The 71,652-nt window shown below is 41.4% G+C and overlaps 2 protein-coding genes and 1 pseudogene across 3 annotated transcripts in view; 1 reads left to right on the top strand and 2 right to left on the bottom strand.

Moving 5' to 3' along the window:
* Positions 1-12,476: 12,476 nt before the first annotated feature.
* LOC105542685 lies at positions 12,477-12,932 on the bottom strand (annotated as a pseudogene).
* Positions 12,933-16,551: 3,619 nt separating this feature from the next.
* On the top strand, positions 16,552-57,308 carry GALNT11 (polypeptide N-acetylgalactosaminyltransferase 11). Of its 2 annotated transcripts, XM_011984321.1 has the most exons (12): positions 16,552-16,605; positions 28,441-28,773; positions 35,664-35,787; positions 37,983-38,149; positions 40,120-40,245; positions 43,071-43,320; positions 46,161-46,278; positions 48,858-49,010; positions 52,380-52,598; positions 53,906-54,010; positions 55,794-55,931; positions 56,537-57,308. In XM_011984321.1, the coding sequence occupies exons 2-12, from the start codon at positions 28,479-28,481 to the stop codon at positions 56,666-56,668; spliced, it is 1,827 nt and encodes a 608-aa protein (XP_011839711.1). In that variant the 5' UTR covers positions 16,552-16,605; positions 28,441-28,478; the 3' UTR covers positions 56,669-57,308. The 2 variants fall into 2 exon arrangements, with proteins under 2 accessions (XP_011839711.1, XP_011839710.1); XM_011984320.1 differs by lacking the exon at positions 16,552-16,605 and having other exon boundaries at positions 28,247-28,773.
* Positions 57,309-69,470: 12,162 nt separating this feature from the next.
* KMT2C (lysine (K)-specific methyltransferase 2C) overlaps positions 69,471-71,652 on the bottom strand; it is a 241,372-nt gene continuing 239,190 nt past the window's right edge. Inside the window, exon 59 of the mRNA XM_011984319.1 lies at positions 69,471-71,459. Within this exon, the coding sequence (XP_011839709.1) occupies positions 71,367-71,459 (93 nt within the window). The 3' untranslated portion in view covers positions 69,471-71,366. The remainder of the gene's footprint in view (positions 71,460-71,652) is intronic.

Raw genomic sequence — 71,652 nt, 5'->3', positions numbered from 1 at the left:
TTTTTCTGTAACTGTTTGATAGCAATTTACCCACAGTAGAACTTCTTTCAAAATTAGAGTCAATCCTCTAAAACCCTGCTGCTGCTTTATCAACTAAGTTTAGTAATATGCTTTTTGTTATTTGAACAATGTTCACAGCATCATCACCAGGAGTGATTCCATTTCAAGAAACTATTTCTTTGCACATCCATATCTTCTGTCTCTACTTCTAATTTTGGTTCTCTTGCTATTTCACCCTATCTGCAGTGACTTACTCCACTGAAGTCTTGAAGCTATCGGTCATCCATGAAGGTTGGAACCAACTTCTAAACCCCTGTTAATATTGATATTTTGTTGTTCTGGCAAATGTGGACTAAAAAAAAAAAATGGTATTTTGACCTCCTCTAATGAGTGGGGTTTTTTTGTTGTTGTTTTGTGAGATACAGTTTTGCTTTGTCACCCAGGCTGGAGTGCAGTGCTGCAGTCATAGCTCACTGCAGCTTCAAACTTCTGGGTTCAAGCAGTCCTCCCGCCTCGGCTTCCCGAGTTGTTGGGACTACAGGCATATGCTACCATGCCCAACTTTTTTTTTGGTATTTTTTTGTAGCGATTGGGTCTGTTGTCCAGGCTGGGCTTGAACTCCAGGCCTCGAGTAACCCTCTGTTGTCCAGGCTGGTCTTAAACTCCAGGCCTCAAGTAGCCCTCCCACCTCCACCTCCAAAAGTATTGGGACTACAGGCATGAGACACCATGCCTGGCTATGAATGTGCTTAATGGCATCTAGAATGATAAAGCTTTTCCAGAAAGTTTTCAGTTTATTTTGCACAGATCCACCAGAGGAATCACTATCCGTGGCAGCTGTCGTCTTATGCAATTTACTTCTTAAATAATTAGACTTGAAAGTAGAAATTATTCCTTGATCCATGGGCTGCAGAATGTACGGTGTGTTAGCAGGCATGAAAACAACATTTATCTCCTTATATATCTCCATCACAGTTTGGGGTATATTGTCAGTGAGGTATATTGTCAGTGAGCAGTGATATTTTGAAAGCAATCTTTCTGATTAGTAGGTCTCAACAGTGGGCTTAATATATTCAGTAAACCATGCTGTAAAACAGATGTGTTGTCATCCAGGTTTTGTTGTTCCATTTCTAGAGCACAGGCAGAGTAGATCTTGCGATCTTGCATAATTCTTAAAGGCCCTAAGATTTTCAGAATGGTAAGTGAGCACTGGCTTCAACTTAAAGTCACCAGCTGCATCAGCCCCTAACAAGAGAGTCACCCTATCCTTTGAAGCCAGACATTGATATCTCTAGCCATGAAAGGTTCTAAATGCCATCTTTTTCCAATAGATGGCTGTTTAGTCTACATTGAAAATATATTGTTTACTGTAGCCAACTTCATCAGTGATCTTAGCTAGATCTTTTGGATAACTTGCTGCAGCTTCTCCGTCAGCACTTGCTGCCTCACCTTATATTTTATGTTGTGGAGACGATACCTTTCCTTAAACCTCATGAGCAATTCTTTGCTCGTTTCAAACATTTCTTTTGCAGCTTTCTTACTTTTCTCAGTCTGCATAGAATTGAAGAGAGTTAGGGCCTAGCCCTAAGACTGGTTTAAAGGAATGTTTTGGCTGGATTGATCTTCTATCTGGAGGACTAATGCTTTCTTCATATCCACATTAAGGCTGTGTCATTTCTTATTCCTGTGTTCACTGGCATAGCACTTTTAATTCCCTTCAAGAACTTTTCCTTTGCATGCAAGAGGCCTAGCTTTCAGCCTGTCTTGGCTTTCCACAAGCCTAAGCTAAATCACTTGTAGTTTTTTATTTAAAGTGAGAGATGTGTGACTCTCCTTTCCCTTGAACACTTACAGGCCATTGTAGAGTTATCAATTGTCTGGATTTCAATACAGTTGTGTCTTAGGGAACAGGGAGGCCCAAGGAGATGGGGAGAGACAAAGAAATGGCTGGTTTGGTCAAGCAGTGAGAACACACACATTTATCAAGTAAGTTCCCTGTCTCACATCTGCATGTGGTTCCTTATGTCCCAAAACAATTACAGTAGTAACATCAAAGATCATTGACACAGATCACCATAACAAATATCATAGTAATAAAAAAGTTGAAATATCGTGAGTATTACCAAAATGTAACACAGCAACATAAAGTAAACAAATACTAATGGGAAAATGGTGCTCATACACTTTGTCAATACAGGGTTGCCACAACCCTTCAATTTGTGGAAAAAAAAAAAAAAGACAAAACAAACCCCAATATCAACGAAGCACAATAAAGCGAAATGTTTAAATGAGGTATACGTCTACTAGTTAGGTATTTTGTAGATGTCCCTCAGTTGGGATTTGTTTCATGTTTTGGGGAGGAAGACTACAGAGGTCAAATGCCGTTGTCATCATACCCTATTAAGGATACATAGTATCTGTGTTTATCATTATTGAGGGTAATCTCAATTACCGCTGAGGTGGTGGTTGTCAGGTTTCTCCACTGTAAAGTTTCTCCCCACCTTCCCTTCTTGTACTGTCGTCCTTTGGGAGGAAGTCCACGTGCACAGCCCACCCCTGAGGGTGAAGTGTCTAAATTATTTGGAATTCTGCCTGGAGATCTGTTATATTCTGTCCTGTTTATTATTTAGTCATTTATTTCTCTCAGTTTGGACTTAGGAACATTTATTTTATACTTTGGGTTATAATGCAATACAACTTTTTTTTCAGATGATTGTCACAGCTATGGCTATTATGAGCTCTTCAGTTGGCTCCATCTGTCCCTTTGATGTGCCCCCGACATTGTGGTTTTGGTTTGTTTTATTGAGCACTTCCTTATTTTCTGGCACTGCAAGAGCCATCTTGCGTATTTCCTGTCCCAGTCTTAGAATCAGCCATTTTCCTAAGGACTCCTGGTCCTTTTTTATTGGAGAATGATACTAAAAACCAAGATCTGGGTGTGTGTTAGGCCATTCTTGCATTACTGTAAAGAAATACCAGAGACTGGGTAATTCATAAAGAAAAGAGGTTACATTGACTCAGAGTTCTGCAGGCTTTATAGGAAGCATGGTGCTGGCATCTGCTTGGCTTCTAGGAAGGCCTCGGGAAGCATCCAGTCATGGCAGAAGGCGAACGGGGAGCAGGTGTGTCACATAGTGAAAGCAGGAGCAAGCAAGAGAGAGTGGTAAGGGAGGTGCCACATACTTTTAAATGACCAGATCTTGTAAGAAATCCCTGTCAGGAAGTCAGTACCAAGTCATGAGGGATGGATTCACCCCCATGATCCAAGCATCTCCCAGCATGCTACATGATACAGAGGATCATGTATCTGCCTCTGTCATATTACACAGAAGTTGTCCTGCCCTAAAAATTCCCCTGTGCTTCATACTGAACCCTCTGCCTCCCCACCCTATGAGCCCCTGACTACTACTGGTCTGTTTGTCATCTCTATAGTTTTACCTTTTCCAGAATGTCATATAATGGCAAGCATACAATATGTAGCCTTTTCAAGCTGGCTTCTTTCATTTAGCAGTATGCATTTCAGTTTCTTTCACATCTTTGTGTAGTTTGATTGTTCTTTTTGCTGAATAAAACCCCATTGTATGGATGTACCACTGTTCATTCATCTTTTGAGGGACCTCTTAGTTGTTTGCTTCCAAGTTTTGGTGGTTATGAATAAAGCTGCTGTAAGGTTTAATGTGCAGGTTTTTGTGTTGGTGAGTTTTGATAGTTTAAAGAAATTGATACATTTCATCTTGTATTTGTGGGTATAGAGTTGTTTGTAATAGTTCTTTATTATCCTTTCACTGTTCATGGGAGCAGTGTGATGACTCATTCTTCATTGCTGATACTGGTAATTTGTCTTTTCTCTTTTCTCTCAGGGAAGAGAGGGTACAGTCTAATCCGTTTACCTGGCTAGAGGTTTATTACTTTTTTTGATCTTTTTAAAGAACCAGCTTTTGGTTTTGTTGATTTTTCTCTTACTGTTTTTCTTTTTCCAATTTCATTGATTTCTACTTTAATTTTTATTGTATTTTTTCTTCTGATTGCCTTAGGCTTAAATTGTTTTCTTTTTTCTTTTTAATTTTTAAATTTTTAATTTTCTACTAAGTTCATGTCAGACAAGTAAAATGGGCTGACTTCGTAATAAGATTTGAGAGAGGCATATTTCCCACAAGCACATGAAAACCCAATCACCACACTTATGAACTACAAAAGAATCAAATTGTTCTTCTTTCTCTGATTTTCAGAAGTGAAAGCTTAGGTTATTGACTTCAAACCTTTCTTCCTTTCTAATATTTTCATTTAATGCTGCATGTTTTTCTCTAAACACTGCGTGCTTTGTATCCCACAAATGTTAAGTTATATTTTCATTTTTACTTTAGTTCAATATATTATTTAATTTTTGAGACTTCTTGGACCCATGGGTTATTTAGAAATATATTAATTTCTAGATATTTGGAGATTTTCCAGATATCTCTGTTACTGATTTCTAGTTTAATTCATGTTATTTGAGACCATGCTTTGTATGCTTTCTAGTCTTGATTCTAGTCTTGAATCTGTTAAGATGTGTTTCATGGTCCAGAATGTGGTCTATATTGGTGAATGTGAGCTAGAGAAGAATGTATATCTACTATTGTTGAATGGAATTTCCTATAAATGTCATTTAGATCAGGTTGATTGATAGTGCTGTGCTGTTGAAGTTACCAGTTTCTTCACTGATACTCTGTCTGCTTGATCTATCAATAACTGACAGTGTTGAAGTCTCCACCTGTAGTAGTGGATTTGTCTCTATATTTTTCTTAGTTTTTGCCTCATGTATTTTGATGCCTTCTTATTTGAAACATACACATTCAAGATTGTTAATGTCTTCTTGGAGAACCGACCTCTTTATTATTATGTAAGACCCTTTTTATCCCTGATTATCAGACAAAATCTGTTTTGTCTGCAGTTAAAATTACTCCAGCTTTCTTTTGAGTAACATCAGCATGATACATCTTTCTCCATCCCTTTACTGTTAGCATATCTAAATCTTTATAGTTCAAGTTGGTTTCTTACAGACATGATATGGTTAGGTCTTTTTAAAAAATTTTGTCCACTGTGGCACTCTCTTTTGATTGGTATATTTAGACAATTCACATTAGAAGTGATTATTAATATCGTTGGATTAGCATCTTCCATCTTTGTTTTGCATTCATTGCTTTTTAATTTTTTTTTAATTGGGCATTTTATGTGATTCAACTTTATCTCATCTCTTGTATGAGCTTCCTATTCCTAACAGCACAACTTACAGTTCTAGAAGTCAGAAGTCTGAAATGCGTCTCAGGGGACTAAACTCAAGGTGTTGGCAGGGCTATTTCACTTTTTTGAGGTTCTGGGAGAGAATCTGTTTCCTTGCGCTATTGAGAAGCCACCTGCAGTCCTTGGCTTGTGGCCCTTTTCTTCCATCTTCAAAGCTAGCAGCAGGTCGAGTTCTTCTCACATTGCATCACTCTGATCTCCTCTTTTGCCTCCCTCTTTCACATTTAAGGACCCTTGTAATTATATTGGGTCTACTCACATAATCCAGAATAATCTCTGTATCTTAACGTCATCTGAGTAGCACCTTTAATCCCATCTGCTACCTTAATTCTGGGGATTAGGATGTGTACATTTCTGAGGGGATCATTATTCTGTCAGTTACCATGTAGCGTATCAATTATACTTTAAAAAAGTTTTTAGGAGGCTGAGGCAGGAGAATCGCTTAAACTTGGGAGGCAGAGGTTGCGGTGAGCCAAGATCATGCCACTGCACTCCAGACTGGGCAACGAGAGCAAAACTCTGTCTCAAAAAAACCAAATTTTTTTTTTAAAGCTGTGTGCTGTGGTTCACCCCTGTAATCCCAGGACTTTGGGAGTCCGAGGCAGGTGGATCACTTGAGGTCAGGAGTTTGAGATCAGCCTGGCCAACATGATGAAACCCCATCTCTACTAAAAACACAAAATTAACTGGGCATGCCTGTTGTCCCAGCTACTCAGGAGGCTGAGGCAGAAGAATTGCTTGAACCTGGGAGGCGGAGGTTGCAGTGAGCCAAGATCGTGCCACTTCCAGCCTCGGTGACAGAGTGAGACTCCGTCTCAAAAAAAAAAAAAAAAAAATTCTAATGTGTAGAAAGCAAAAGTTCCTCTTCAAAGCTTCCCCTTTAAGTCATAAATGTTATTGATATCTTTTCTCAGAACTAACTTTCTTCAAGTTTCTTATTTTATAATAATGACTCTCTGTTAAGCCTTATGTAGCAAATGTGACAGAATAAGTATACTCTGACTTCAGTATCTGTGTTAAACATGCTCACAGGCACGTAATACATTCTGTGTCCTTGTACCTTAGTCAAATTATTCGTGCTGAACGTGCCCAGGCATATCCCAGCTTGCAGCCTCCTCCCTTATTTGGGAATATTACTACTTTTCTAAATCCTTTCATAAGCAACTTCCTTTTTTCTTTTGTTCCTCACTGCCTTTACCTATTTAGAAAAGTTTTGAACTGTTAGCCAATTGGGTTTTAGTTTAGGTTGTGAGGTCTGGCTCCAGCCAATGGAGTCAGGACACAGCAATAGGGACCTCATGCGTAAAGGATAAATATTCTAGTGTCTTTTTTACTTTGTGTGTACTCGTGGCAGGATTGCTGATGGGCACCTCCCTTTCTGCAGAGTAAACGTCGCCTTGCTGAGGAGACTTTTTGTCTGATTGCTGATTCTTCTCTGTGACATTGGGGAATAAGCATTTGTTTCCATCATAGTGTTTACTCTTGAGTTTACAGTATACATTTTATTTTATTTTTCAATTGGCATATAATTGTGTATATGGGATACATAGTGATGTTTCTATACGTATAATGTAGCAGTGATCAGATCAGAGTCATTAGCATATCCATCAACTCATACATTTATCATTTCTTTGTGTTGGGAACATTCAATATTCTCCTTATAGGTATTTGAAACTGTTCAATATGTTATTGTTAACTGTAGTCATCCTACAGTGCTATAGAACACTAGAACTTATTCCACCTATTTAGCTGTAGTTTTGTATCCTTTAACAAATCTCTTCCTATCTCCTCCCTTCCCCCTACCCTTCCCAGCCTCTAGTACCCTCTGTTCTAATTTTTCTATGAGATAACTTTTTTTTCAGCTTCCACATATAAATGAGAACATGTGGTGTTTAACTTTCTGTTCCTGGCTTATTTCACTTAATATCCTCCAGTTCCATCCATGTTGCTGTGAATGACAGGATTCCACTCATTTTATGGCTGAATAGTATTTCATTGTGTTTATATTCCACATTTTCTTTATCTGTTCATCTGTTGGACACCCAGATTCATTCTGTATCTTGGCTGTTGTGAATAATGCTGCAGTTAACACGGGGATGTAGATGTCTCTTCGATATACCAATTTCCTTTCCTTTGGATAAATGCCCAGTAGTGGGATTGCTGGATCATATGGTATGCTATTTGCAGATTTTGAGGAACCTCTATACTGTTTTCCATAGTGGCTATACTAGTTGATATTTTCACCCACAGAGTATGAGAGTTCCTTTTTCTCTGCATCCTTCCCAGCATTTGTTGGTTTTGTTTTATTTGTCTTTTTGGTAATAGCCACTCTAACTGGGATGAGATGATACCTCATTGTGCTTTTGATTTGCCGTTCCTTGATGATTTGTGATAATTGAACATTTTGTCATATATTTTTTGGCCGTTTGTTTGTCTTCTTTTGAGAGATGGCTGTTCAGATCATTTGCCCATTTTTAAATCTGATTTTTTTTTTCCTGCTGAGATGTTTTAGTTCCTGGTTTATTCTGGATATTAATCCCCTTTTGGATGAATAGTTTGCTTATATTTTCTCCCATTCCGTAGGTTGTCTTTTCACTCTGTTGATTGTTTCCTTTGCTGTGTAGAAGTTTTTTAATGTGACATAATCCCATGTGTTTGTTTTTGCTTTTGTTGCCTGGGGTTTTGAAGTTGTATTCATAAAATATTTTCCCAGATTAATGCCCTGAAGCATTTCCCCTGTTTTCTCTCAGTAGTTTTATAGTTTCAGGTCTTACATTTAGGTCTTTGATCTATTTTCAGTTGATTTTCGTACAGAGGTGGGAGGCTAGTTTCATTCGTCTGCATATGAATATCCAGTTTTCCCAGTACCATCTATTGAAGATACTGTCCTTTCCCCAGTGAGTATTCTTGGCATCTTTGTCAATAATCAGTTGGCTGTAGTTACTGTGGATTAATTTCTGGGTTCTCTGTTCTGTTCCATTGCTCTGTGTCTGTTTTTATGCCCGTACCATGTTGTTTCCATCACTACAGCTTTGTAGTATATTTTGAAGTCTGGGAGCATGATGCTTCCAGCTTTATTCCTTTTTTTTCCTCTTTGAGTTGTAAGCCACTTTTAGTATATTTGGAACTCTGTGGGTGTGGTGGTAAAGTGTGAGGGAGGGTGGGAGTTCTGGAATCTGGTTAAATCTCAGTCTGACAGTGGGTCTGGGTCTCATATAGGTTCACTCTTACAGTGGGTGGTGATCTTCACAAGTATTTCTCTAGTGTTAGAGTTCTTCTCCCCTGTCCCCTATTCCAGCCCTGTTTCCTTGAGGCCCTGACCTTTGCAAATTTTTTTGCCCTGTAGCTATGACAGGAAGGCTGGAGGGAACTGGAGTGGGAGGAATGCCCTTTGCATTCACCTAGTTAGGAGAAGGATCTGGCAAAGCTTTTTTCCCCTGGAGCAAATGACTTTGTGGCAGAGAAAACTCTGGGCTTATTACTCTTCCCCTCCCCTGCCAGAAGGGATCTTTCTGGGATCTTCCACCTTAGTGCCTGGTGGAGTTTCTGGAGGTAAAGCCCACAGAAGTGTGGGTCCCGCACCTCCTGAGACTGCTTCCCCGAGCTTCTCACTGTCTCACTAGTCCACATCCAGCCTCCAGCACCAGCTTATGGCTCCGGCAGTTTCTGCTCCAAGTAAGTGGATCGTCTGTGTCTTTCCAGATTTCCAGCACAGTTTGCCCTGTTAGCTCCGTTTTCTGATGGTCCCAGAAGAGTCATTGATTTTGAGTTTTCCCAGCTTTTTGTCATCATCAGGAGTGAAGGCTTCTATACTCATTACATGTTGCAGCTGAAAGCGAAGTCACCACCTTCTTTTTAACTTGTATTTTGTGACTTGTTACCACTTCAGTGCTTTAGACACATAGGTTCAGTGCTGCAGTATTGTGTCTAGGTTTGATTATGCTAAATTTAATCTTTCTTATATATCACCTGATTAATAAGGATTTCAAACTATACTGCCTGGTAGCTTTTGCTTTCCTTAGAAAAGCTTATCACTTTTTGACTGGGTGCGGTGGCTCCCGCCCCATAATCCCAGCACTTTGGGAGGCCAAGGTGGGCGGATCACCTGAGGGCGGGAGTTTGAGACCAGCCTGACCAACATGGGGAAACTCTACAAAAATACAGAATTAGCCAGGCGTGGTGGGGCATGCCTGTAATCCCAGCTCCTTGGGAGGCTGAGGCAGGAGAATCGTTTGAACCTGGGAGGTGGAGGTTGCGGTGAGCTGAAATTGCGCCATTGCACTCCAGTCTAGGCAACAAGAGTGAAACTGTCTCAAAAAAAAAAAAAAAAAAAAAGAGACAAGGTTATCACTTTTTAATGTTCTGTTCTTGCAAGTATAAAGGTATCTTACTACTTTTCAGAAAAACCTTTTTTTATGCATTATTTTGCCCTTTAAGGCAACAAAAGCTGTAAAGGCTCTCTTTATTAGATTTTTCATTAGTGCATCTAAGGATTTGTCAGATTGTTCCTTTTCTGTTGAAACCTGAATTGATTAGTTTTCATTCCTCTAGAAGCAGATCTTGAGATTGAAATCTGAATCCAAGTTGTGTATTTGCCTGGTAATCCCAGGACACACCAGTAGGGGAATGAAGTGTGCCATCTAGGAGAGACAGCCAATAAAGGGCATGTTTTCAAGCCAGGTCCCGCTGTGGACAACTGAAGCTTCATTGTGCTGGGGAATTCTATAGCCAGTGTAGAATACGTATGTCTGAGTTGTTATTTTTCCACTGGGAGTTTGGAGGGAGGCTGTATTTAAGGGAGCTGGGGTCGTTTTTATCAGTATATTGTGAGGACTGCCCTCAGGTAGGTCGGTACACATTCCCCTGTAGTTTGGGTCTGCCCTGCACGTGGGTAGATGGGCTTCAGAAGCCAGAGAGATACAGGTACTGGCAGTTGGAATTCAGAACACTGTGTGGGATGGTAATGCTCAACGGGACCTGCAAACGACAGTAACTGTGATGTTTATTTACTGGGCTTGGTTAACAGCATGAGCTAGGATCTGGTGATTTGCCAGACTGATTAAATCTGTCAGCTTTCTAAACCTGTTGAGGTGGTAGATACTCAGAAATTAATTTCCTATACAGTTCACTATGTATGGAGAAAAAAAATTTTCTGAAAAAGGCCGATAGCTAGGCATGGTGGCTCATGCCTATAATCCCAGTACTTTGGGTGGATGAGGTGAGGATCGCTTGAGCCCAGGAGTTGGAGGCTATAGTAAGCTATGAGCATAAACACTGCACCCCAGTCTGGGTGACAGTGAGACCCTGTCTCCAAAAAAAAAAGGCCCAAGATTTGGTCACAGTTTGATTTGCTGATTTTTTTTTTTTTTTTTTTTTGGGGGGGGGCAATACCTAGCCTGCACACTTTGAAATGCAAAAACAACTGTTTAGAAAATAGCCCTGGCCTTGTGCTTCCGATAATGGTCTGAGTAACCTAGTTAAAGCCAGCTGATACTTTTCTGAAAAGCATCAAGGAATTTACAACATAGTAAAGAATTACTGGGCTAAGATTAGGGAGGTAGAAATCCAGAGACATGAGCCTCTGACCCAGGGCCGCTTTTGCCCGCTATTTGCTGTTCTGGAAGAGCAGGTGAGAGGCTGGGGAGTGTAGTTAACTGACTCACAGGAGGACAGGAACAAAAACTGGAGTCTAGGACTTGCCGTGGGTAAGAAATCTGGTGAGCCACCTAGGGTTAATGTTGAAGCCTTGAGAGACTGCCGTCCAGAACACTCATGGTCTGGGAGTGCGCCCGCCTTTGCCTGGACTGAAGCTCCATGGGGTCACCTGGGGGTTTAGTAAATCTCAAATGGTGAAATGGATTAGGGTAATCTCAAATTGCTGGTGACCCCAGTCACCTAACAGAGGCAGATGAAAATCCTCTCCAGAGGAAGATAACATCTCGTGTCTCAAATGATTTCTGAAATGATTTTTCAACTAGAGTGTCCACCACACAACCAAGTCAGTGTAACCAGGCCCAGTGGGAGACAACCTTAACAAGCACCCGCACAGATAACAGAGGATAGAAACAGGCTTTGTAGACAGTGGAATTACCAGACAGACGCTAAAGCATATGTTTATTATGTTCATGGAGATAAAAGTTGAATAAAAACATTTCAACAAGAAATTGGAAACTTAATATGAAGGGGCAAAGCAGACCTGAAAAACAACGGAATACTAGATCTAAAAAATACAGTAGCCAGAATGGAGGATTCAGTGGATTCAGCAGATCAGATACTGCTGAAGAGAAAAGTGCTCCCCCGGAGAGATCAGAAGAAACCTCTCTGAATGACGTGTGAGCGGGGAAAGGCTGGGCAACACTGAAGAGGCTGTAAGAAATACACCCCATCCTTAGAAAGTCTGACGTATGTGATTGGAATTCTAGAAGGAGAAGAGGGAGTGGGGTAGAAGGAATATTTGTTTTTGTTTTTTTTTAGACGGAGTTTCACTCTTGTTGCCCAGGCTGGAGTGCAATGGTGCAATCTCAGCTCACCGCAGCCTCCGCCTCCTGGATTCAAGCTATTCTTCTGCTTCAGCCTCCTGAGTATCTGGGATTACAGGTGTGTGCCACCATGCCTGGCAAATTTTGTATTTTTAATAGAGACGGGGTTTCTCCATGTTGGTCAGGCTGGTCTGGAACCCCTGACCTCAGGTGATCCACCCGCCTCGGCCTCCCAAAGTACTGGGATTACAGGCATGAGCCACCGCGCCCGGCCAGAAGGAATATTTGAATAAATAATGGCAGAGATTTTTGAAACCCCATTAAGATGACAATCCACAGAATAAGAGATTCTAAATATAGCATAAGGTGATTTTTAAAGTTTTCCACTTCTAAGCAATAGTCTGATTCATTTTCCTCAGATTGAGCTTCCTTCCTCTCTTGCTCTCTAATTTTAGCAGTGGTTTTCAGAATTCTGCTGAGAGTGTTTTTCTAACAACTGATGAATTACATGTTTTTTTTTAAATCACATTTATAAAATAATTTATGTACTAGAGTTCCAAAAATTTTGATTGGACAAAAAGGATGCAACTTCTATTTTGATTGAAGACGAGATAAGAACATCTTTTTTTTTTTTTTTTTCCTCCACATGAAAGTTTTTAGTTTATTAATCTGCTCGTGAAAAATCCATAATGGACACAGGTAGCCTTTTACTGCAGCATCTTTACTCTTTCGGCTGTGATCCAATCTCCAGCTCACTTTTTGCCAGCACCAACATTGGCCTTTGCAGTCCCCCTGACTTTCTTCATTCTGTTCTTGCATTCCTTTCGTTGCTTTCTTGAGGTCTTTTTCTTCTCATACAGGCCATGTCTTGCAAGTCTATGTTTGGGTTCATTTTTCTTTGCATAATCCAGGGAGTCGTAAATCATGCCAAAGCCAGTTGTCTTGCCACCACCAAAATGAGTTCTGAATCCAAATACAAAGATGATATCCGGTGTGGTCTTGTACATTTTGGCTAGTTTTTCCCGAATTTCTGTCTTAGGCACTGTTGCCTTCCCGGGGTGAAGGACATCGATGACCATTTGTTTCCTCTGAAGTAGTCGGTTGGTCATGAACTTTGAAGTGCGGACAGTTACGGTGTCGATGATGGCGGCCTATCTTCAGACAGTCAGGAAGGAAAAGCAAGAACATCTTAAATAAAAGACAAGCTTTCCAGACCCAAAGGATTATTTTATAATGCAGGAATTTCAGCATAATGGGCAGTTAGGGGGCAGAACCCCTCACTAGCACCCCTCAGTTATGGTTTATAGGTAGCTCTTACTCTGTCTCTCCCGGCCAACTAGGAAGAATGCCTCTCACAGATGAATGGCATACCTGACACAGGAAAGAGTATGTGTAGGATGCAAGTGAAGACCCTTGTATTAATTCTACTATTAATATTTATGTATAATAGCTGGACACAGTGGCAGGTGCCCATAGTCAGTTTATTTCAATTTATATTATTTGTTTTCCTTACTGTTCTTTTCTACCCCATAGAATTAGGAGGTAGAAACCAACTGACCTCATGCTTGCTCCCTGAGGCTATGGTAGCTTTTACCTTCTTGTCTTCCACAGGTCTCTAGTGAGCGAGAGCTGCTACTTTTTACTTGGGCATTTGTTCAAAGTGTTGAAGAATAATGGTCAGCCTCTACCATCCCTTGTTCACTGGCTCATCAGCTGCCCCAGGTTTTGCTCTTTTAGCTATTTGCCATGTTGTTTGTCCTTTTAGTTTCTTTTCTGTGTGTTTGATTAAATTTGCTTCTTTCTCCCATCAGCATTACTTTGTGGTTTTCTTCTGCATTTGAGACACAGTGTTAGACATTTCATGCGTTCATGTTCTTTTTGACTGTTTTACAGAGAAGAGATTCATAAATATCAGGGATGTCTGAGGATCATTCCCAGAGAGCATATGATGTCTGGAATTTGCTCTGAACCTTTCCTAATTCAGCAGTCTCCTTATCTGTAATTATAAACTACTATTGGTAGCTGTAGTTTATTTCTTCTAGTTTTCAGGGTAGATAAGGAATGAGAAAGAATAATGTATATTTTTATGTTGTCATCACCTGGTAATTTCACAGGGGTATGTAGGTACTGTACTGTTGTAAATTAATATTTGTACTCACATGACTACAGCTGAGTTAAAATATGAATGTGCCTCTTGTATGGAAAAAGCTAACAAATATTTGCTGTTTGACAATTTGTAATACAGGGTATCTTACAAGAAAATAGCTGGAAATTACCAAAAGGTAAATATTTAAATACATTTTAAATGCATTAAATATTGTGAAAATTATTTTATACTGGTAGAAAATGAACGTTATGCTGTGAAATAGAATTGTCTCATTAGTCTTGTGGTAAAAGGTGGACATTAAAAGGTGATTATGAATTTCAGATTAGATAATGATTCATAGAGGAAAAACTATTCTTCAAATTGTGCTTTTAGAACATTTGTTCAGTACTCAAATTTTATTCTCGTATTTTTGATATATTGATGAAATTAAAATATTCTTTCAGTGTGCTTAAAACCGTTCGGTTTTCTTTGAACATGTGGCTATGGAAATCCCCTTTACTTGTGAGGTTAAAATGATATGGTATCCTATTTCTTTCGTAGCCTTAAAGTATTTAATCTTTTCCATAGTTGTTCTTATATTTTCAAGTTAGGGAGTTTTTCCCTAAGAAATTTTTTATCTCGTTTCTTAAATCACTACATATTCCTTGTAGAAAATGTTTTAAATAAAAGAAAGAACAAAGAAAATTAGCCATAATGCCGCTAACCTGAGTCGATTAATTTTTTGGTGGTTGCCAAAAGCAGTATAGCATTTTGTAGATAGTGAAGAAAGATGAAAAATAAGTAGTAGATTATATAGCAGAACATTGAAGTGGTGAGACTTCTGGTGATTTTTAAATAGTTTCCTTTTTGCTTCTCTGTATTTTCTGAGCTTTTAGCACAATAGCAAAAGCTATTAAAACATTAATTGTAGGCCAGGTGCAGTGGCTCACACCTGTAATCCCAGCACTTTGGGAGGCCTAGGTGGGCGGATCGCCTGAGGTCAGGAGTTCAAGACCAGCCTGTCCAACATGGCGAAACCCCGTCTCTAATAAAAAAAAAAACACAAAACATTAGCCAGGCCTGCTGGTGGGCCCCTGTAATCCCAGCTACTCAGGAGGCTGAGGCAGGAGAATCGCTTGAACCCGGGAGGCAGAGGTTGCAGTGAGCCGAGATCTTGCCGCTGCCTTCCAGCCTGGGTGACAAGAGTGAAACTCTGACTCAAAAAAAAACAAAAAAACAAACAAACAAAAACATTAATTGCCAGCACCCTGAATGGAGCCTCGCCTGTAGATCTTCTATTGTGTTCCTAGTTTTTCAGCCTTTTCTTTAGGATTATTTAATGATTTTCATTAAATCATTCAGAAATAACTTAGATTTCTGAAAGATTAAGATTTCTGGAAAACGTTAGATTGTTTAAACTGGAAGATTAGTGGAATTAAGCCATCATCTGTAGAGTGACATTGCATAACAGGCGTTGTCTTAGTGACTTTTATGTAATTTAACTGCTTTATGGAGCACGGTTTTATAGCTGGTGTGGACTACGTCCTCTAGAGGACGACTACAAAAAGCATTTCAAAAGGAGCCTTCTTACCTCAAAGCCGGGTATTGTGCTGTTGAGAAATACCCCTCAGGCTAATCTGATGATGATGCCGGAATGTAAATTGGGTGAGCTGAGATTTTAGTCCTTTTGTGACCTAAATAGTTCACCAGAAAACATTTTAGATATTAACAACAGTTTTTAGATAGTAACAACAGTAGATGCTAACAGTCACAATAAAAATTTGCTTTTTGTGCAGATTTAAGTATGTATGTGCTTAAATTGTTATTTGCATGTTTTTGTATACACATTTTTCTAGTTTCCTGGATTGCATAGTAGTATAAGGCTACTCTTCACTTACAAAGATGATGTCAGCTTCCAGCCCTGACTGACCCCATACCACTCTATCTGTTTTCTTCCTCTTCTTATGGATATCAGCTTTTTAAAAATGGTTTATGGGGGATGCTAGAAACCAACCCAATATTATGCTTTGTCTTTCCTTTTTTTATCCTTTGTTTTATAATATAGGCAGGTGTGTGTACTTATATGTAGCATCCTATATATATACTCTTCTCATCTTTTTTCACCTGACAACATAATTTACAGATTAATCTATAATTAGCAATTAATAAAGACACTTTCCTTTTTATAGCTGTGTATTGCTCTGTTGTGTGGGTAGTTGTTAGTTTGTTCAACCAGCCCCTTATTAATGGACAATTGGGTTGATTTTAGCCTTTTGCTATTATAAATAGTTCTGTAGTGAGTAGGCCTGTGCATATATTTTTTCCTATTTTTACCATCTGCGGTATAGATTACTAGAAGTAATATTGCTAAGTCAGAGAGCAGATAGTGTATTTTTGCTGGATATTGCTAAATGAACCTGCCTAGAAGGTATACTATGTGTTAGAAATGCTTGTTCCTCAGTGATGTAAAGAAATAGCACTTGAACATAAATTTAATTTCCTCAGCAAGGCCATTTTTACTTTCTGCAGAAAGGGTACGCTCACCAGCAGTTTTGCCACGAGAGTACACTGAACAAAGGAGACAGGGTCTTTTAAAACCTGACGCATCCACCCTACTGCCGTGTCTGGTTTCCATTGGCTGGGATGGAACCTCACATTCTGTATTTGCCCCGATTGGCTAGCAACTTAGAACTTTTTAAAAGAGGCAAAGGCAGAGGAGAACAAAGGAAAGAGGAAGTAACTTGTGGAATGCTGAGAAAGGTAAAAACACCTTCAAATAAGGAATAGGAACAGGCCATGACCTAATGCTTGGACCAGTATAAGCATGCCAGGGCAAATATTTAGGCTAAATTGTGGGAGCTAAGAACATAAAGTATATTGATTTCTTTATCACGGCTAGCAGATATTTAAGAATGTTAGCACAGGTCTTTGAATAAATTTTGCTTCTAAGAGAAGTTACTATTTATTCCTAATTAGATGGGGAGGAAGGTTTTTGAAGAGGAACCTCTACTTTGCTTTTTACAAATGTATGAAAGTTTCTCTACAGCCTCACTGTCAGAATATGTTGTCAAGCTTTTGGATTTTTTCAGTTAAACGGGTGGGAAATGATATTCCAATGTAATTTAAATTTGCATTTCCCTTAGTATAAGCAGGTTTGAGCATTTTTTTCATATAGCTAAGAACTACTTGTGTTTCTGTTCTGTGAATGGTTTATAAGGTGGTTGTTCCTTTATTTTTAGAATCTCTTTGAGATTGTGACTCGCAGACCCTAAGGTGACCCCCAGTAATTCCCTTCCCTGCAGTGGGGACGGGTCCTGTGACTTGCTTGTAACCAACAGAGTATAGCAAAGGTGATAGAATGTCAATCTCTTGATTAGTCTAGATCATATGGCAAAAATAGGAGGCCACTCCTGTGACTACATCAACGTTATAGAAGACTGTGTCTTAAGCAGACCAGAGTAGGAGACTCCTCAGGGTTGGTCTGATGAAGTCAAGAGCCACATTGGTGAAGCCCATGTGGCAAGGAACTGCAGGGAACCTCTAGGATCTGAGGGTGGCCTCCAGCCGACAGCTATTAAAAAGCCAGGGCCCGTCAGTCCTGAGCCACAAGGAATTGAATTCTTACAATTTGAGTGAGTTCAGAGCAAATTCTTCCCCAGTTAAGCCTCTAGGAGAGAACACAGCTTGGCTGACACCTTGTTTGTAGCCTTGGGGACCCTCAGTAGAGGGTCCAGCTGAGCTGTACTCACTCTTGACCCACAGAAATAGCAAGATAATAAGTGTGTGTTGTTTTAAGCCATTAAGTTTGTAGTAATTACATAGCAATAGAAAACCAATATTGAGATATTACTCTTGTCTGTGATACCAATGATAAGTATTTTTTCTAGTTTGTCACTTGTCTTTTTGCTATTCTTTTTATGTCTTTTAGTATCCAGAGTTTTTTGTCTTTATGTAATCCAGTTTCCTTTCCTGTATTCTGATCTTTTTTAGTCCTAGCTAGAAAAATTTTGGCCAGTCCCAGATAATAGAGGAATTTACTCATATTCTCTTCTAGTACTTGTATGGAGTCATGTTTTATAATTAAATATCCAATTTTCTTGATAAATGATGGGAGGAGTAGACTCTATTGTTTTTCCATATGGCTAAACAGTTGGTCTGACATCATTTAGTTGAAAGTCATTCATTTCCTCTCAGGTTTGTGATGTTGTCTTTATTTATACTAAGCTTATACTAAATTTGTTTATAGCAAACTTATACTAGATTTCTAAATTTCTAAATGTAATTGGGTCTTTTTTCTCTTCTTTTCCCATTGGTTTGTCTGTCTGTGCGTGGGCCCTGCTGTGCTGTCTGAATAGAGAAGCCCTGGAGTTCGCTTGCTCTGCAGTGGGGCTCACATCTCGCTGGTTCTTTCTCCAAAGTTTACCTGTCTATTCTCTGCTTATTTATTCTTTTCCAAATGAACTTTATAATTAACTTGTCTAGCTCCAGAAAAAAAAAACCTGATAATATATTTAACATGATTGTGTAGCACTTACAAGTTAACTTAGGGAGAACTGACGTATTTATTAGGATTTTGTGTCTTTTTGTCCAAGAATATGGCATGTACATCTTTCCATTAGTTCAAGTCTTCCTTTGGGACCTTTTGGAGTTTCGCATTGTTTTCCTCATAAATGTTTTAGACATTTATTGTTAAATTTGTGCTTAATATTTTAAGATGTTTGTCTTGATATTCATAAATGAGATTTTTTGTGGGGGAGGTTGAGTCTTTGTCAGGTTTTTGAAATAAATGTTATGTTCATTTCGTAAAACAAATTGGAAAGCTTTCCTTTAAAAAAATATTTGGCTTAAGTAGCAGTAGGATTTCCTCTGACACTCTTCTCTGTGCCTGGTGGTTTGTTTTGTTGTTTTTTGTTTTTTTTCTTTGGAGTTTTTGTTTTGGGGAACTCTTTTACGACTTTCTTTGGGACTGGGGTCAATTTTAAAAAGTCGTGTTTTCTTTAAAAGTTACTCTCTTCTAGCTAGGTGTAGTGGTGCACACCTGTAATCCCAGCTGTTCAGGAGGCTGAGAGGAGGGTAACTTGAGCCTGGAGTGTGGAGTTTGAGTCTAGCCTGGGCAACAGAGGGAGACCCTGTCTCTTAAAAAGAAAAGAAAAATTTACATTTTCAAGTTGATTTTGTTAGAGCTATACAAAATCACCTCTTTTTAAAATTTCCTCTCACAGTGTTTTCAAATTTATTGTTAAGAAATCATGGACTAAGAGGAAGACTTGGTACTTTTGCTGGCGTGTTGAGTAGTTTGTTTCATAATGAAACCATCTAATGAAACTGTTTAAACTGGTTAGCCGCGTTTCTTGCCTCTCCTTCTTGCCTCTCCTTCCCATTAAACACTCATTTCCTAGGATGTGGTCTGCTTACATATTATACTCTTCTCTAAGATTTCACATTGCACAGAATATAAACAATGTCCTTTAACCTTTTCTGGAACAGAAATACACTTCAAAAAATACACTTCAAAAATTATACAAACAAGTATGTATTAATTGTTAATACTAAGCACTATGCTAAACATATGGGTCTGAAAAGATGGAAGTGACCCCTGTCCTCAGGGGGCTCGTTTATGGTAAGTATAGCAGTGCTTACCCTATAGGCAAATTGTCTGTTGGGATATCTTCGGTTCACATATCTGTAAAGGATGATTCTGCTGTCATTAATTGTCCCCCTCCAAAATCACAATGTTGAGCATCTCATTTTCCAGCCATGACATTTCATCTTTCTGGTTCCCTCTGTCTGGTAACAACTGCAGCAATTATTTAGCCACACCAGGACCTCTAATCCATTGGCCTATTCACATTTTTCATCTTGCCTCATACTTCCACATCCTCATCTCTCTGTTTCCCTGGCTTAAATCTGTGATTTGTCATAATCATCGCACTGTATATACTTGCCCCATTCCTGTCTTTTGTACCTCCCTGGCAAAAACCCACCTCTCAGCTTATAAGGCACCTATCCCTGAGCAGCTACCAGACCATGACTGAAGAAAAATGTAAGACCATAGTGACTTGTCTCACTTTAATAAATTCAGGTTCACAACTGGTTAGCCTTTTATTCATTTAACTTTGAAGAACGTATTAGTTGATGTCTAACTGCTGAAGTTTTGGCCCTGTTAACTATTCAAGTTTATGATTGAAAGAATTTGTCACTAGTTGTTTTGCCTTAAGTAACCTGAGATACTTGCTTTGACTGTCCTTTCAAAGGCTTTCAGACTTGGATATTAAAGGCATGGTAATTGCCTTTAGAAGGGATAGCAAACAGTATGAAACAAAAGGATTTTGTTGTGTAGATACTAGATTCATTATTCATTCATTATTAGTTTAGATTTTGATTTTAGCTTTTGATTTTTGTTTGGATGTTTTTAGTTTCTTAAGCAGGTGAGAAATTTATTGAATAATAGACATCTGATTTCTTTGCATTTCCTTCATATTTGGGTGTTGGCTTCTTTTTTTAATTTTTGGAGACAGTCTTGTTCTGTTGCCCAGGTTGGAGTGCAATGGCATGATCTTGACTCACTGCAACCTCTGCCTCCCGGGTTCAAGAGATGCTGAAAATCCTCAGCATCCAGAGTAGCTGGGATTACAGGCGTGTGCCACCACAGCCAGCTAGTTTTTGTTTTTGTTTTTGTTTTTGTTTTGAGACAGAGTCTCCCTCTGTTGCCCAGCTGGAGTGCGGTGGTGCAACCTCGGCTCACTGCAACCCCTGACTCCCTGGTTCAAGCAATTCTCCTGCCTCAGCCTCCTGACTAGCTAGGATTAGAGGCACGTGCCACCACGCCCAGCTAATTTTTGTATTTTTAGTAGAGACAGGGTTTCATCATGTTGGCCAGGATGATTTCAGTCTCCTGACCTTGTGATCTGCCCGCCTCAGTCTCCCAAAGTGCTGGGATTACAGATGTGAGCCACCACACCTGGCCCAGTTTTTGTATTTTTTAAAGTAGAAACCGAGTTTCACCATGTTGGCCAGGCTGGTCTTGAACTCCAGATCTCAGGCAATCCACCCACCTTGGCCTCCCAAAGTCCTGGGGTTACAGGTGACAGCCACCGCACCCAGCCCTAACTTCTTGACCTATCTGAAAAGAGATAGTGCCTTTGTTGCTTCTGAACACCATTATGCTTAATTGTATAAAAGAAATGATGGGATTTTATAAATATATATGTTTTTAAATTTAGTATTACGATTTACTTTGTAAAAAATACTCTCTAAAGAATTATAATAGGGTTTGGGAAAAAGAGTAACATCTGCCTGATAGAGTTGTTGAGAGTTAATATATTTTACAGCTCAGGAAACCAAGGAATCATGATGTTGAACTCTTGCAGATAGGATGAGCCAGGGTGGTTATTCCATGAAGAATCTGGACAGAGCTGCCCAAATCCTGTTGGTGAGGTCTTTGAGCAGAAAGTTTTTTCATTTTGCCCTTAGGTGCTGACAGGTAGCCAAGAGGGAACCTAAGGAAAGTAGTTTCCCGGGTTTTTTTTTGTTTGTTGTTGTCAGTGAATTCTGTAAGATTAGTCTGCCTGTTTTTATCACAAAGACCATTATTTAAGTTTTGAAATTGGACAATAAATTCCTGAGTTGTTTCTTGTACCTTTTCCAAAAATAAACATGACTGTTGTTCTGAGCTAGTGTTTATACAATTGTTGAATAAGATGGTCATGACCTCTATGCATAGTATTAAGGTATGGCTTAGCCCAAACAAGATAGTAACAGATTTGTTTAGAAATTTGCAAGCATGACCATATTACAGTAATTTTTTCATTTATTAACAAATATTTTTTCATTAACAAATATTTATTAAATTGTTGCTATATTCTATGCATTATTATAACCTCCAGGGACAGACAAAAGCTCTTGCCCTATTGGAGCTTACTTTCTGGTATGGGAGAGATAAACAATAAATTAAAAACTCAGTGAATAAGTAATTATGTATATGTAAGAAGGTGATAAATTCCATGGAATAAGGAAGACTAGTTTAATGTTTAGTGACTGGGTTGAAGTTTTAAATAGGGTAATCTTGGTAGGGCCTTACCGAGAAGATGATACTTGAGCAAAGATTCAATGGCAGTGAAAGAAGCCGTCATGAAATTACCTGGGAGGAAGAGTGTTCTAGACTGAGTGAAGAGCCAGTGCGTAGTCCGTAATGGAGTATAATTGAAATGTTTGACCCACAAGGAGACCTGTGTCTAGGACAAAATGAATGCAAAGAGAAGGTAGTGGGAGAAGTGCTCAGAGAGATAATGCCAGATTATGTAGGGACTTGTAGGTCTTTGCAGGGAACAGATGGGTGGTCATGTCTACCACTGATATTATATGTTAAGTCTAGATCGAATGACAAAAAAATTAATATTTGTTCAGTTTCTACTGTATTCATCCTATAGATACTTTTCAGCATTTTCTGTGGGCTATTCATTGTGCTAAGTGAAAGGAAAACATTAAACAAGAAACAAACAGCAAAAGCAAGTCACAGCCCTTGTGGAGATTGTCTTGGTTCAGTGCAAAGGGTGGTGGTTTGTGTGTCAGTCATTGTATCTGACACTTTACATATTTTACCTTGTGTAATTCTGAGTATTTCATTTCATTCTGATTATCCAGTAAGATGGACAATGTCGTTAACTTGGAATACAGTTGATGAAAATGAGGCTAAGAAAATCTGCTAATTTTTCCAAAGTTGCATAACTGATATATGGCAGAATGGAATTAGAATTCAGTCGTGTCTTTTCATTATACCATTGATTCCCAAATCTGGCTGTGCATCAGAGTTAACTTGGAGGAGGCTTGTTGAAGCTAAAGATTCCTTAACCTAACCTCTGGGAATTCCCATTTAGCGTAGCTGGCGTGGAGCCCTGGGAATCTGTAGTTTTAATAAATACTCCAAGGATTTCTGTATTTTGAAACTACCGCCCTCCATTATTATATTTATGGTAGTGTGATACAAGTGATTATGGGAACCTTTGTCTTTTATTTTTACAGAAAATGGTTTTGTTGTTTCATTGTTTAGTATCATGTTTGTTACAAGATTTTTAGAGATGCTCTTTGTCAGGCAAGGATTTCCCTATTTTTCCTAGTTTGTTAAGAATTGAATGTTGAATTGTAATAAATTCTTTATCTCCATTGATCAAACCATGTGTTTTTTTTCTTTTAATTTATGGAGGTGGTAGATTACGGTTTTTCAAATATTGGACCAGCTTTGAGTTCCTGAAGTAAATACAACGTATTCATGGTATATTCAGTTTTTAAAAACATGGTTGGTTTCAGGGCTTTTTTTTTTTTTTTTTTTTTTTTTAAGATTTCTGTAATCTCTCTGAGATTGTCTTTAATATTCTTTCCTTAAACTGCCCTTATATCAGGGTGGTAACAGCCTCAGAAAGGGACATGGAGAATCTTTCCTCATTTTCTGTCGTCTGAAGGCCATTCCGTCTACCTAAAATCATCTGTTCCTTAGATACTTGGTAGAACTCACTTTTTAAATCACCTAGAAATGTTTTTACGATAGTTTAACATTCACAGGGACTACAGGGCATGCAGGTTCCTGATTTTCCAGAGCTGGTGTTGTGCATTTATGTTTTTCTAGGAATTTGATCATTTTACCTGAATTTGTAAACAGTACTCCTATTTTAAATGTGTCTGTATTTATGCCTCTTTCTCATTGTTTTCTTATTTGTGCATTTTTCTTGATATGTTTTGCCAGTGTTTGTGTAACTGCCCGATGGGTTCTTCCTGCCCACTCCACAGAGAAAATCATACCCTGAGACCATAGCATTGCAGGCAAGAAAGAACTTCATTCACGTGAAGCTGGCCCAGGCAGGAGAACTGGGCTTATCACTCACATCCATTTTCCTGAAGGCTCAGGGTTTTTATGGACAGTTTGGTGGGCAGGGAGCTAGGGAATGGGTGTGGCTGATTGGTTGGGGATGAAATCATAGGGGGGTGGAAAACAGTCTTTGTGCACTGAGTTCACCTCTGGGACCAGTTGAGTCATGAGTCACAAACCTGGGTAGGATCCGTATGAAAGATATCTCAAAAAACAATCTTAGGTTTGCTATATGTAAAATGTTCGTTCCCTGGTGCCATAAAGAAATAGCACTGGAATATAAATTTAATTCTCTCAGCAAGGCAGTCTTTATTTTCTGCAGAAAGGGTGCTCATCGCAGATGGAATAATGGGGAAAGCACATTCGAACAAAGGAAGGAAGTAATTTTTATCCCTTATGCTGTTCCTGCTACTGTGTCCTATCTCCATTGGCTGGAGCCGGACCGCACCATCTAAACTAAAACCTGATTGGCTAACAGTTTAAAACTTTTCCAAATAGGTAAAAGTAATAGAAAGACAAAGGAAAAGAGGAAGTTGCTTGTGCCAAATAGGGAAGGGGCATAGGCTGCGAGCTGGAACGTGCCTGTGAGCATGTCCAGCACAAATATTTTGGTTAAGGTACAAGGACATAGAATGTACTATGTGCCTATAAGCATGTTTAACAGCTACGCAGGATAGGGCTTAACAAAGAGTTATTAGCATAAAGAGGCTTAAAGGAAGTTAGTCTTTAAAAGAAACTATTATTTCTAACACGATTTACTCTTTAACAAGAAGGGAAACTTTGAAGAGGAACTTTTTACTTTCTACAGGTTCTACGATAATGATGCTATCTATAGGAACGATCGAGGAAGTCATGAATTTTGCAACGTCTGGCCACATGACTCCCGAGCAGTAAGGGATTATAGAAACTACACCTACATTTCAGTGGAGTTTAGGCCCTTCCAGTTCCCATTATCATATTCTTGCTTACAAAGGTGGTTTTCAGTCCCTGATCAAGGAAAGGGGCTAGTTACAGGGAGGGGCTGTTATCATCCTTGCTCCTAAGTTAAAGGGGAAACCACATTTCTCCTAAAGTTAGCTTGGCATACACCCAGGAGTGACCAGGGACAGTTTGGAGGTCAGAAGCAAGATGAGGTCAGCTATGTCGGATTTCTTTTACTGTCATAATTTTGCAAAGGCAGTTTTATTTTGTTAATTTTACTGATCTTTTAAAGAACCAGCGTTTGGCTTCTGTTGTCTTATCTTCATTTTCTATTAATTCCTGATAATGTTTTTATTATTATTTTATGTTCCTTGGGTTTATTCAGTTATATTTTTCTTAATTCATAGTTTGTGGTCATATTTTCTAATATAGGCATCAAAGCTATAAATTTAGCCATATCCTATGGGTTTTTAAAAAGTTGTATTTTCACTCCTTAGTTCTGTAGAAATCTCTGTAGTGTTCATTTGCACATTTTGTAACCTTTCTAGTTACTTTGTTACCATTGGTTTTTGGTGGACTTGTCTTGGTCACAGCATGTGGCTCCTTGACCCCACTGGCCGCACACCTCAAGAGCCTTTGCTCTTACTCCACCCTCCCCCAGATAGCTTTTCCCCACATAGCTGCAGTACTCACTAGTTTACGTCTTGACGCAAGTATCACGTTTTCAGGGAGGCCTTCCCTCTCCATCTTCCTGAAGCTTCACACACCTCCTTGTTGCTCTTGCCTGCTTTATTTTCTCTCCTCAGAGCTTATCACTTTCTAATATGTTATTTAACACAGTGTTCCCAGCTGGATAGAGAAGGAAGTAAAGCCATTACGGGGTGTATAGCTGGAGACAGAAATGGAATTAAATCGTAAGGAAAGTGGGGAGGGCTGAGTGCCTGGACTTTGCCTGTCATGAGACTGAAGACATAGGGGTAGATGCAGCTGAGGAGTCAGTGTTGTGGTTGGAGAGGAAGATTTTTTTTTTTCATATGGAGTCTCACTCTGTCATCCAAGCTGGAATGCAGTGGTGCGATCTTGGCTCACTGCAACCTCTGCCTCCCCGGTTCAAGCAATTTTCTCCTGTCTCAGCCACCCAAGCAGTTGGGATTACAGGCGCCCGCCACCATGCCCAGCTAATTTTTTGTATTTTTAGTAGAGACGGGGTTTCACCATGTTGGTCAGGCTGGTCTCCAACTCCTGACCTCAGGTCCTAGGCCTCCTAAAGTCCTAGAATTACAGGTGTGAGCCACCACACCCAGCCGGAGAGGGAGGTTTTAACTTAGAAGTGAAGAGGTCATCACATCAGTCCTGGATGATGATGAAATTGAGGGTAGGGCAAAGTTCCTTATGTGGAATTTAGGTAAAGGTGACAGCAGGAACACTAACCAAGACATTTGGAGGCAGGTTGGACATGGTCCAACATAATAGTGGGAATCAGGCTAAAGAAAACGTGAGAAACCACATCAGTGTCCGTCTTTCATAGCTGCTAATGGAGCAGCCCTTGCTTCCTTCAGGGTCTGTTTTGGGTGGTTCCCTTTTGTGAGGGCCAAGCAGCTCATGGTGGAAGTGGGAAGGCCGGGAGTGGTTTGAGGAAAACAGCCTGTAAGTGTGAATCTTGCTGTGTGGTTGAAGAAGGGGTTGGCTCCCTAGGTGCCTAGTTCCTCGTGGATTCAGAGCAGCCTGTCCAGTTACAGTCTTTAACTTTAGGATCTCATGGCCTTTGGAAGAAGCAGTGCTTTTTTGTTGTTTGTTTACTTGCTCTTTGTCTAACCCTAAGCAAACATTTTAGGGAGTTATAATGTCTGTTTCACCTAAATGTTACTGCTCTGTACATTTTTGTTGCAGTATTTTTGTTGCACGTTGCTTTTTTTTTTTTTTTTTTTTGTCTTTTCCTTTGCTCTCATGGGCTTCCTTACTTAGAGAACGTTTTCTTCTACTTCAGGTGTTTTGTGTTTTTCTGTTTATGTCTTTAGTTTTAAAAGTGCCTGCAGCTAACATAGCAGTGCTTTCACTGGCGCCTGATTTTCCTTTGTACTATTGTCTTTTCCAGCCATGCCTCTGGTATTACTGTTGGTGGGAGTTTTTGTTTGGTTGGGTTTTTGTTTTGTTTTGGTATGTTACTGTTGTTTTGTTTTTTTACTTTTTAATTGACTTGTAATGGAATACTTAATAGTTCTTGGTTGGCAGACAGTTAAGAAACAGAACTGTTTACCATCTTCTAGGCTCATGGCATAACCTTGTACAAGAGAACCTGATTTTACCAGTGGTGCTTTACTGATGCCGATTTGCTTTGTCCTGATCTTTTGGGGATAATACCATTTTTAAGATTATTTTATGCTGTAGAAATAAGTAACTTAAAAGCAGTATCTCTGTGCAGTTTTCTTAGGTATCTACATTGCTTATAGGGTTTCTCTGCCGTAAGTCTATTTAGTGAGATGATTGTATATGTGCACTGGGCTCCTTAGAAAGAATTCCTTAGGAAATTGTATTAGCCTCCATGAAGATCAGATATCAGAAAGTTTAGGAAAAATCGCCAGGCACGGTGGCCTCACGCCTGTAATCCCAGCACTTTGGGAGGCCAAGGCGGGCAGCTCACCTGAGGTCAGGAGTTTGAGACCAGCCTGGCCTACTTGGTGAAACCCCATCTCTACTAAAAATACAAAAATTAGCCAGGTGTGGTGGCACACACTTGTAATCCCAGCTACTTGGGAGGGTGAGGCAGGAGAATTGCTTGAACTCGGGAGGCAGAGGTTGCAGTGAACCAAGATCCTGCCACTTTACTCCAGCCTGGGTGACAGAGTGAGACTCTATCTTAAAAAAACAAAACAAAACAAAAAAACAAAAACTAAGGAAAAATTGCTGTTCGGTGCCACATTTAGTTCTTCTTGCCTTGTTTTATAGGTGAGGGAACATAATTACTTGAACTCTTTATTTGAAAATAACTTAGATCTAGAGTGGACACTAGGGCAGGCATAACTTTGATTGGAAAGTAGAACTTTTTTTTTAAGTTGCTTATATTTATTTTTATTGTTTTGAGACAGAGTCTTGCTCTATTGCCCAGGCCAGAGTACAGTGGTGTAATCTTGGCTCACCACAACCTCCGCCTCCCGGGTTCAAGAGATTCTCCAGCCTCAGCCACCCAAGTAGCTGGGATTACAGGCACCTGCCACCACCCCCAGCTAATTTTTATATTTTTAGTAGATACAGGTTGGCCAGGCTAGTCTGGAACTTCTGACCTCAAATGATCCGCCTACCTCAGCCTCCCAAAGTGCTGGGATTACAACCGTGAGCCGCTGTGCCTGGCCAGAGTTGCTTAGAGTTGCTTATTTATAATAATAGATTTTAAGATCCTTGGATTAAAAAAAGAATCTTGCAGTTGTATAGTTGGAAGGGACTTTAGTTGTCCTGTTATGATACATGTGGTACTTGTTATTTTCCTTGTGAAAAGTTATAACCTGATGAGAAAAATTACCCAACTGAAAGCAGTCCAGAACAAAGGTGAAGAAGTATCCATTAACATGGGCAAATGAATAAATCAGCTATTTCACTGCCATTGGTTCTCTGAGCATTAACCCACGGGCCTGAGGTTTTCATTGTTGAACCCTTTTTAAAAACTCAGTACTATCCATATATCTTCTTGTATTTCAATCTCCGTTAACTATATGCATAGTGGTCCTCCTTGTTGGTTTGGAAAACATTGATTCTGTATTTGGTGGATGATTTAAAAGTGTGCTGAAGTGTCTGACATATTTATTCTTCTTTTTTAGGAAATTGAAAATGGCCCTTCAGCTATGCTAGGTCTATAATGGGAAGTGTCACAGTTCGGTATTTCTGTTATGGGTGCCTTTTTACATCTGCGACCTGGACAGTTTTGCTTTTTGTTTATTTTAACTTCAGTGAAGTGACTCAGCCACTTAAGAATGTGCCCGTCAAGGGGTCTGGGCCCCGCGGACCATCTCCAAAAAAATTCTATCCTCGTTTCACTCGAGGCCCAAGTCGACTACTCGAGCCACAGTTCAAAGCAAACAAAATCGATGATGTGATAGACAGTCATGTTGAAGATCCAGAGGAAGGCCACTTGAAATTCTCTTCTGAATTAGGTAAGTATATGATGTTTACCAGCAGCCATATCAATGTATTTAATCAATGGAAGTTTGATTAATTAGATTAATTAGGAGATTAGAAATGCTGCATCATTTTTTGCCACACTGATTTATTTTGTTTGCGAACTAGCTGAAGTTCTGTGGTTTCTGTGAGGGGTGTCAGTGGGGATTTATATTCTAATTTATCCAGTTCTGACTTCAGTGTTTTATGAGAAAACAAACAAGGTCCAGTGAAGAAAAACAAAAAAAGAAAAGAAAAATTGAAAGGCTAGAAAGAAAGTGGACCCTATGGGAGAAGGGGTTTGTTTTTTGTTTGTTTTTTAAGAGATGGGGTCTCACCATATTGCCCAGGCTGTCCTCCAATTCTTGGGCTCAACTGTCCTCCCACCTCAACCTTGAGAGTAGCTGGGACTACAGGCAGGCACCACTGTGCCCGGCTCTGGAAGAAGGTTTTAATTGCTAGGAGTGTTAATAAGGGAAAGAAATGGTTGAAAGTTTCCTGGACTGTGTTTAACTTATTTTTAAGGGTACATTTAATTAATACAGAACATAAAGTACTGAGTTTAAAAATAAGCTGGGGTTATTTACATCTAATATGATTTTCACTTAACAAGAGTTACTAAGGTGCTAGAAAAAAATATATGTATATATAATATAGTTTATTAAAGCTTAGTATAAAATAGAAAGCTCTTTTTCCTCTTAAAAAATTATATTCTCTTCAACTTGGGTGCAAGACTCTATTGTCTATGCCTTTGAATACTGCAATTTTAGAGTGTTGATTTTGACAAATTTTATTTTAAGAGATAAATGAGCAATATTTGTTATCATTAAAACTTAAAGAACTTGGATCTTGTCACAAAAACATCAAATAATAGGTAATTTAAGAGTAAAATAAAATACATTTTTGAGAGATTGAGAGAACCTTAGAATGTGAAAGAAATGTTAAAATAGAGTTTTCACTTTGTCATAGTTTCAAAGAAATAAGATCAGTTCTTAGGACTTAATGATTTTCTAATAAAGGAAGTCAAAAGTATGTAAAATTTTGTGAGGAAACAAGCTAATATCTACTTCAGTTTTCATTTAAAATATTTTTAAATAGAGATGTGATCTCGCCAACTTCAATTTTCATCAAGTACAATTTTCATAAATCTTTTTCAGATAGCCAGTGGACATTTTTAAAGCATTAATGGGAAAATATCTAGCTCTTTTATTTATTTGTAGTTACATTGGTAAAGTTTTTATCAAGAAGTAATACTGGGTTTACCATTTTGAATAGACTCTGTATTTGCTTTTGAAAGAAGTAGTGAGAGAATTGTAGATATTTGAATAACAAACTCCAGCTGCGTAACTGAAAAACTAAATTCCTTATAGACTATCCTAAAGAATCCACAAAAAAAACCTATAAGAGGTAATAAATGAATTTGGCAGTTGCAGGTACTAGATCAACAGGCAAAAACCAGTTGCATTTCTATACTGTAGCAATGAGTGGCCTGAAAATGCAGTTAAGAGATCAATTTTATTTACAATAGCATCAACAGTAATAAAACGCTTAGGAATAAATTTAGCCAAGGAGCTGCAAGATTTGTATGCTGAAAACTGTAAAACATTGCTGAAAGAAATCAAAGAAAACCTACGTAAGTGGAAAGATATTCCAGGTTCATAGAATGGAATGCTAAATACTATTAAGTTGTAGATATCACCCAAAGCAATATATAGATTCAGTGCAATCCCTATTAAAATGTCAGTGGTCTTTGTTGTAAAGAGGGGAAAAGGTTATCCTGAAATTAATATGGAATTAGAAGAGGCTCTGAATAGCCAAAACAGTCTGGAAAAATAACAAAAGTTGTAAGACTCAGACTTTCCAATTTTAAAAATAAATTGGACTACATCAAAGATAAAAAACTTCTGTACATCAAATAACACATCAAGAATGTGAAAAAAGGGCTGGGCGCAGTGGCTCATTCCTGTAATCCCAGCACTTTGGGAGGCTGAGGTGGGTGGATCACCTGAGATCAGGAGTTTGCGACCAGCCTGACCAACATGGTGAAACCCTACCTCTGTGAAATACAGAATCAGCTGGGCGTGGTGGCAGGCGCCTGTAATACCAACTACTCGGAAGGCTGAGGCAAGAGAATCGCTTGAACCCAGGAGGTGGAGGTTGCAGTGAGTCAAGATCGTGCCATTGTACCCTAGCCTGGGCGACAGAGCAAGACTCTGTCTCAGGGGGAAAGAAAAAAAAAGTGAAAAAAGACAACCCGCAGAATGGGAAAAAATATTTGTAAATCATATTTCTAATAAGGGTTCATTATCTAGAATATATAAAGAATGCTTGTTTGTAATTTTATTTCATTTTGAGGCAGGGTCTCGCTCTGTCTCTTATACACATCTAGATGTGTATAAGAGACAGGAATTACAAGAGGCTCTGAATAGCCAAAACAGTCTGGAAAAATAACAAAAGTTGTAAGACTCAGACTTTCCAATTTTAAAAATAAATTGGACTACATCAAAGATAAAAAACTTCTGTACATCAAATAACACATCAAGAATGTGAAAAAAGGGCAGGGCGCAGTGGCTCATGCCTGTAATCCCAGCACTTTGGGAGGCTGAGGTGGGTGGATCACCTGAGGTCAGGAGTTTGCGACCAGCCTGACCAACATGGTGAAACCCTGCCTCTGTGAAATACAGAATCAGCTGGGCGTGGTGGCAGGCGCCTGTAATACCAACTGCTCGGAAGGCTGAGGCAAGAGAATCGCTTGAACCCAGGAGGTGGAGGTTGCAGTGAGTCAAGATCGTGCCATTATACCCTAGCCTGGGCGACAGAGCAAGACTCTGTCTCAGGGGGGAAAAAAAAGTGAAAAAAGACAACCCACAGAATGGGAAAAAATATTTGTAAATCATATTTCTAATAAGGGTTCATTATCTAGAATATATAAAGAATGCTTGTTTGTAATTTTATTTCATTTTGAGGCAGGGTCTCGCTCTGTCACCTGCGCTGGAGGGCAGTGGCGCAGTCACGGCTCAATGCAGCCTCAACCTCCTTGGCTCAAGTGATCCTCCTGCCTCAGCCTCTCGAGTAGCTGGGGCTACAGGGGTGTTCCACTGTGCCCAGCTAATATTTGCATATTTTGTAGAGACAGGGTTTCACCATGTTGCCCAAGCTGGTCTCGAACTCCTGGGCTCAAGCCATTCGCCGGCCTCGGCCTCCCAAGGTGCTGAGACTATAGGCATGAACCACTGTGCCTGGTCTAAACAATTCTTAAAACTCAATTATAAAAAGACAAATGGCTCAATTTTAAAATGGGCAAAGGATCTGACAGACATTTCTCCAAAGAAGGTATACAAATGGCCAAGCAGCAGATGAAAAGATGCTTAATATAATTAGTGATTACAGAAATGAAAATCAAAACAACGAGATAACCATCTCACACCCACTGGGAGGGCTATAATAATAAATTGAAAAAGGAGAGTAACAGGCAACAGTGAGGATGTGGAGAAACTGGAGCCCTCACACGTTGCTGGTGGGAATGGAAAATAGTATAGCCACTGTAGACAGTTTGGCAGTTCCTCCACATGTTAAACATAGAATTTTCATATGACCCAGCAGTACCACTCCAGGGTTTGTACTTGAAAGAATTACCAACAGGTGCTCAAAAACTTGTACTCAGTGTTCATAGCAGTACTGTTCTCAGTAGACAGAAGGTGACAACATGTTATCCAAATATCCATCAACTGATGAAGGGATAAACTAAGTGTGGTCTCTCCGTACCATGGAATATTATTCAGACAGAGAAAGGAATGACGTTGTGATACATACTACAACATGCATGAACCTTGAAAACATTATGCTAGTGAAAGAAGCCAGACACAAAAGGTCACATGTTGTAGGGTTCCCTTTATGTGAAATGTCTAGAATAGGCAGGTCCATGGAGACAGAGGGGAAATTAGTGGCTGCCAGAGACTGGGGAACAGGAAGAATGGGAATAACTGTTTTAATGTGTATAGGGTTTTCTTCTTTGTTGCTGAAAGTATTCTGCAGCTAGATAATCGTGCTGGTTGTACAGCATTGGGAATGTACTAAATGTCTCTAATGGTACGTTTTATGTTATGTGCATAATTATCACAGTTAAATGAAAAATCCAAAATTTCTTACATAAAATAAATTTAATATAGAAGGAATTAGTATAAATAATATAGCAGTAGTTAAAAGTGTGCAGATTTCTGAGTAGAGAATTATTGGACAAGCAGGGAAAGGAACCTATGAAAAGGTACATTTGAGAAAGATTATTGGCCAGGCGTGGTGGCTCACACCTGTTATCCCGGCACTTTGGGAGGCTGAGGCTGGTAGATTGCTTGAGCTCGGAAGTTTAAGACCAGCCTAGGTGGTATCTACCGAAAGTTTAAAATTTAGCTGAGTGTAGGGGCACATGGCTGTAGTCCTAGCTACTTATGAGGATTATTTGGGCCCAGGAGGCAGAGGCTGCAGTGAGCTGGAGGCAGATTGCACCACTGCACTCCAACCTGGGGGACAGAGCAAGACCCTGTCTCAAAAAAAAAGAGAAAAAAAGAAAATCAACCATAAATTTAAAATTAAAAACATTTTCTCATTTAATCTGAAATTAATTATAAAATTAATCGAAAAGGGTCCTCTGGAATGTTAATTGAGGTTTAGCTACGATTTTATTTGAGCAGGGGAGTAAGAAAAGTAAGCTAAAACAATCTTTTCGGATGGCATCTTTTCATCAAGAGACCTATAATAGAACATGATTCTTTGAGTATTCAGCATGAGGTCACCCTCTGATACTTGTAGAATTAAGGAGTATTTATTGAGACTCTTCTTTGTGGAAGGCTCTGCTCTGGATGCTAGGTATCAAGCAATTTTAATTTTATTTATTGTATATTTTGGTCATCACCAAAGTGTCTTCTCTTCTGGAGTTTCCTTGTATAAAATGCTAGTGGAGGTTTGTTGTTTTGTGTTTAAAAAGGATGAACTGCAGTTGAAACAGTTTCAGAGAGAAGGCATATTAAGATATAATGTTTCTCAAAGTGGATTTAGGGACATTAGTTGGGTTCAAATAAATTGGGGAAACACTGCATTCTATTTTGTTTTGAGACAAAGTTTTACTTTTGTCACCCAAGTTGGAGGCATGATCTTGGCTTCCTGTGGTCTCTGTCTCCTGGGTTCAAGCGATTCTCCTGCCTCAGCCTCCCAAGTAGCTGGGTTACAAGCGTGTGCCACCATGCCTGGCTAATTTTTGTATATTTAGTAGAGAAGGGGTTTCACCATGTTGGTCAGGCTGATGTTGAACTGCTGACCTGCCACAATCCACCCACCTCGGCCTCTCAAAGTGCTGGGATTACAGGCATGAGCCGCCATGCCTGGCCGGAAACACTGCATTCTATATCTCATCCCTTTACACCTGGATAAAACATGCCCTGTATTAAAGGAACAGAGTTCTACTATTTTAAAACAATGGGCTTTTATTTATTTATTTCGAGACAAAGCCTTGCTCTGTTACCCAGGCTAGAGTGCAGTGGTGTGATCTTGGCTCACTGCAACCTCTGCCTCCTGGGTTTAAGAGATTCTCCTGCCTCAGCCTCCCGAGTAGCTGGGACTATGGGAATGCACCACTACTCCTGGCTAGTTTTTGTTTTTGTTTTTGTTTTTTTGTATTTTTAGTAGAGATGGGGTTTCGCCATGTTGGCCAGACTGGTCTTGAACTCCTGACCTCAAGCATTCTGCCCGCCTTGACTTCCCATAGTGCTGGGATTACAGGCATAAGCAACCACACCCTGCCTAATATCACAGTGACTTTGATTAGGCCTGTGGAGGAATTCCCTAACAGTTAAACCAGAAACTGTGAAGGTTTTTTTGTTTTGTTTTGTTTTTTTTATTTAAAAGACAGGATCTCACTCTGTCACCCAGGCTGGAGTGCAGTGGCACAACTGTGGCTCACTGCAGCCTTGATGTCCTGGGCTCAAGCAATCTTCCTGCCGCAGCCTCCTGAGTAGCCAAGTCATGGAGACTACAGGTGTGAGCCACCATGCCTGGCTAATTTTTTTTTTGTAGTAGAGACAAGGTCTTGCTGTGTTGCCTAGGCTGGGCTCAAGTAATCCTCTTGCCTTGGCCTCCCAAAGTGCTGGGATCACAGGCATGAGCCATTGTGTCTGACCTGGGAAACTCTTTTTATAGAAAAGCTTATCAATTGCCTTTTTCTGCAGAGAGACTCCTGTAAAAACTTGGATGTAACTGAGGCCTGTTGAGGGCCATTGGGGTTCTAAAATCTATTGCTTTAATGGAAAATTATAAAAAAATTTTTCCTAGTTGCCGGTAAATTTTTCTCTTGAATATAATAAACTATTAAGATTATGGCTTGTGGCCGGGCGTGATGTCTCACGCCTATCATCCCAGCACTTTGGGAGGCCGAGGCGGGCAGATCACGAGGTCAGGAGATCCAGACCTTCCTGGCCAACATGGTGAAACCCTGTCTCTACTAAAAATACAAAAATTAGCAGGGCGTGGTGGCATGTGCCTGTAGTCCCAGCTACTTGGGAGGCTGAGGCAGGAGAATCGCTTGAACCAGAGAGTTGGAGGTTGCAGTGAGCCGAGATTGTGCCACTGCGCTCCAGCCTGACGACAGAGGGAGCCTCCGTCTCAAAAAAAAAAAAAAAAAAAATGGCTTGTGAGCAGATGGTGTTTATAGTTAAGACACACTTGCTTTGACCTAGACTGACAAGAATTTGACTTCAACCTGGAGACAACCTAAGTTTGAGAAAAGAGATATTAGATTATAATAGGATAAAGTCAGCATTTTCTTAAGATCATAATATCATTAACAGTAACTGGTGATACTTTCTAGATTTAATTCGCTCACTTCACTCTTTTGCAGGTATGATTTTTAATGAACGCGATCAGGAGTTGAGAGACTTGGGCTATCAGAAACATGCTTTTAATATGCTTATCAGTAACCGCTTGGGCTACCACAGAGATGTGCCAGACACAAGGAATGCAGCGTATGTGCCTTATCGGATTTGCAAATACATTTTAACAGCACGATGTTTCTAGTGTCAGTATAAGAGGTCACGAGGATGGTGTTCCTATTTCCCATTGTAGCCCTTTATTCAGCATACTAGGAAACTTGAGACAGATTTTCACGTGTGTTACATGTGAAGCCACAGAGTCCTAGAGCTTGCTGTGTCTCCTTTAACATTTCAGATCACCTGGGGAAGGAGAGTAGGGTGCTAATTAAAGAACCTGAGTATAAGTTTGTTCTAAGGTGCTAATTAAATAACCTGAGTATAAGTTTGTTCTAAATGTTTATTGATTGGATTCGTGGCAAATAGGAATTAAAATCAGTGAAGAATTTTACTCCTCATTTCACTTTTCTGTTTCATTATTTTTGTTCCATCAAAGGCTTTTCATGCCTGTGGTCAGTCATTCGACAGACAGACATTTGTTGAGCACCTTCTATTTGCTACATGCCTTCTTGAGCCCTGGAAGAAACAAACAAATGTAGTAGTTTCTGAGTTCTCAGGGCTCGGAGTCTAGCAGGGGAAGCAATAAGTCAACAAGTCCTGGCGGTAGCACATGAGTAGGGGCTGTGATAGGGTTTGGGGAAATGGAGGCATAGTACTGGAGTGGTCCCTGCAGAGAGGTGACAAGGCTGGAGGGAGGCAGGGCTCAGATGCTGGAGGGTTGTGTGTGTCCTGGGAAATAATTCGGGGTTCTGGATTGTGTTCTCTAAGTTCATGGCTTTTTTTTTTTTTTTGAGATGGAGTCTCACTCTGTTGCTTAGGCTGGAGTGTGGTGGCGTGATCTTGGCTCACTGCAACCTCCACCTCCCAGGTTCAAGTCATTCTCCTGCCTCAGCCTCCTGAGTAGCTAGGACTACAGGCGCACACCACCACGCCTGATTAATTTTTGTAGTTTTAGTAGAGAGGGTTTCACCATGTTGGCCAGGCTCGTCTCGAACTCCTGACCTCATGATCCGCCCACCTCGGCCTCCCAAAGTGCTAGGATTACAGGCGTGAGCCATTGCGTCTGGCCAGTTCATGGCTTTTTGATGTTGCTTAAAGCTCCTTACCCTTTTTTTTCCAAATAGTTGCTTAGAATGATTTGTTACATGGAAGCTCTTCTGTTATCTTGTTATATCATAATTTATTCAAATCTTTTTTATTATTGGGCAAAAAAATAAAATTTCAAATATAAAGTTTTATATTTGTTTCCTTTTGAAACCTCATTGAGGAGAAGCTGGGCATCAGCTTATGAGTGCTGCACGAAACACTTGCCGTGATTTTGGTAAAAAGAACTTATATTTTTATGTAACCTCTCTTCCAAAAAAGAAAAAAACCCCTGAAGTTTAAAAAATGTTTATCCGGCCGGATGCGGTGGCTCACGCCTGTCATCCCAGCACTTTGGGAGGGTGAGGTAGGTGGATCACGAGGTCAGGAGATCGAGACCATCCTGGCCAACATGGTGAAACCCGTCTCTACTAAAAATACAAAAATTAGCCGGGCATGGTGGCGCCCGCCTGTAATCCCAGCTACTCAGCAGGCTGAGGCAGGAGAATGGCTTGAACCCGGAAGTCGGAGGTTGCAGTGAGTTGAGATTGCGCCACAGCACTCCAACCTAGCGACAGAGCAAAACGCCATCTCAAAAAAAGAAGAAGTTTATCCAGAAGTAAACAAGATAGCAGGTATAGGAGGGAGACATTATTAACAAAATGTAAACTCTTGAAGAAGAAACTGTACTGTTTCTGTAAATGCTTTTAAAAAAAACATTGTTGTTCCCATAATGTTAGAAAGAGGCTGAACAGGCTGGGCATGGTGGTTCACTCCTGTAATCCCAGCACTTTGGGAGGCTGAGGCGGGCAGATCAGCTGAGGTAGGGAGTTTGAGACCAGCTTGACCAACATGGAGAAACTCTGTCTACTAAAAATACAAAATTAGCCGGGCGTGGTGGGGCATGCCTGTAATCCCAGCTACTCGGGAGGCTGAGGCAGGAGAATTGCTTGAACCTGGGAGGTGGAGGTCACGATGAGCCGAGATACTGCCCATTGCACTACAGCCTGGGCAACAAGAGGGAGACTCTGTCTCAAAAAAAAAAGGGAAGAGGGTGAACAAGGGGACAGTAAATCTGTAGGTGAATAATAATCTAAACCACTTGCACCTTTTAAAATGTCAGAATTTCTTCATCTTTATCTTTACAGATGTAAAGAAAAGTTCTACCCACCTGACCTGCCAGCTGCTAGTGTTGTTATCTGTTTCTATAATGAAGCGTTTTCTGCCTTGCTTCGGACAGTGCACAGTGTCGTAGACCGCACGCCAGCACACCTGCTTCATGAGATCATCCTTGTGGATGATGATAGTGACTTTGGTAAGGAATGCTGTAACTGGTAACATTGGATGCAGGCTGTCAGTCACTACAGCACTGACAAACATTAACACAGCTGAACTTTACAGTACGTGGTAGGTGGGGATCCTACGCATGCAGTCATAGCTGGGCTGACTACAAATAAGTTTGAAGAAATTCGTTATCTTTGTAACCTGCTTATAAACTATGCTAACCAAATTTGGCCCTTGAAATTTTGCCCATGGCTTACTTTAAAAAACACACCTCTTTTTATTTGAAATAACTGTAGATTCACAGGAAGTTACAAAGACAGTCTGTGTACCCTTCACCCAGTTTCTCCATCATAAAATTCCCCTGTCAGAAGCAGGAATCCACATTGGTACAGTGTGTGTGAGGTCCAGGGTTTTTCTGTCAACAGGTGGACCCACAACCCTCACTGCAGTGATACAGAACTGTTTCCTCACCTGGAGGGCCCTCGTGTTGCCTTTTTCTAGTCGCACCTCCTGCTTTCTTCTACTCTTCCCCAGTCCCTGAAACTGCGACTCTATGATTTTGTTTCCATCTCTGATTTTGTTATTTCAAGAATGTCATATAAATGGAATCACACAATATGTGACCTTTTGAGATGGACTTTTTTCAGTTGGCATGATGCCTTGGCTTATGCCTCTCTATTAAGTCTCTTACACTGATTGTCCCCAGATAAAAGTGGATTGCATTCTGATAGCTCCTCAACCAACTCTGAATGCCAGTATTTTATGATTCACTACATACTCCATATTCTATACGCCTTTCTTTAATTCGACATAGACTCTTGCTAAGAGTGGCTTTGTGTACCCAAACAGGATAGAAGGCTTTTTATTACACTGCTCATTCAGCTCTCAGTGACCTTACAAGAAAGGCCGGAAGCCCATTTTATAGAGGGAGAAATACAAAAATTAAGTAATTTGCTCAGGACCCCATAGCTGTTAAGTAGTAGAGTGGAAGTGAGACCTGTAGTCTGCATAGCTCCAAGCCTTCTGCTCTTTTCATGACAGCAGCCTGCAGAAACACAGTGGTACAGGTGTATGCCAGTGACTTTTTCACACACTCAGGCATTTCTTAAGTGCCACTTGTATCAACATCAGAGTTGGTATATCAGTATACTTAAATATAGACGGTAAAGAAATGGACAGAGACTCATGGGAACAAAATTCTCAAACCTTGGCTAAAAACAAACAAACAGAAAACCTAACAAATAAATCTGGGTCTGGACCAAGTAGAAGATTGGTTAGTACTGATTTCTAGAATTTATGGTGGTGGTTTTTTTTTTTTAAGTCAACTTGTATTTTGGTTTTCACTTTGTGGCTATTTTATCTAAAAGGAAAAATTCATAATTTGGGGTGGTTTGTATATTAACTATGGAAAGAATTACTGCTTATTATCTTACATGATCTTTCAAGTTATTATGAAATATACAGGTGAGTGACATAGAATTCCTTAAAAAATATTTAGCAACCTTGGAAGAAAGATGCTGAATTAATAAAACAACATATTCAATGCTGTTCTTGTTATTCTTGGTAGGGGCAGTAGAAGTTTCTTAAATATTTTGAAGTGGACTAAGACTTAATAAATTCCTTTGTAATAAAAGGCATTTATATCTCATTTTCTTTGTTATCACTGTGATTTATATACAGTCAGCTGAACATTTATGCACTCGAAATACTCATTCCAAACATTGTTTATGCAAAGTATTGTGCTTGATGCTATGGAGATACAAATAAGTCTATAATTAAAGTAAGTATTCCTCTTGGCTAATATTCCAGCTCTTACCCTTCATTTCTTTCCTTCCTTTTTCTTCCTACAGGATAAGCTACAATACTCATTTAAAATAATACTCTATATTTTGTTTTATTGATGTGAATTTTAGCAAGTACTAGATACAACTTTAGAATAGTTGTAAAGTGTCTTTATATATGTCTCATACAGCTTGAATAATTGTGGGACTCTATTTTCAGATGATTTGAAAGGAGAACTAGATGAATATGTCCAAAAATACCTCCCTGGAAAAATTAAAGTCATAAGAAATACAAAGCGTGAGGGATTGATTCGAGGAAGAATGATTGGCGCGGCCCATGCAACAGGTATCACTTGTTAGCTTTGCTCAACTGGTGTTGGAAGACAAGGGCTCCAGCCTCAGCACCTGTCCTGATTCTGCAAAGTCTATGAAAAGTGGTGTTTCAAATGGACATTGCCAGCAGGAGAGATGAGGCTTGTTCTGTTTGGGAAAGGCCTGTTCATAACTCCAGGCCTGCTTGCTACCCCAAAGCACGTAGTGGACGCAGTGCACGTAGTGGACGCAGTGCACGTAGCGCACGGAGTGGACGTAGCGCACGTAGTGGACGTAGCGCACGTAGTGGACGTAGCGCAGGTAGTGGACGTAGCGCAGGTAGTGGACGTAGTGCAGGTAGTGGACGTAGTGCAGGGGGCTGAACTCTCAAATCCTCAGTGTCTGTTTTCATAGCGACGCTTTTTTGATCGTTATTGCCCCTCAAATAGATTTTATATCTTGTTCACTTATATAAGCAGAAAAGCCCGGACCAAAATGTAACTGAACTTTTATGTTTTTAAATACAAAATTTAAAAGTATGAACCCAAACTGTTGAACTATGCTTTTAATTCTTAGTGCAGAGTGCATCCCTCTGGAGCTACACATCATTACTTTAATTGGTAAATGGATGTAAGATTGACTTACATAACTATAAAAGGCATTTTCTTTAAAATTCCCTCTTAATTCTTCTGATTCCATCAAGGAGAAAGTCTCCATTGTTACTGGTGTATCTTTAAAACCTTTCCATCATACACTGATCTCCCCCTTTAGAAAGAAATAACATCTCAATTTCAGTCTTCTGTAGAAAATATATCTGGTTAGTCTTCAATTACATTATAGATTCTGTTGTATTTCCTTTTATGGTTACCTATGTGTAATTGGTCTCCCTGAGTTTCATTTATGATTATAATTTTAAAAAAATTTAAAATAAATTTAAAACAAATGAATCTGTTTAAAAATGTTAGGTGTATGATATTGCAGGTAGTGCATGGACATGGCAAAAAAATTTTGAAAGTCATTTGAGAATGACGGAACTCGGTGGGGACATTCCCTAGCAGTGACAGCATCTACTGCAGTCCTTCCTGTATTCCACGCTCTTCTAGATAACCTGCCACTGGGTTTGTGGTGGTCGGCACTGCTCACCGCCGCTCCCCCTGTGGAGCCACTGGCTGTGCTGGGCTGAACTAGGACTTCACTTTTAGAATCTGTCTTCTCTTCTTTCTCTTAAACCCACAGTGACCTGAAGCAATTAACAAAAAAGAGAAGCAGCTCCTCTACATCCCATCTGCAGTGGATGCAGACTGAATTCAAGGCTTGTGAGACTATTTTTTCTAGGTTTCTAGTCATGTAAAGATTTACTGAATTGACTGTGTGGAGTTATTCAAGGCAAAGCAATAGAGTGAAAATTGTGGGGTATTTTCAGTATTAAGCCACTCAAAACATGGTTCCGTTAGAATGCATGTTTACTATGAATTGACTGTTTTTAGATAGCAATAGTTATTTAGGTTTTTTTCCCTTTATGATCTCTTCAGGTCCTCATTCAGATATAGTTTAGGATCTGTCAGAAGCAAGTCAGTTTGCGTGGAAGTCATTGTTTCAGGTTCACTGTGACCAGGTATAGTCTTCATTTAGTTAAATTGGTGTTAATTGGAAAAAGTAACACTTTTAGAATAAGAAAAGCTCTGAATCCATTTTCTCCTCTAAGCAATCATGATTGAATTGATCCCACCTCACCCCCACTGATGTGCATATGGGAGGTTCTGCCTTTCTGCATTCAGTGACGGGGGCGGGGGGGGGGGGGGGGGGGGGTGCCTGCTGCCTACATCCCCACAGCTTCAGGCTGTTTACAGACACTGATCTGTGGGACTGATTCACGGGCATCATTGAAAACTGAGATACTGCTTTTATCACTAGTTGAAGTTGGATAAATAACATCTGGTGCTTTAAGTAGTTCATGTAAAATCTTGATACATTTCACGAGTGCACTTTTAGAAAAACAATAATGCGACCTGATGATGAGATTCTAAGTTTCTCAACTGCTCAGAACAACCATGGAGCTCTTAAATTTGAAATTATATGTTAAAAAAAAAAAAATCCTCAGTTCTGCTCACATTTATCAAAGGGAGCTTAAAGTGCAGGATAAAAGGTTGATGATTTATATTTTGCTAGCTAGAAGAAAGGTGTATCCCATTGGCAGATGAGAGCCACTGAAGCCAAGAGGGTGGGGGGCAGTAGAAAGGAAAGGTGGGAGATGGAAGAAACAGAAATGAGCAAGAGGCGTCCCCGACAGCGCCCCCGGCTGCACCTCTCTCTCCGGGAGAACTGCTGTGTGGCAGCAGCCAGCCATGGTTACAGTGCATTTCCTCGTCACCAGTGAGAAGGCAGCTGTGTTCTCTGTACTCTGTTTACTGAGGCAGATGTATTGTAAGTGTGTGCTAAATTTCGAAATATTTTGATTAAAATAATTGTAATAAAAATATCTACACAACTGGCCACTGTCGTGGCACCAAAACATCTTGAAATACTCAATATCTGGCCTTCCAGAGAGTTGACTTGTTCCTGTGAGACTGACTCCGTTTCCTGAAGAGAGTGAATTGCCTGTCCGTTTTCTCAAGAGGCGCGCCTGTGATTTGTATGGGTCCCTCAACTACAGCAGGACACTGCTCGCAGCATTACTGGCTGAGGGACGTCCTTGCTGACCATCAGCAGCGAAGTGTGGTGCAGCAGTTAAGCCGTCTGGGGCTGGCAGGGTGGCAGTCGTGTTTCATGCTGTGTCACTGCATCATCCCATTGGACGAGTGGCTGTGCCTAAATTGAGTGTTGCAACACTCTCCTGAGCCTCTGTTGTTTCCTCCCCAGGAGAAGTCCTTGTGTTCCTGGACAGCCACTGTGAAGTGAATATGATGTGGCTGCAGCCCTTGCTGGCCGCCATCCGTGAGGACCGGCATACTGTGGTGTGCCCAGTGATCGACATCATCAGCGCCGACACCCTGGCCTACAGCTCGTCCCCTGTCGTCCGCGGAGGGTTCAACTGGGGGCTGCACTTCAAATGGGATCTTGTCCCCTTTTCTGAGCTAGGAGGAGCGGAGGGAGCCACTGCACCAATAAAGTAAGATCGCCCCTTTGTTTGAAAAATTCCGCCGGGCGCGGTGGCTCAAGCCTGTAATCCCAGCACTTTGGGAGGCCGAGACGGGCGGATCACGAGGTCAGGAGATCGAGACCATCCTGGGTAACACGGTGAAACCCCGTCTCTACTAAAAAAAAACACAAAAAACTAGCCGGGCGAGGTGGCGGGAGCCTGTAGTCCCAGCTACTCGGGAGGCTGAGGCAGGAGAATGGCGTGAACCCGGGAGGCGGAGCTTGCAGTGAACCGAGATCCGGCCACTGCACCCCAGCCTGGGCGACAGAGCGAGACTCCGTCTCAAAAAAAAAAAAAAAAAAAAGAAAAATTCCTACCAGTGCTTCCTTACAAGAGAAAAAAATGATATTAAAGATAATTCCTCCTTTGTAAGGAGCAAAAGTGTTGACTTAATTTGTACATTAAAAAATTCTTGAGTATGTATTGAATTGTATGCAGTCTGCCAAGTCCTAAGGAAACATTGATGAGTAAGATACTAGATGTCCCCTCAAGGACTTAGAGCCTTGTGAGAAAGGCAGACAGACCACGCCACCATTGCAGAGGAAGCCCTGGGAGGGCCCATGTGGTGTTTGCTCTTGGTATGTCAAACACCGTGGTGTATTTATTGTTCACTAACTTACCTTCAGTTGTTTGGTAACCTGAGTGATGCTGTGGAAAACATTAATGCGTAAGCCTTTGCTTCCATTAGGATTTTGAAGTTGTATTCCTGCTAGTATAATTATTAAAGTCATAGTATAGGAATTATTTTATGTTCTCATCTGTGTTTCATCTTCTGTAATATAAATCTGCCCTTCTTTCTTATTTTTGTTTTCTTTAAAAATTTCTTACGTAGACTGAATTCAGAGAGGTTTGCCTGTATTTTAACTTTTTAAAGAATGCAACATTTGGGCCGGGCGCGGTGGCTCAAGCCTGTAATCCCAGCACTTTGGGAGGCCGAGATGGGCGGATCACGAGGTCAGGAGATCGAGACCATCCTGACTAACACGGTGAAACCCCGTCTCTACTAAAAAAAAAAACAAAAAAACTAGCCGGGCGCGGTGGCGGCGCCTGTGGTCCCAGCTACTCGGGAGGCTGAGGCAGGAGAATGGCGGGAACCCGGGAGGCGGAGCTTGCAGTGAGCTGAGATCCGGCCACCGCACTCCAGCCTGGGCGGCAGAGCGAGACTCCGCCTCAAAAAAAAAAAAAAAAAGAATGCAACATTTGTTCTTGATTTGCCAGAGTGTGATCAAAATTGGTACTTTCTCCAAACGATGCCAGGATCTCAGAATGTTCACGTTTCAGTTATTTTTCCCCCAATTTACTTGTTATTGTTGCTGTCCACATAATTTAAAACCCAGAAGCCATTTCTTACATAGCAGTATTCACACAGGCTTGCCCAAGTATCTCCCCTTTATGTTACCCTGTTCCTTCTGCAGCTGCAGGCTCTATCCGGGATTGCTCTCGTCCTGGCTGAAGAACACTCTTAGTCGTTCGTTTAGTTGGACCTCCTAGTGATTAGTCCTCTGTTTTTCCGAAAATGTCCTTGTGTTTCAGCATTGTTTTGAACAACATGTTACTCAATATCCAGTTCTAGGTTGGCAGTGGCAGACATGCATGTTCTTTCAGCGTTTGAAGGCATCATTCAAGAACCTTCTGGCATTCACCATTTCAGACAGGAAGTCAGCATTGTTAGTCTTACTTTGCTTCCCTTAAGATAATCTCTTTCTCATTGGCTGCTTACATTTTTTTGGTCTTGTTTTTAAAAAGTGTTTTTTGGATATGTATAAACATGGTTACTTTTTTGAAGTAACTAATTTGCTGCCGAATTCTGCCTTGTCTTTTTCTTTGAATATACTGAGCAATTAAAGTCTTTGCTTGATGATTCCATATTTGAAACCCCTGCGTATCTGTTTCTGTTGTATGTTGTTTCTCTCATTTTGCTTTCATATGATTTTATCTTCCCATTTGCCTGGTTATTTATTTGTTGCTTATTTTTGCTTAGTGCCAGACATGATGTATGAAAAATTATAGAAATACATTCATACCTGGGATGATGTTTTTTCCCTGCAGAGATAATTTTGCTTCTCTTCTGCAGGCAGCTTGGGCCACTAGAATCCACACTCCTCTCTGTCTAGTTTTAGGAAGTGAGCGGACTGGAAGCTAGCTCGAGTCCCTGAGAGGACCAGTCTACGGCTTTTCTCAGTCCAGCACAGCGCTTCTCAGCCTTGGCACTACTGACATTTTGGGCCAGATACTTCTTTGTTGTAGGGGCCCTCTTGTGCATTTTAGGATAGGTAGCAGAATCCCTGACCTCAGCCCAGATTCTGGGAGCACCCTGCCTGCCACACAAACACATCAAGACGTGACAGCTAAAAATGCCCTCAACATTATGAAATGACCGTTGGGGACACAGTCATCCCAGTTGAGAGCCACTGGTCTAACGTGTGAGTCCAACTCCCAGTGTGTGATGTTTGTCAGGTCTCTCCTTGGTGGACCTTAGAGCCCAGTTTTGATCCCCAAGGCTCTGTGAGATTGTCAGAAGGAATGACCATATCAGGTGGCTTTCTATCAGAAATGGTTATAATAGGAAAGAACCTCTGAGACTTAGAAAAGTAGCCTTCGTATGCCAGATACTAGCATATTATTAGCAATCTAGAAAATTCAGTTGTATGGCCTGGCTCATTCTCTGATACTGGATAACATGTTTCATAATCATTAATTCAATTTTTATTAGTTATGTTCCAAAATGACACTGAGTATTTTAAACAAAAGTAGTAGGTAAGATAACTGACTATGTGGAATGAGTACAGTAATTGTTTTCCTTTTTCGAGGTCACCAACAATGGCTGGAGGTTTGTTTGCCATGAACAGACAGTATTTCCATGAACTTGGACAGTATGATAGTGGCATGGATATCTGGGGAGGAGAAAACTTGGAAATATCATTTCGGGTAATTTTTTTGCATGCTCAATTAATAACTGTGTATAGTGGAATATGATTTTCATCCATGATCTCATATTTTCTTTATGTTCTCCTTGATTATTATATTTTTTGAGATAGGGTCTTTCTCTGCCGCCCAGGCTGGAGTGCAGTGGTGTGATCATAGCTCACTGCAGCCTTGACCTCCTGGGCTCAAGCGATCCTCTTGTCTCAGCCTCCTGATTAGCTGGGACTGCAGGCACATGCCTGTAGTTTTTCTATTTTTTGTAGAGATGGGGTCTCACTGTGTTGCCCAGGCTGGTGTTGAACTCTTGGGCTCAAGTGATCCTCCTGCCTCGGCCTCCCAGAGTGCTCCATGATTATCTTTATTGACAAATTGTCCTTAATGAATGCTACCTTGCCAGAATCTGTGATATGGATAGTATCTGTTCGAAACGTCAGAAGTGTACATGTTGATCCATTGACTAGGAAAACAACAACAAAATGAAAAAGCATGTAAGAAGCCATATATTTATTCATATTTTTTTTTTTGAGACAAGGTTTTGCTCTGCTGTCCAGGTTGGAGTAGCGTGGCATGAACACAGTGGCTCACTGCAGCCTTGAACTCCGGACTCAAGCAACCCTCCCACCTCTCAGCCTCCTAAGTAGCTGGGAGTAGAGGCGCATGTCACCACACCTGGCTAATTTTCTATTTTTTGTAGAGATGCGAGTCTCGCTATGTTGCCCAGGCTGGTCTTGAACTCCTGGACTCAAGCAATCCTCCTGCCTTGACTTCCCAAGGTGTTAGGATTATAGGCGTGAGCCACTGTACCTAGTCTGTTTCTGTGGACTTAGAGGTACAAGTGCATAGTGTGTGGTGGTAAAGTCTGACTTTTAGTGTACTCATCACTGGAATAATGGACATTGTACCCAATAGGTGGTACTTCATCCCTCACTCCCCTCCCACCTTTTAGAGTCTCCAGTATCTGTTACTCCACTCTGTGTATGTATGTGTGTGTGTGTGTGTGTGTGTATATATATTTAAATTATAAAAAGTATTGTTGTAAAGAATGGTTGGATATAAATTTAGAATGTTTTAGTGTGCTAATTTAAAGGTTTGTTCTTTTTTTGTTGGTTTATTTTATTGATACTACCAGATACATATAGTCAGGGTGACCAGATTTCCCTAAGGCCTAGGACCATCCTAGTTCATACCTGTTGTCTTGGAAAAATTAATAGCTTCCCATTGTACTTTCAGAAACAGCTCAGTTCGATGCTGCCTTATACCGTCACCCCGTGTATAGCTTACTAAGTCCTTTGTGTATACAGGTACCCCTGTCCTGAGGAAGAAACCCACCTTGCATTATCTGTCTTCTCCAATTGCTTAGGTTTGAAAGGTAACAGTGTAGGTGGGGTCTGTGGCTCAGAGGACCATGGTGCAGACAGTCTTTGGAAAAGGCAGAAAGAGGGCAAGGGGAGAGCTGAGACTTCTCCTTCCAAGCAGATATCCCAGTATTTCTCCCAACCATCTCCTAGTCCAGTTAGCAGAATCCCTATCAGATAATACCATGATACTTGTTCATATGTCCTTTTGTATTTCTGCAAATGTATTGACTACAGTATTTCTAAAAAGCAGGTTTTGGCTGGGTCTGTGGTGGCTCACGCCCATAATCCCAGCACTTTGGGAGGCCAAGGCGGGCTGATCCTGAGGTCAGGAGTTCAAGACCAGCCTGGCCAACATGGTGAAACCCCGTCTCTACTAAAAATACAAAAAAATTAGCTGGGCGTGGTGGTGGGTGCCTGTAATCCCAGCTACTCAGGAGGCCGAGGCAGGAGAATCGCTTGAACCTGGGAGACAGAGGTTGCAGTGAGCCAAGTGCCACTGCACTCTAGCCTGGGGGACAAGAGCAAGGCTGTGTCTCGACAACAACAACAACAACAACAACAAAAGCAAGTTTTCATTCTGTAAGTTTTAGAATGTTAGGGTTAAAGGCGTAATAGATTTTATTGTGCCTCTTATTTAATAGATTTTATTATTAAAAGTTCAGTCTCTTTTATTTATTTTTTTAAAAATAAGGTAATCAAGTCCCACAAAAACAAACTTAACTTCAAAGTAATTCAGATAGTCAAGGACAGAATTTAGACCAGAGCTAACGTCTTTTGAATCTTAATCTGGAGTTATTCTATATATTTTATATTTAAAAATCTGTTTTCTAAAAAAGAATATGCATTGTATAAGCAAGTACCTGTGAAACTGAAATGAGAAGACCAGGTAATAAGCACTTCTTGTCCTTAAGTGCCTAACATCAAGTCTCTTGATCTGTTAAAGCGACAGAGTTGGGTAAGTGCAATTTCAGACACATGGTAGTAAATACTTACTATGTGCGTTGTTTTAGAATTCAGTTCCTTGTAATGATAAAGACAGGTAATTTTTAACAATGTGTACCTTCTCATTTTCTTCTATTTGAATATTTGTATCTAATGAGATGTAAATATCTTGCCAAGTTTCATAAACACCTATTGAATAAAGATGAATTTCATTGAAAATTCATACCTTGGTTTCACAATAACATGAGGCAACTGTTCACACGTGTTTTTGCTTCTGACCAGATCTGGATGTGTGGCGGTAAGCTTTTCATCATCCCTTGCTCTAGAGTAGGACACATTTTCCGAAAAAGGCGACCATATGGATCTCCTGAAGGCCAGGACACCATGACACACAACTCTTTGAGGCTGGCACATGTCTGGTTGGATGAATACAAGGTGAGATGAAATTTCTTGTTTAGAAGGATGAATGATAGGCCAGTAGTGACTGGCCTAGTGATAGCTTTGGTTGCTTTACTTTTCACTCTGGCATATTTCTCTTGGTTAACCTTCACCTTAGGGCCGACTCTTTCTAGTTTCCCCCCACCCTCTTCACCTAGTACTTCACTTCTTTTTGGTTCTAATCTGACTCTTGTAATTTTGTGTCTACTCATACAAATGGAATCATAAACCACGTGGTCTTTTCCATCTGGCTTCTTCAGTCGAGCACAGCGTTTTCGGGTTTGTCTGTGCCGCACCATGTATGGATGGGTCTGCATTCCTTTTCATTGCCAAATAATATTCCATTGTATGAACAGATCACATTTTACTTTATCCATCCAGCTGATCAACATTTAGGTTTTTTCCACTTTTTTTTTTTTTGAGACAGAGTCTCACTCTATCACCCAGTCTGGAGTACAGTGGCGTGATTTTGACTCACCGCAGCCTCCGCCTCCCAGGATCAAGTGATCCTCCCACTTCAGCTCCCTAGGGACCGTAGATGCACGCCACCATGCCCGACTAATTTGTGTATTTTGGTGGAGATGGGGTTTTGCCGTGTTACCCAGGCTGGTGTGAAATTCCTGAGCTCAGGCAATCCACCTGCCTTGGCCTCCCCAAAGTGCTGGGATTATAGGTGTGAGCCATCACGCCTGGCCTGTTTCCACTTTTGACTGTTATGACAAATGCTGCTGTGAATTTTTTTTTTTTTTTGAGATGGAGTTTCACTCTTGTTGCCCAGGCTGAAGTTCAGTGGTGCAATTTCGGCTCACTGCAACCTCCATCTCCTGGGTTCAAGTGATTCTCCTGCCTCAGCCTCGGCCTCCCGAGTACCTGGGATTACAGGTGTGTGCCACCATTCCTGGCTACTTTGGTTTTTTTAGTAGAGATGGGGTTTCACCATTTTGGTCAGGGTGGTCTCGAATTCATGACCTCAGATGATCTGCCAGCCTTGGCCTCCCAAAGTGCTGGGATTACAGGCGTGAACCACCGCGCCCGGCTGCTGCTGTATTTGTGTAGTTATTTTTTAAACATTTGTTGTGCACCTCCTGTATGCCAGGCTCTGTGTTAGGTTTTTGAGGGATAAAAGATGAATAAGGGAGTGCACAGTAATGTTTCACACCGTGAGGAAAATGTAAACAGAGACCTGCAGTGTGTGCTGGAGTGAGAGGGACAGAGCGGTGCGCTGTGTTTGGGGGCAGTCGGGACTCCACGGTGTTTCTTCTATAGCACTGTTTATCTCCCTTCTCCCTCCTTGACCAGACTTTCAGGTCTAATTCCATGCTTATCTCTGAACCATCACTGGCTACCATAGTTCTCAACACATGGTCCCAGTCCTAGCCACTCTCTGAGGAGGTCTGCCAGTTTAAAATCATTTTCAGAGGTTACAGTATTTGCCTCTTTGACCATGTTGACATTGCACTGAGTGTGTAAAATCAGGCGAGTAAAGTGGCTAGTGCCTTAGCATAAATCGAGGCATCATCACCCAGTTATACTGTAGTCACTGCATTCTTCACCAGCACTCACTCAGAAGACAAAGGCCAGTTTCATTTCTGAATGTCATTGATATAATAATAATTTTAGTAAATCTCAGTGTGCCTTTTTAGTATCCTGTGTGAGTACGCATGCTGACACAGAACGCACTTCTGCTGCGTACTGAAGTACCGTGGTTGGTTCAAGGAAAAACACTTGTGCGGCTGTTTGGGTTGTGGGCGAAGCTAGCCACTGCTTTCCAGGAATGCTCTTTTTATGTGTTAAGACTGACTGACTCACAAACCATAATTACTCATATTTGGGTAAAACGAACTAAATAATGAAAATGAAAACAACTGACAGTATTTGTTGCAAATGATAAAATTCAAGCTCTCAAGTGAAAATTAGAATTTGAAAAACTTACATTTACCACCAGGAGCTTGACAGCTTCCTAGTACTTAAAAATTTTACTTGGCCGGGTACGGCCTGTAATCCCAGCACTTTGTGAGGCCAAGGCAGGAGGATCACCTGAGGTCGGGAGTTCGAGACCAGCCTGACCAACATGGAGAAACCCCGTCTGTACTAAAAATACAAAATTAGCCGGGTGTGGTGGTGCGTGTCCGTAATCCCAGCTACTCAGGAGTCTAAGGCAGGAGAATGGCTTGAACCCAGGAGGTGGAGGTTGTGGTGTGCCGAGATCGTGCCATTGTACTCCACCTGGGCAACAAGAGTGAAACTTCATCTCAAAAAAAAAAAAAAAATTTCTTTACTGAGGAGATCAGTGGTATATATATATATATAAATTTTTGATATTGTATGGTGAAATTTTTCAGTATTTGGTAGAACAGCACAATCCAGTGGACTAGTATTTTCCAAATGATTAATGCAGGCTGTTACAAAAACGGGTGGAAGATCCATTCAGAGAGCCATACAGACCATGAGATTTTATTTGTCTTTTTTGAGTCAGAGTCTCACTCTGTCGCCCAGGCTGTAGTGCAGTGGCACAATCTCAGTTCACTGCAGCCTCCACCTCCCGGGTTCAAGTGATTCTGCAGCCTCAGCCCCCAAGTAGCTGGGATTACAGGCATGCGCCACCGTGCCCAACTAATTTTTCTATTTTTCTCATAGAGAGGGGGTTTCACCATGTTGGCCAGGCTGGTCTCAAACTCCTGACCTAAAGTGACCTGCCTGCCTTGGCCTCCCAAAGTGCTGGGATTACAAGTGTGAGCCACCATGCCCAGCCGATAGACCAGTACATTTTAACGCAACCGTGTACAAATCTTAGTGTGATTTCATATTCCGCGTTGTAACTAAACTTCAAACGTTATTGAATTTTGGAGTAGTGTTAACCCCATAATTATATATAGGTTGTAATTTTAAAAATACATATATTTAACCAAAACAATACACAGCAGCAGGCTAAATGCAGATGTGAGAATTTAGCTAACTTGTTTTAAGCCAGCCAGCCAGCAAAAAGGTTTGCAAAAATATAAAGCAATGTCACTGTTCTCACTAAATCTTGTGTTTGTAATGAGTTTTTAATTATTTTAAGGAATTAATAATTTGTAGGTTTCTCTGTTTTAATTTCTGTATGATAAATATGAACAGACACAGCCCACACACGCAGACCCTCCTGGGAGTTTTCCGTAATTTTTAAGAACATCGATTACTGAGACTCATGAGTTTGAGACCCACTGATCTCATATATACGCCTGTTTCAGTGATTCTCAGATACAGTTTAAGGTACATGTTATCATCATTGTTAGTAATGGACTTCATCATGTAAAAAATATATCATTGTATAATCATTTTTAGCAAAAAATTTGATTTTCTTATTTTTACTTTTTTAAAATTCAGGAGCAGTATTTTTCCTTAAGACCTGACCTGAAGACGAAAAGCTATGGAAATATCAGTGAGCGTGTTGAATTGAGAAAGAAGTTGGGTTGTAAATCATTTAAATGGTATTTGGATAATATATACCCAGAGATGCAGATATCTGGGCCCCACGCCAAACCCCAGCAACCCATTTTTGTCAACAGAGGGCCAAAACGACCGAAAGTCCTTCAACGTGGAAGGGTAAGAAAACAGTCTTTTCCAGGTGTCTTATGAAAAGTGTTTGATATGAAAAGTTTTGAAGTGTCCATAAGCTATAACAGATGACACTGTGGATTTAACAGAGTCTAATGACAGACTTCAGCTTGCCTTTCATTATAATCTGTTTATGAGAACTTCCTCTACGCAAGTGTAGGACCTCAAGTGTAGATCCTTGCCTTGCCGGCATAGTTGCCTTCTGTGAGGCTAAGTTATGTGACAGTTTCCAAGAGTGCAGAGGCACATGGGAATACACCCTGGACAGAGGCCATGGAATTGTCAGAGGACAGGCCAAAAAGGAAAACAAGTGGAGCATGGGGCAGGGATCTGCTGTTTGCTCTTAGTTCTGGGAACCAAGTCACAGACAGTGCGGAGGTGGTAGTGAGGGCCAGAGTAGGGGAATGGGGTGGGATTTCACGTCTGGTGTTCCCAGAAGTCACCTGAGCTCAGCAGAAAGCACATTCATCAACCACATTTCCTTAGCTGTCTTTGTGTCTTAAACTCATTACAGTTATATAGTCACAGGGATCCGGCCAGAAAATCATCCCTTTCTCCTGAGTCATCTCTTAGAGTTGGCTTCTAAAAGCTAAGGGCATCTACTGTCTGTGTTGCCCAGTGTCCCTTCTTTTATGAAGAAGGCACTTCTGCCAGAACGGTGCCAACTCTCCCTCAGTGGCTAGGAGGAAGCCTAGAGCTTTTCCCCTTCCTCCTCTCTACTCTATAAGAAGACAAAAAAACAAAAACAAAAATAAAACAAAAACCCAGCATCAAGATGTTTAGTATTAGGTATTTTTCTCTAAGTAAAAGAGAGCAGTGTGTGCCCATGTAGTTGATCCCTTACCATTATTACTTCTTGCTGTTTGTCTCGCCCTCACAGTTCTGCGATAGTTGTCATCTGTGTATCTCCAGTGTAGCCTGCATATTGCATTTCATTGTGTACTTTTTTACACATGTTGTTCTTATATCCCTGACTTCATTTGAAAGTTCTTTAGGGCAGGGATGACATTTTAATTTCCTTCATCTGCTATAGATTAGTGAACATGTATATGCAGCTAGAATTCCTAGCTGACACTGCCTGCATGTTAAAATTGCTAATAACTTTTGGAGTTGTAACTTTTGTCTTATCTTGATGCTCCTGTGTTCTGAGGCTAGAACTTAGGAAGTAAAAATGCATATCTTGGAATTCGTACCTCCGGAATAACCTTTCACATTTCGCCCGGAACCACCTCCAGGCTTGGGAGGCGTCTCTGGGATTGCTTCCCGCATTCTGAGCTGAGTGCCTTCTTTTACAGCTCTATCACCTCCAGACCAACAAATGCCTGGTGGCCCAGGGCCGCCCAAGTCAGAAGGGAGGCCTCGTGGTGCTTAAGGCCTGTGACTACAGTGACCCAAATCAGGTGAGTGAGGCCTCAGAGCTCACAGCCAGTGCCTGCAAGGTGGCTTCCAATGAAGGGAAACTGCTGGCAGTCACTCCTGAGGACATCAGTGTCTACTATTCTGGCGTTTCTTAACACATTTATGCGTAGTGTTCCGTTATTGGAACACTAAGCTTATGGGGCTTATCTGTATCCTACTGCTCAAGGTCATCGCCAGGGTCTGATTTTTCACCGAAAAAAATTACAGCCTTCGGCATAGATGGGTTAAAAGGATGAGAGTGGCCTTAGATGACACCTCAGTCGGCTACTTTCGTCTTCTTTGTATGTTTTTCCTACCTCTGCTCATTGTCATGGAACATTTTAATTGTTTACACCATTATTTGTACTTTCTAACATTATAGGGAATAACTTGTGACTTACGAGCCATAGGAATTTGTTAGAAATGGCCAAGGGAAGCACTACAGAGTTTCAGTTCATTCCATTCACATAATTTAATTTCAGCTTATGTATGTCTCCTAAATAATATTAAAATGGTCCTAAAAATCAGCAAATAACTTGGACTTCAATTGAGAACAGCAATTTCAAACTCGTTTGTGTCTGATAAAATAGCATAATGTAACAGCGGTCTAATCTCATAAACTGTAGTGTCTCATTTTTATTTTAGTGGTGGGTTGGTGTCACTCAGAAAAAACAAACAAAAGCCACTTGGACTTTTTGGTAAATAATGTATACTGTGACATTTCTTCAAACATTCTTCCAGAAGAGTTCATGCCCACTGTCTCAGGTGATACATGTGTTGAAAACATGGTTAAAAAGGGATTTCTGGGGCCCAGCGCGGTAGCTCATGCCTGTAATCCCAGCACTTTGGGAGGCTGAGGTGGGTGGATCACGAGGTCAGGAGTTCAAGACCACCCTGACCAACATGGTAAAACCCCATCTCTACTAAAAATACAAAAAAAATTAGCTGGGTGTGGTGGTGCGTGCCTGTAATCCCAGCTACTCCGGAGGCTGAGGCAGGAGAATTGGTTGAACCTGGGAGGTAGAGGTTACAGTGAGCCAAGATTGTGCCACTGCACTCCAGCCTTGTGACAGAGTGAGACCCCGTCTAAAAAAAAAGGGGGATTTCTGTGCAGCTTCTGGGTAGAAGAGGTGGCAGTGTTGTGGAAGTATTAAAATTGTGGTGACATTTCAGTGGTGTAGGTCACAGATGAGAGCTAAAATTTGTTCCAGAAAATATAAGTTGGGGTGATGGAGTTATCCTATTCTAAAGGTACTGTGTTGTCACTTTATAGTTGTGCTAATTCTGTAGCCACCAGTCACATTTCAAGTGTACAATAGCTGCATGTGGCCAATAGGTCCCTTACTGGACACACAGGCTATGAAACAATAGCAGTGTTGCAGAAAATTCTCTCACAGCTCCCTATGACTCTGATCGAGGGTCTTCATGTTCGTGAACACTGCACACGTCCATTTGGAGTCTGTCAGTTGAAGCAATGAGTAAATAGAACAGAAGAGAACAGATTTCCTTTTGAGCGTAGTGATGGCGCATGTTGGAGAGTGAGGTGTTCACTGCACTTGCCATGTCACCCAGGTGTGTTCCTGAAGATAATCTGTGATTCAGTCTATGCGCTTCCTAACTGCCCCACCGATGAGGAATCAATGAAAATGGCAGCCATGTGCCCTTCTGTCTCCAGAGGGTCAGCCAGAGGCTTGTTGGGCTCCTCTATCACCTACACAGTCCAGGAATTAATGTTGTTCAGTCTTAAAATTCGTTATCTAAATTTAATTTTTTTTTCTTCTCTAGATCTGGATTTATAATGAAGAGCATGAATTGGTTTTAAATAGTCTCCTTTGTCTAGATATGTCAGAGACTCGCTCATCAGACCCACCACGGCTCATGAAATGCCACGGGTCAGGAGGATCCCAGCAGTGGACCTTTGGGGTGAGGAGTGCTCGGTGATGTTGGGAGAATGTACAGAGACCCACAAGGTTGAGTGAGGGGTGCAGCAGATGAACTCATTTTGTACCTTGGGGGTGATCTTCTCAGATTGCAGTACAGTGGTCCCCCTGAGTGGATGCCTGAAACCACAGGCAGTACAAACCCTGTATATACTCTATTTTTTTTCTAGAGAGATACCTGTGATAAAATTCATCAGTTAGGCACAGTAAGAGGTTCACAACAATAACTCTAAAGAACAGAACAGTTACAACAGCATACTGTGGTTGTGCAGTGGCTCCCACCTGTTGTAATCCCAGCACTGAGAAGGCTGAGGTGGGAGGATTGCCAAAGCCCAACAGCCTGTTTGTTTTCTCTATAAAAATAAATCAATATACTATAATACAAATTGTGATTGTGGTCAGAAAGTATCTTACTGTACTGTACTACAGGTAACAAAGAGCAGAAAACTAATCTTTGGATAAGAGAGACTATTGTATCCCTTAGTCTGAATTCTTAAATGTTCCGTATCTCTTCTGGATTTCCACATTTTGCCAGTAATTGGCAGTATTTTTTTTCTTGCTACCTTTTTTTTTTTTTTCTTTTTCCAGAAAAACAATCGGCTATACCAGGTGTCAGTTGGACAGTGCCTGAGAGCGGTGGATCCCCTGGGTCAGAAGGGCTCTGTCGCCATGGCGATCTGTGATGGCTCCTCTTCACAGCAATGGCATTTGGAAGGTTAAGGTGGATGCTGTGGCGGGAGCGGTGCTTCATCAGGTGTTGCCTCCTGTGTGGAGTTTGGGGCTTTAGGAACGCCTGGGTTGCGTAGAGTAGAGTCATCTTGGAGAGGATGACATTTCCCTGTCCTCCCGGAGATGCCTAGGCGTGTTAGCAGAGGTGACACGTGTCTGACAGAGATGGGAGCTCTGGGTGTCCACAGGTGAAGAAGTTGGTTTCACCCAGACATTAAGGTTATTTCTGAGCTGCTGTTAAGGAATTTCTTGCTTATAGAGGCAAACCAGAATATCATTTTAACCCTAGAATTGGGCTTGTACAGAAGGATAAAACCCAGGAAAATGGATATTTCTATTCAGATTTATTTATGCCTCTTTTTAATCTTCTTTAATGATGCAGTGGTTTTTATCTGATCAGGAACTTGTCATGATTTCCTTTTTTAGACTTCATAGGAGATAGTGCTAAAAAAAAACTATTATTGTTTAGTATGTTGTGAGTAGATCATCTAAAAGAACTGAAGCTACATTATGTTTTTAACTTCAGAAGGCATCATTTATAAGACAGTATAAGAGGCAGTTAAGTATTATAAATTATTTTGATGAATTATGATACTATCTACATTTAAAATAAAAAATCCTTTTGATTATTTAGGATATTTTGTCTTGTATTGGGGCCTCTGGTCTGAGGTGTGTTGCATGCTCTTGGAGTCAGCTCATGACCCAGTAGGCTCGGTAGAGTCCTCTGCCTCTCAAGACACGTCCCAGTTTCTTAGCTTGAGCTGTGTGACCTTAGATACTGGACATCAAAGTTGCCTGTGCAGCACCCAGGAGAGCTGTTCAACAGGCAGTTGGATATAGAGGTCAGACTCTTGGAAGATGTAGCTCAATTAGAGATAATACATTTGGGAATCACTTGCATATACTAAAAATTCTGAAATATAAGGTGAATTTTCCTCCCAAACCACATCTTAAGAGGAGAGACGGTCTCATATTGCAGAGTATACACTCAGATATTTTATCTGAACCACAAAACAGTTTAAGCACCACATCCTAAATATTTTATCTGTGATTTGATTTCAAAGGCCAGGATGGTACATATGGAAAACAAGAGCAGCAAGATGGTAGATTGAAATCCAACAATGTCAGTAATCACATTAAGTGTAATGAATGTAAATGCCACAGTTAAAAGGCAGATTAGATAAATATGCAAGATCCAACTATATGCTGCCTATAAGAAACTCACTTTATGAATACATTAAAAATGGATGGTAAGATAGATGAAAGACATCTGAATAGATATATTAGACAAAGTAGATTTCAGCACAGAGAATATTACTACAGATGATATAGAGCGTCATTTCATGAATAAAAGGTTCAACTTAATCCCAGTTTTATCAGTTTTTGTGGCCTTTATTTTGAAGTTCTGTTAAAACTGCAAGAAGTACACCCATCCACAGTTGCAGTAAGAGATTTCAACACACCTCTCAATAACTGATAGAACAAGTAGACAGAAAAACAGTATAATGTAGAAACCTTGAACAATACTGTCAACCGTCGTGGCCTAATTGACACTACCCAACAACAGAATACATGGAACATTTACCGAGATAGACCATATTCTGGGATATTGAGCAAGTCATTGCCAAGTATAATATAAATCAATAACAGACACTTGGAAAATCTCCAAATATTATTAAAAACTAGCACACTTCCCAGTACCTTAAGGGTCAGAGAAAAAAATCAAGTCTATTTTGAACTGACCAAAAATGAAAATACAACAGTGTGTGGCATGCAGCTAAAGCAGTACTTGGAGGTTTTATAGCATTAAGCACCTATATTAGAAAAGGATACAAGTCTCAATGAATGACTTTAGCTAGCTGCCATCTTAACAGAAAAAGAGCAAGTTAGACAAAGAGGCAGAAATGAAATATTAAATACCAGAACAGAAATGAATGAAACAAAGAAAATAAAGCTAAAAGCTGATTTGAGAGATCAGTAAAATTGATAAACCTCTAGCCAAAAAAAAAAAAAATAACAGAAATTACTAACATCAGGAATGAGTTGCAAGCGCACTAGAGTCTACAGATAATAAAAAGGATGCTGAACGGCAGGAGCTCTGATTCCCTGCTGGTGGGAGTGCAAAGTGGTACAGCCACTTTGGCAAGTTTCTTTGTAAACATACTCGTACCCTGTGATCCAGCAGTTGCGCTCCTTGGTGTTTAGCCTAAGGAGCTGAAAACCACACAAAGCCTGCACGTGGATTTTACAGCAGCTGTATTCATGACTGCCGACACCTGGAAGCAAGATGTCCTTTAGTGCATGCATGGATGAACTATAGTACATTCAGACGACGGAACATTCAGTGCTAAGAAGAATTAAGCCATAAGCCCTGAAAAGTCATGGAGGGATGTTAAGAATATATTATTCAGTGAAAGAAGCCAATCTGAAAAAGCTATGATTCCAACTATATGCCATTCTGGAAAAGGCAAAAACACAGAGGCAAAAAGATCACTGCTTGCTAGGGGTTATGGGAGAATGTGATGTCAACTTGACTGAGCTAAAGAATGCCCAGGTAGCTGGTAAGACATTATTTCTGTGAGTGTCTGTGAGGATGTTTCCAGAGGAGATTATGTTTGAATCAGAAGACTCGGTAAAGAAGATCCGCTCTCAGGAATGCGGGTGGGCACCACTCAGTCCATTGGGAGCCTAAATAGAACAAAAGGTGAAGGAAGGGGGACTTGCTCACTCCTTGGAGCTAGATGTCAGTGTTTTGGCTCTCAGGCCTTTGGACTCAGACGAGGACCTACATCATTGGCTCAGGAGGCCTTCAGCCTTGGGCTGGAACACTACCACTGCCTTTCCTGGCCTTCCAGCTTGCAGGCAGTAAATCATAGAGCGTCTCAGTCCCTCATAATAAATCTCTTTCTATATTTCTGTACATCCTATTGGTTCTGGTTTTCTGGAGAACCCAGATAATAGAAGGAGGGAGGGATGAGCAGATAGAGCACAGAGGATTTTTATATCCTACATGAATATAGAAGAAAAATTTCCTTATAAAAATTAGCAAATCAAATCCAGCAACATATAAAAAGGATGATACATTATGAACAAATTGGTTTTAGTCCAGGAATGCAAAGATGGTTTAACACTGGAGATTTGATTAATATAATTTACAGTGTTAGTAATACAAGGGGAAAGGCATATGCGACCTTGCAGGAAAAAAATGTAGAAAATTGACAGAATTCAACACCCACTTACGATAAAAACTCAGCAAACTAGGAATGGAAAGAAAATTCCTCAACCTCATAAAGTGCATCTGTGGAGATACTATAGCTAGCCTCATGTAATGTGAAAGATGACTGGGAACAAGGCAAAGACACCTGTTTTTACCTCTCCTAGCCAGTGCAATACAGCAAGAAAAAGAAAGGCATGTACATTAGGAAGGAAGAAGTAAAAGTGTATTTATTTGCAGACTATGATCAAGTATGCAGAAAATCATAGGGCATCTTCAAAACTACTATTAGACATAGTAAGGAATTTATCAGGACCACAAAAAAAATCAATATAAAAATGAATTGTTCTTCATATTGGCAACAAACAGCTCAAAACTGAAGTTCATGGTATTACCATTGCAGTTTACAATAGCATCCAAAATATAAGAATTTAGGGTACATATGACAAAATATGTGTAAGATTTGTATGATGAAAAGTAGAAAACGTTGCTGAGAAGAGTTAAGATTAGAGAACTATTACATTCGTGATTGGAAGACTCAGTGTTAATAAGATGTTAATTCTCCACAATTTGATCTATGAATTTACTGCTACTTTTAATCAAAATCCCAGTATGCTTTTTGTGGAAACTGATAATTTTAAAATTGATATGGAAATGCATAGGCCTAAGAGTGGCCAAAATAATTTGAAAAGAATAAAGTTGGAGGATTTACACTAATTCAAGACTTACTATGCTGCTGACTTAAGGATAATGAATTGATTGGTGGAAGAGAAATAGACCCAGACATACATGGCCAATTGATTTGCAGCATAGGAGCCGACACAATGCAGTGGGGAACAGAAAATTATTACAACACACGGTGCTGCAAGAATCTGATATCCCTGGGGACAAAAAATTACCTGTGACACCTCTGCTACCACCTTGTACCACCAATAAACATTATTTTAAGATCTAAACATAAAAACTAAAATTATAAAGCTTTTAGAAGAAGATGTAGGAGAATATCTTCATGACTTTAGGGTAGGCAAAGATTCCTTAAGCACTCATTAAAGAGCCAGCCATTGGCCAGGCATGGTGGCTCATGCCTGCAATCCCAACACTTTTGGGAGGCCAAGGCAGGAGAATCGCTTGAAGCCAGAAGTTTCCAGACCAGCCTGGTCAACATAGTGAGAACCTGTCTATTTGAAAAAGAAAAAGGCCAGGCACAGGTGGTTCATGCCTGTAATCCCAACGCTTTGGGAGGCCAGTGTGGGAGGATTGCTTGAGCTCGAGTTAAGAGACCAGCCTGGGCAACATATTAATAAAACTTTTTTTAAAAAAAACTAGCCATAAAATATTAACAAATTGAACTTCAGAATTAAGCTTCTGCTTATCAAGACACCACTGAGAAAATGAAAAAAAGCCACAGAACTATATTCAAGGGTTTGTGCTTAAAATTCAATACTAAAAAGACAACCCAATTTTCAAAATGGACAAAATATTTGGATACTTCACCAAAGAAGTATAAATAGCTCAGTGTATGAAAAGGTGTTCAATATCATGGTTACCAAAGAACTGCAAATTAAAACGACATTCAGGTGGCACTTCACATCCATTAAAATGGCTGAAATAAAACAGACCGACATGGGGGCTTCTCAGGAAATTGCAGAAAAGGTGGCAGCACAGCTTTCAAATTTTGCCCAGTCAACATCCACATAAAATTAGAGCAACTAGACAGACAGACCCCAAACCCATGGATGGTATTTTCGAAGTAGGTAGGTGCAAGGTAGCTGCGAATTCTCTGAAGTGGGTAGGAGGAGCTGGACGCCCGAGACCTGTGTGCCCGAGACCAGGCAAGCTCCAGGCAGATGGTGTGTTGAGGAGTGGAGATAGGAAAAGGCAACGGTGGCCGCAGGAAACTGGGGAGTCAGAGCAGCCAACACCGTGGGGTCGTCTGCCTCTCCAGCAGTGGGTAGCAGCAGGCGTCCCTGGGGGAGGGAGGGCTTAGGGGATGAAGGCTTCTAGTTCCTTTGAACTCTTGAAACTGCCAGGGCATGGAGTCGAAATTGAGCAAGACAGGGATAATAGAGAAACAGTAGTAAGTGAATAATAGTAAAGAAAAAGGGAAGACACAGCTTGGAGAAGTAGAGGGAAGTGCAGCCAGCCATTGGCAGGAGTGACCGTAGCTTTAGCAGTGCAGGAAAAACAGAAGAGGGAGCTTTGCAAGGCTGGGAAGGCTGTCTGAGCCACGCTCCCCCACGTGGGAAGGCTGTCTGAGCCACGCTCCCCGACGTGGGAAGGCTGTCTGAGCCACGCTGCCCTACGTGGGAAGGCTTTCTGAGCCACGCTCCCCCACGTGGGAAGGCTTTCTGAGCCACGCTCCTCCATGTTCAGAAACTCGGTTGCCACCAGATGAGCAACAGAAGAGGATCAAGACCAAGTCCCATACAAAGTAGATGAAGAAGAAGAGCTAAATGACATTTGTATAACGAAAGCACTCCAGAAGGATGTGCTCACAGAACCGACCCAAACTGTAACATACTGATTCAAAAATGAGTTTAAGGCATGAGGAGAGTGACATGAGAGGACTAAATAGAGCAAATCTGAAAACCCAGAATGTGGTGACAGAACCCAAGAAGTGTGAGAAATTAAGAATAGATAAGGAGGAACATGGGGGCCAAGAAATAATAAGGCCTTTAAAGAGGTAGAATTTGACAAGAAGGAAACATTTTAAACGAAAGACACAAGTTCTGCTCCTGGCCAAGAAGGAGTAATGGGATCTGGGCTTGTCTTCCTGGAGTAAAAAACTAGAGACTTAGAAAAACATGCAGCACCTCTTCAGCCAGTGGTTCCCAGGGAGGCTAAGGTGGCTGGAATTTGGCATCGGAGGATGAAGGAGAGGAAGGAGCTAAACAGAGAGAGGGCCCAGAACCTGCACAGGGGTCCCTGGAGTCTGGCTATGTTTCAGTCTGTCTGTGGAAACTTATGAGGCTGGGAGACTATAAACTGAACAGCTCCCAAAGATCAGGTGGGGATGGAAATCATTGAGGCTGCCACCAGCCAAGTAACAGGCCCCACTGAGTATTCAGGGTGCCCAGGGTATTCCCTGAAGGGCCATGCCTTAGGAGTGGGGCTGGACTTGGCCAAGGGTAAAGGCGCTGTCAGACTCATTGGAAAAGTGCTTCAAGAACAAGCTTCAAAAGGAAGAAACCAGTTGGGCGCAGTGGCTCACGCCTGGAATCCCAGCACTTTGGGAGGCCAAGGCAGGCGGATCACCATGAGAGCAGCCTGGCCAACATGGTGAAACCCCATCTCTACTAAAAATAAAATGAGCTGGGCATGATGGCGCATGCCTGGAATCCCAGCTACTTGGGAGGCTGAGGTGGGAGAATCGCTTGAACCCAGGAGGCGGAGGTTGCAGTGAGCCGAGATCACGCCACTGCACTTCAGCCTGGGCAACAGAGCAAGACTCCAAAAAAAAAAAAAAAAAAGAAAAAAAAAAGGAATATAACCGTCACCAGGAGAAAAAGGTGATTTAAACAGGCCTAGAGAGTTCGATTGGGAGCGGGGAGCGGATCCCAGAGAGCCCTGGGCAGCCCCACCGCCGCCATGGCCTAGTTGCCATCACACCCTGGGAGGAGCCCAGGCACCGTCACCCCCGCTGCAGGGGACAAGAAGGTCGTCACGGCAAAGGTTTTGGGAACAAACGGTTCAGGGTAAGGAACAGATACGGTTTCACACCAAGGAAGATGTTTCTTCACCAGACTGCCGTGAAGGAGGAGGACCCTGGCAGTGCAAGAGCTGGGAAGGCCGCAGAGTCTGATGTTGAAGGAGAAAAGGGTGAGGAGGCAGCAAATGTTACAAGGCCTGGTGCGACCCAGGTCAAGGCAGTAAACCTGCAGCCACCGTAACCACTACAGACGTGGGTCCTCCCCGCAATCACCAGAGTCCTCACTGGGGAACAGGAGGAGGGATCAGACGGCACTGCCACAGGCCAGGCCCCACCACGCCAGCCCCACCGCAGAGTCCCACTTCTCCTCCATGGGGGCTGCAGTTCTCCAGCCTCCGGGCGGCCGGGAGCAGCGATGCAGGGGTGACAGATGCAGGGGTGACAGCCAGGGAGCAGGGAGACCAGCGAGGCAGCGAGTGTACCGGGGACACAGACCACGATTCTGCAGGGCCCTCCTCACCCAAGACAGCCCGGAGAGGACAGCGAGGAAGAGGATAAAGACCATCCAGGAGATGAGACCCAAGGTCACCAGCCACCTCAGCACCGGGGCCGCCACGACTTCAATTACTGACGCAGTCGCCCAGAAAACCCTAAACCACAAGATGGCAAAGACACAAGCAGCTGATCCACCAGCTGAGAATTCCTGACTCCAGGCCGAGCAGGGTGGGCCGAGCAAATGCCGGCTGCTATCTCTACCATCACCCGGTTTAGTCATCAAACAAGAACTAGGAAATTCCAGCAAGAAGAAATGAACGAAAGATTGGAGCTGAAGACCTTAAGTGCCTGCTTTTTGTCTGTTGACCAGATAACTAGAACTATCTGCGTTATCTGTGGGGCATGGGGTTTTAATTATTTTTACCTAAAGACGTCTCTTTTTGGTAATAAAGTGTTTTTTTAAAAAGCCTGGTTTTTCTCAATACGCCTTTAAAGGTTTTTAAATTGTTTCATATCTGCTCAAGTTGAGATTTTTTAAGAACTTCATTTTTAATTTGTCGTAAAAGTTTACAAGTTGATTTTTTCAAAAAAGTAACAAACTGAAAACCACCTGTTAATAAAAGTCTTAAATAAAACCAAACAGGCCTAGCAATGAAAGGATGGAATTAGCACACACTGATGTTGAAAACAGCTTTGACAAATATACTAAATTATAGGAAGACTTGAAGATAATGAGGATTGAAACTGTCAAATCAGAATTGGTCAAGGTCATGAAAAGTAAGGCAAATCTGAGAAACTACCAGATTACCAGTGTCCAGAAGAGGCTAAGAGGATGTGATGACTAAACGCCGCGTGGTGCCTGGACCGCATCCTGGAATAGAAAAAGGACATTATTGGAAAACCCGGTGAAACCTAAGTAGCCTGCAGGTTAGTTAACGGCAATGGACCAATGTTCATTTCTTAGTTTTGACAAATGCGTCACAGTTAACATCCGGGGAACGGGAGGAGGAGTGTATGGGAACTCTATTACTTCTGCCACTTTCCTAAAAGTAATCCCAAAGTGCTCCCAAATACTGTATTATTATGAATATAAAGTAATTCACTTTAGAGATATGAAAATGTTTTCCATAAAATTGACAAGAAAAAATTGTAAACTCCCTAAACATCTTTCAGTTTCCTTTTTGTCCTCCTTCCCCATTTTTTCTTTATAAATACGGATTTTTAATAAAAAAACATTATTTTTTACACATTATATTAACTTACGCTGTCAAGAGTATGTGTTTCCAAAAATCCTTCCTTCCTGTCTGAGTCAGGGTCCCGCTGGGAAATGAGAAGGCGCACATCTCTGCATCTTGAAGAGCTGTGAGGGAAGGGCCTGTGACAGTGTTAGCAGCCTCGGAGCACTGCCACCTCTGAGCCTGAGGGGTGAGCAGCAGCGTCCGGAGCCGTGGGCCTAGACACAGGCAGCTCCATCACCAGACAGCGGGAGCAGAAACGCCCAGGGCCCCTTGTCCTGCCTCCCGGCCTCCCCCAACAGCGCCCACCGGCTGAACTGAAGCAGCAGCCAGGAGACTAGAAGGGTCAGCCCTCCGGACCCGGCAGAGCAGGGAGATTGCGGGGAGGGAGTTGACCACCTGGCACTCAGCATTCTGCCCGCCCGCCCGCCCTCTCTATTGTGCTGGAGAACTAGTTGCAAGCTAAAATTCCCACCTTCAGGTGAAAGGAAAGCTTAGAAATCAAAGTGAGAAATGCTCTGATAGACTCATGCACCAAGAAAGCACAGAACGGGGCTGCACAATCCCACAGCGGGTGAGAGGGGAGGACTTCCTGGAGCAGGCCGGGCGGCCTTGGGATGGACAAGGGCCGGGCAGAAAGCACAGCAGTGAGGAAGCATCGAGGCATGCGCATGCATTCCGGGATCAGGGAATAGCAGGTCGTTCTGTTCTGAAAGTGAAGGGTCTTCCTGGCTGGGGCTGCTGGGATGAAGCCCTGAGCCAGGCGGGCTGCAGAGCATGAGGATGGCCTGGGGCTCTGGTGTGGGTGCCTGGGAGCGGGTAGCTGCCATTCCGAGTGAGGAAGGATTGGTGGAATCGTTCTTGGGAAGAGAGAAAGCATGAAGTCTCTGCAGTGGTGCTTTTGCAGGCTCCGTGAGCAGGCTGCAGGCTCATGCCAGGGTCCAGAGCTCAGCAGGGAGGCATTTGGAACTCTTTTCCCACCATGTTGGGTGAAGTTGTAGGTTTGGATGAGGTCAGCGTGGCGAGAGCAGAGGATGACGAGTTGAGGAAAGTGTTGGGGGGGTGCTGGTATTTAAAAGGTACACAAAAAGTTGAGGCTGTGGAGTTGGCAGCAGTGGGAATAGTAGGGCTGGGGTGAGGGAGAGGGGGTGGAAGAGGGGTCACCTATGAGTGGGGCCTCCCCCGAGAGGAGGTCATACACCCCGTGTGGTCCGCCTGCATCAACTTGTTCTTCAGGAAGCAAAGTTTCGTCAGGTTGCCATCGAGGAGGAAGGAATACTTTTTTAACATTTCTGTGGTTAGGATAAAAACTAGGTTAAAAGAATTTCTGGGACCCAGGAGCAGTGTCTTCAAAAACTAGAACCCTTGCAGGAACAGAGCATCAGGAACTCATAGGGAGTGGCGAGCAGGCCTGCCCTAGGCAACGAGGGTGCTGGACCTGGGACGGATGCGGGAGCATCCTCAGGACGGACAAAGCGGATGGAGAGTCTGTAGTACCAGCTGGGACATGTTACAGGCAAAACCCTGGCACCAGAGACAGGGTCCCAGTGATCTCTTGGCCCCTGAAGGGCTCGATGGACCCACCATGGGGTCTGAGGGCGCAGGAGCAAGCAGGGCTGGGGTGCAAGATTCCCAGAGACCTGGAGTAAGGCTGTGGCTGACCGGGGATGAGGAGACAGCTGACCCTCCCAGCAAGTAGAACGTGGCTTCCATTTTAGAAGATCCTGAACCTCCAGGAACTACACATAAATGGGTGCTGTCAATGGCATGGCAGGAAGCAAATGAAACTTCAGAGTGGCGCTGGGCACTTCGCTAGAGCACGGAGCACATCGTGCAAACGGGCACCGTGGGTCTACTCACCTCCGCACGAGAAGAACCTTGCTTTGCTGACATGTACCCAATTCCTTTAGATATTTGGGAAAGGATTCTTCAGCTCTGGCAGACGGTGATGGGAGCGGCGTCCTCCCAGGCAATAGCTGGAAAGCTGGATGAAGTGCTGAGGCCACCTTGTCTAGGAACACAGTTAAGTCCACTGAACACAGTTAAAGACATCATGATTCTGCCTCTGGTAACCGTAAGCCTCTCTCGTTACATAGTTGTAACTGAAATACTCACATTTTTAATGTTTTAAATGTAGCACTTCTCATTTCAAATCAAAGCTGCTCCCAGCGTAGGTGACAGTGGGCCCCAGGGAACAGGCCACCGCGGGCTTCACTGCATTGCTGTGAAGCTGAGGGAGTGCTGCTGAGTCTGCTGTTGAGACTGTCCTTTCCTATTACAATAGGGTAGGATGGCCCTAGGCTCAGGGCCAAAGGATAAAGTCAGACTCTTGTGCCTTTTTTCTTTCCATGGTGTTCACAGTAAACAGCCCATTCTTTGGAATTTGTCTGTATTGTTCCTGGGCATTTGAAGTGGGACCGTTTTAGTGTTTGTGTCTGAGCCTAATAAAAAATGCACCAGTATCACTGTAGCCATGACTGACTGCATAGCTGTGGTTTCCTAAGAGTTGGCTTCAGTTATTACTTTTTTAATTGAGACAAGGACTTGCTCTGTCACCCAGGCTGGAGTGCAGTGGTACAATCCCAGCTCATTGCAGCCTTGACTTTCCAGGCTCAAGTGACCCTCCTGCCTCAGCCTCCCAAGTAGCTGGGATTACAGGTGCACACAACCTCACCTGGCTAATGTTTTGATTTTTTATAGAGAACGGGTCTCACTATGTTGCCCAGGCTGGTCTTGAACTCCTGGCCTCAGTGATGCTCCCACCTTGGCCTCTCGAAGGCTGTTTTTCAGATTACTATTAAATACATGCCTTTATGATGCAAAAAGAATGGGGTAGAGCCCTTAGAGGAAAAAGATTAAAGCAGCAATGTGGGAAGAAAGCCAAGAAAGGGTGCTGCTCCACCAGCAGGGGCTGGAGGGAATTTCAGAGACAGTGGCCGCCACCGCCACCAGGGACAGGAAAGCCTAATGGCCAGATGATCATCTGCTGCATTGGACACCACATCAGACTAAGTGTGTTTCTGCTTGGTGGCTAGGACAGAGGGCAGTGCAGCCTCCAATGACATGGGGCCCAGAGGAGGAGAGGAGGAGCCGAGGAGAGACGGAGACAAGACGGTTTTGAAATGGAAAATTGTTGAGCAATCTACATGCGAAACGCCTCAACTGCTGCCTGTCCTGACCATCGCCCAGCCCAGGGCGCCCCTCGCTGCTCCTGGGACTCGTGCGGAGCCCACTCAGCCTCTGTACACATGCTGGTGCCCACAGGCAGGCTGCCTCTTCTGGGCAGCACGTCGCCTCTGTGAAGTGGGAACTCAGCACCGTCCGGCAGTGGCTTCCTGCTGACCCAGGCGAGCTGAACCTGAGCCACTCACCCTTGCTTTTCTCTCATCTCACGTCTTGCCACTCTGTCCCAGCCATACCTGCCTTTCAGTTACTGGTGGCATCAGCCTCTTTCAGATCTCAAGGCTCCGGCATGAGTTGTCCCCTCTGCCAGGCAAGCCTCTGCCACGCTCCTGAGGCCAGCTCCTCTTCATCCTTCAGGTCTTGCTTAAATGTCACCTCCTTAGGAATGCCCCCATGGGACTCCCAGCCCACCTCCCATCTAAAACAGTCACCTGTTTTTGTCCTTTCCCCTCACTAGAAGGCAAGCTCCATGGTGGACTAAGAATGCTTGCTATTTTAGTGTTTGTCAAGTCCACGTTAAAAATCTGTCCTAGAAACTAAAGAGGATTCTGAGCAGTTTTTTTTTTAACCCCTTTATATTTAATATGTCAAATAATTCAATATGATAGAAAGACTACCACATAGAATAAGTCTGACAAGCTGCCTCAAAAAAAAAAAAAAGAAAAAAAAAAGATAGAAGAAAGAAAGAAAGAAAAAAACCACAACATAACGAAGACTAAATTTACCAATTAAACAAAAACAGGCTTTGAACAAGGCACCAAGGATATTCTGAATTTGGTAAACACCCTAGAAAGATACAGCAGTTCCCTTCTTTATTCAGTTGAAGGGAAGAAAAAGTGTCATAATTAGATTGAATTACGAATTTACATCTAAACTTCTGAAAATCTAAGAGAACCAAGTTGATTACATCAACACTCTCATTGTGAAAGATATATCAGATGGTCAGTGAACTTCAATCATCAATTTAAGAGCTCAAATTTGAACATGAGGAGTTAACACAGAAGCTCTAGGCAGCTCTTATAGATGTAAAATATTTTATTTGTAAATGGTGATCTTCTAAATCTGTGTCCACAAATTCCAAAACCCATAACACTCTGTATACTTCAAAAAATTCAATTTTTGCCAACATTAGATACTATTATACAGAACAGAAAACAACAAAAACCCGGTAGGACAAATACTGGTAGGATGTCAGGATATTGTACAAGAGAAGAAAAATATTCAGGAAACAAATTTCATACAGCTATTTATCAAGAGAAAAATATATACAATTGATTTATTCTGTAAGATAAAAATACATCATGCCATATACAAGTTCAGAACTGCATCACTGAATATACCAACAGTTTACAGTCCACTTGAATTGTGCACACAAAACTTCATTTTATACTTAGCCTGTGAAGTGTCAGTACCAGAATTTTAAGTACAAAATAAAAAGCTAACCTGGTTCAAAATGCTGATTAAGTTTCTACAAGCAAACACAAAACAGTGTTTTTTTAATTAAAGAAATGTAAACAAACAGTTCATACAAACACATTTTAAAATTACATCTTCCAAAAACCCTATTGCCAGAGTCCTGCAGCTGCAAGCATAGTCACATCTCCTCTTTTTTTTTTTTTACTTTTTCAAATTTTTGTGTTAAATAGAAGGCTAGAGGGTTAGATTTAAGTTTCTGCTACATGATCCTATTATGTTTACATGATTCTCTATGGCCTGAAACAAAGTTCTAATCAAAACTACTTTTGCTGAAGAAAAAATTCAGCCTCCATTTGGGTGTATTTTTAAGCAGTTATTCACAGTTATCACAAATTGTAAGCACAAAAAAACCTGACTGAAGAAGTAGGGATGCAACAATATAATATGAAAAAATTAGTTTAAATTACCAAAACAGCTATAAAAGTTGTAGCATACGCCCTGCTCTGTCAGAAGGAAGGTGTATAAAACCATTAAGTACTAAGAGACTGCAGTTTCCAAAAAACCCCAAACACTCTAGGTTGAAATTTTGGTTATTACATAATTATAATGGCATATTTTATAACACAAAATTATATTGTAACATCCCTATGAACATTTTATAAGCACCCGAGCCGCTGCAGAGCCTGGTAGCATTTGGTCAATAACTATGTTTATACTGTATTTTTTCTCAAAATATTTACATATCTGTACAAAGTAACAGGTTTGTTAGTTCTGCAGGGAACAGCAGCAGCTTGGCTTTCTTCTAACTTTATTTAAAAATAGCTTCATTCACTTATTCAATAATAAATACAAAAGTTTCTCTTATTTTACAGAAATCAAAAACTACAATAAACTGACTCATGGAATCAAGTATTTAAATGTATTTAGTGCAAGTTATTATCCCTTAGCTCTATCCCTAAGGAAGTCATTTCAGTACATTCCTTGTTCAGTGGTGTCTACTTTATTTAAAAACATTTTGAAGTTAGAGGGCCTGCCCCTTTTTAATAAGGCCGTGGCCAGCACTCTCTGTCCCCTTCGCTGGTGATTTCAGTCTTACATTCATAGGAAGGCCCCCGCCCGGGGCAGGGCAGCCATCGGCTCTTTGCCCCAGTAAAAGTTTCTCCTTAGTGAGACTAAAAAACCAAAACTACGAAACCCACCCACAAGGGAAAAAAAAACAAACAAAAAAAGAAAGAAAAGGAAAAGAAAAGAAAGCAAAGTGCTGGACTGTTCTGTAATTCTGTTTCACCTCGGCCACTTCAGGAGCGCTGCCTCCGTCAGCTTCCTCCTGGCGCTGCTCTAACCTAAAGGACTGAGGAAATCAGAACTCCCAGAAGCTTTTTCAAAAAGTCATAAAACAGAAAACAAAAATATCTTTCTGTCTGCAAAATTCCAATGGTGTGTTGAATCGCCTCTTCCTAGGGACAAGCCGCCCGCTGAGATAGCAAGGAATGCATTTCAGTTCATCCACTTCCGGCAGTTAACAGCTCCACAGTGACACGGAATCTTGTGCTGGTCATCTTCAAAGTCAAACTTATAGTCATAGCAGAGCTGCCCACGGCAAAGACACAGGGTAAGAAAGGACAGCAAGCAAGGAAATGGCGTTTCTGCCTCCTCCATCTCTCTTGCATTTTAAAACCAGCAAACAAAACAGATGTAAATGAAGGAAGACCTGATTTGTTGAGGTTCCATGGGACCCTGGGGGAACCCTGAAAAGAGACCCTGCGCGGGCACAGAGGACCTG

Source organism: Mandrillus leucophaeus, unplaced genomic scaffold (assembly GCF_000951045.1).
Source record: "Mandrillus leucophaeus isolate KB7577 unplaced genomic scaffold, Mleu.le_1.0 Scaffold266, whole genome shotgun sequence".
Classification (NCBI taxonomy): domain Eukaryota; kingdom Metazoa; phylum Chordata; class Mammalia; order Primates; family Cercopithecidae; genus Mandrillus; species Mandrillus leucophaeus.
The sequence above is the reverse complement of the archived record's forward strand: the minus strand, read 5'-3'. Positions and strand labels throughout refer to the sequence as shown.

What these genes read in the sequence shown, in the direction of transcription:
- GALNT11 (XM_011984321.1), top strand. Translation starts at nt 28,479, where the DNA reads ATGGGAAGTGTCACAGTTCGGTATTTCTGTTATGGGTGCCTTTTTACA. An exon ending in CCAGACACAAGGAATGCAGC is followed by an intron (nt 35,788 to 37,982) that starts GTATGTGCCTTA and finishes TTATCTTTACAG; the next exon opens with ATGTAAAGAAAAGTTCTACC. An exon ending in ACTACAGTGACCCAAATCAG is followed by an intron (nt 54,011 to 55,793) that starts GTGAGTGAGGCC and finishes TTTCTTCTCTAG; the next exon opens with ATCTGGATTTATAATGAAGA.